The sequence below is a fragment of the Sapajus apella genome, unplaced genomic scaffold (assembly GCF_009761245.1).
Source record: "Sapajus apella isolate SASKATOON/1434 unplaced genomic scaffold, GSC_monkey_1.0 scaffold23, whole genome shotgun sequence".
In the NCBI taxonomy this organism is placed as follows: domain Eukaryota; kingdom Metazoa; phylum Chordata; class Mammalia; order Primates; family Cebidae; genus Sapajus; species Sapajus apella.
The window spans coordinates 24,301,194-24,373,282 of record NW_022436963.1 but is presented as its reverse complement, the minus strand read 5'-3'; the positions used below and the strand labels follow the sequence as shown (position 1 = coordinate 24,373,282).

Here is a 72,089-nt window from a genome sequence, read left to right as displayed (position 1 = left end):
AATAGCCAAAGCAAGTCCCATGACCAAGCCTTGTATCTTAGGGGGTGTAGTAGGAAAGGATATGTGGTTCTCTGCAGATGGGTAACAAATACTCTGAATGATGACCTAATCTCCAACTCTAAGGAGGGACTTAACAACACTAACATCTATTATCATTTCAAAAATGATATTTTAACACCACAAAAGCAGGAAGGAGAGAATGCATTATTCTTATTTTCTCATCTTACCAGAAACTGGTGAAATCTATCCCTTGGATGGACAGTCAGGATTTGGGATTGCTGATCTATGGAGTGACCAGACATCCTCTGCTTTGCCCTATTTCATAAACCATATGGTTTCCAGACATTGAGTTTTCCAAGTCTTTTAAAATCCATGTAATGTGATACACACCAAGTAATAACTTATTTCTAAAGGTAATTTATACAGATTTTCACTGTCTACTTTTTTACATTTCTGTACTATTTGGTTTTTCAGAAATATATAGTTTGGCCGTAAGAAAAAAATAGACGTAAACATTTAGCTCAATTCGCAGGGCACCAGTGATGGGGTTGATGGTAGCTTCTGTCTCCAAGTATGAGTAAGGCAAACAGCCTCCTGTCTACCATACGGGTGCCAGCCACTCATTTCTTCTCAAGTTTTGCTTTATAATGCAGTTTAAGACTTAGGAGATTGGACAGGTTTAAATTCCTCAAAGGAGCCATGTTAATCCATCCAAAAGAACCATCCAATCGTTTATATATCCAAAGCAAATGTTTCCCGCAAATAAACACCCAGCAAATATTACACCAGTAATGCAAAGATGGCCATTTCTCTTAGATAGATGAATTACAAAGACCCAAACTTCCAGTCACAGTTCAGTAAAGCCCTCATGAAATCATAAGGCATTTTCCTTTCTGGAAAAAAAAAAATGAGGTAAGTATGACCAAAAGTCATAGCACCTTGTATAGCCCCAGGAAACCAGCAGAACTTCATTAATCTTTAGATTAATATTTGGCCACCTTAATTAAAAAAAAAAGCAGCTACCCTGGGTCTGTCAAGAAAACTTATTAGATCTTTAAAGTATATACACTTTTAGAATAATAAATATCTAAACAAATAAATGCCACAGGCCCAAAGTCCCACAATTCACAGGAACAATTTCATTGCTCTTTTAACTGCTCCCAATATCACAAAAGTTTACAATTAATAGCCACAAACGTGAAAGAAGAAAAAGATAAAGAAAATGTTTATTGCTTTAGAAAAAGTGGTGCTCCCCTCTCAGCTTTGTAACCACCCTCCTTTCTCAGTGTCACTGAGTAATGGAGACAGAATAAAACACGTTCATAATGTGGACGCCATGCATTTCCACAGACAGAAGCTGAGACGTGGCTGGAAGCACAAGGTCCAGAGCAGCAGGCCGGAGGGAGGAGGGTATCGATGACACCTCCTAAAGCAATTACTGCCAATGACAGACAGTGTAAATTTCATATCGCCTCTGAGCCGGATAAAAAATGTGCCGAGGGGCGTCTGAGTTTGAATTAAGATCATCAAAATGCCAAAGGGGGGAAGAATATCTGAAGTTAAAAATAAAAAAGGGGACTCATCTTCAGATATGTGAGTTCTTTTCTTTTTGCCTTCTGCATTCTTGATTTCAAGTATGTATGTAGTTCATTCATTTATTCATTCAATAAACACACGCCAGGAATTGGAAACACTAATAATAGCAAAATACAACACTTTTAAAATCCAAATAATTTAGTGTTTTTAAAAATGGTACACATTCTAATCTTGCCATGTGTTAATAGTATTGTTAAAACAACAACAACAACAACTTTTAACAAGGATTCTTGTTAATTTGATGTTTTTGATAACTGAACTAGGTAGAATAAAAGCTGATTTTTACTGCATCTCCAGTAAAATACACACACACACACACACACACACACACACACACACACACACAAACGTTTCTCCTATATTGCAGGAAATAAGCAGTTTTTGCATGTGTCAAAAGGATATTTAACTATTTTTCCTTTGTAAATTTTAAAAAATTAAAATTTTTTTCCTTTTTATTTTCCCTTAAGCACTTTCACCACTAAGGCTAAGCCATGATGCTTACTGGGAAAGGAAAAGGCAGTTTCCCCCCACAAAAATGAAGTCCAAAGAGCAGGGAGACATCAAGAAGCCAGAAGCAGCAGCTACAAGAGAGAAAGCAAGACAGAGACTTAATAGCCCAGAGCCCTTGATTCACTCCTTCCTCCACCCTCAAGGTTGAACCTTGAAAGAAGGAAATGGCAGAAACTTTGGGGTTGGCACCCTAATTCCCCCGAGATCACCTGGGGGGACTCTTCATCCCTTCTAGAGAAGTATGGGGAGGAGACAGCCCCAGGTAAAGGTCTTGGCCTCAGATCTGGCCTCCGATTCCCTCTACCTACATGTGCTTAGATGAGAAGTTCCTAGGGAACCCAGAAGGCAGTGGTGGAAGTTCTCAGAGGACTGGAGAGACCTCATGAACAGAGGGGTGGCCAAGTCTGCAGTCAGCAGTAGAAGGGGACAGATGCAAACCTCAGAGACCAAGCATTCACGAGAACGACAGCCCAGCCCATCTCAGCCACACCACAGCAGGCAGCAGTCCAAACACAGAGGGTTTCCCACCACCCAGCTGTCCCATGAGGTGGTGGTTAGCCTGCTCCTCAACCAGATGCCACTCAGGGAAAATAGAACGGGGAAGAGAGGAGAGAATCAACACTTATTCAAAGAAGATACAGTTACGCTGAGGGTAGCTGTTCGAAACCAGAAGAGGCCCAGCTACACTTCCTTGGCAAGTCTGTTTCTTTGGCCTGGTGGAATAGGCAGGTGACAAACACTACTATTTGTTCAAGTTTCTCAGTAACAGAATCCTGGTTTTCAACTGGGTACACTGCCTCCAAACCAAAAGACTGGACTTCCCAACCTCCCCCGTTACTAGATATGACCAGGTAATTCAGTTTTGACCAATAAAATGTAAATAAATCCCACCAGCTTTGTTCTTTTTGCTTAGGATTGCACTGGCTACTCAGGTTCTTTTTTGGTTCCATATAAATTTTAAAATTATTTTTCTAGTTCTGTGAAGGCTGTCAATAGTAGTTTAATAGAAATAGCATTTAATCTGTAAATTGCTTTGGGAAGTATGGCCATTTAAACAATATTGATTCTTCATATCCATGAGCATGGAATGTGTTTCCATTTGCTTGTGTCATCTCTGATTTCTTTGAGCAGTGTTTTGTAGTTCTCCTTATAGAAATATTTTACCTCCCTGGTTAGCTGTATTCCTGGGTAATTTTTGTTGTTGTTGTTGTTGTCTTTCTGGCAATTGTGAATGGGATTGCATTCCTGATTTGGCTCTCTGCTTGACTGTTGTTGGTGTACAGAAATGTTAGTGATTTTTTGCACACTGGTTTTGTATCCCGAGACTTTGCTGAAGTTGTTTATCAGCTTAAGGAGCTTTTGGACTGAGATTATAGAGTTTTCTAGATATTTCCTACAGGGCTACAGTAATCAAATCAGCAAGGTACTGGTACAAAAACAGACACATAGACAAATGGAACAGATACAGAACCCACAAATAAGGTCACACACCTACAACCACCTGATCTTCGACAAAGCTAACAAAAACAAGCAATGAGGAAAGAATCCCCTATTCAATAAATGCTACTGGGACTGGCTGGCCATGTGCAGAAGATCGAAACTGGACCCCTTCCTTGCACCATATACAAAAAGAAACTCAAGATGAATTAAAGACTTAAATGTAAAACCCAAAACTATAAAAACCCTGGAAGACAATCTAGGCAATGCCATTCTAAACATAGGAATGGGTGAAGATTTCATGACGAAGATGCCAAAAGCAATTGCAACACGGGCAAAAATTGACAAATGGGATCTAATCCAACTAAAATGCTTCTTCACAGCAATATATACATTAACAGTAAACAACCTACAGAATAGGAGAAAGTTTTTGCAAACTGTGCATCCGACAAAGGTTTCATATCTAGCATCTATAAGGCACTTAAATTTCCAAGAAAAAAAACAATCCCATTAAAAGTGGGCAAAGGACATGAAGACACACTTTTCAAGAGAAGATGTACATGCAGTCAATTAGCATATGAAAAAAAGCTCAAAATCACTGATCATTACACAAATGCAAATCACAACCACAATGAGACATCATCTCACACCAGTCTGAATGGTTACTATTAAAGGGTCAAAAAAATAACAGTTGCTGGTGAGGGTGCAGATAAAAGGGAACACAGCGCACTTGGTGAGAGTGTAAGTTGGTTCAACCATTGTGGAAGATAGTGTGGAGATTCCTCAAAGATCTAAAACAGAACTACCATTTGACCCAGTAATCTCATTACGGGGCATATACCCAGAGGAATATAAATTATTCTGTTATAAAGACACATACACGTGTATGTTCATTGTAGCACTATTCACAATAGTAAAGACAAGGAATCAACCTAAATGCCCATCGATGATAGACTGAATAAAGAAAATGTGGTATATATATATCATGGAATACTATGCAGCCATAAAAAGAATGAGATCACATCCTTTACAAGAACATGAATGGAGCTGCAGGCCACCATCCTTAGCAAACTAACACAGGAACAGAAACCCAAGTACCACATGTTCTCATTTATCCATGGAAGCTAAATGATGAGAACACACGGACATAGTTGGGAACAAAATACACTGGCCTATCAAAGGGTGGAGGGTGGGAGGAGAGAGAAGATCATGAAATATAACTAATGGGTACTAGGCTTAATACCTGAGACAAAATACTTTGTACAACAAACCCCCATGACACAAGTTTACCTATATAACAAACCTGTACATGTATCCCTGAATATAAAATAAAAGTTAAGTGATTTTTTAAAAAGATGTTAGAAATATTGTGTGAGACTCCCACAGTCTCCTTAAAAGATTGTGGGCAGAGACTTCTCTTCTTCCTCCCTCCTGCTGCCTGGAAACTGGCTGTGATACATGGCACTCCACCAACCACTGTGGGCCAAGAGCCAATGATCGCTGTAAGGATGGAGAACAAATGGCTAGAAGCAGCCAGGGTCTCAGTGCCTTCGTGATACCATCATCTATATTAGCCCTGAACTTCCATCTCTAGACTTAGTTTTTTAAACATAAAAGAGAAGTTAATCTTATTTTTTCCTGTCATTTTTCTGTTACTACAATATACAGCTGAAACAGTCTTAACACAATGACATATGAGCTATATGAGATCAGTAACAGTACATAAGAAAATATAATTTTTGGATACCTAATATATAATGTAATATTTCTCCTGCAACAACAAATATATCTTTTTATGCTTTGTACCACATTGGAAGTAGATGTAACTACAGTAGGGGCCAAAATTTATTTTTAAAATAACTATTAAAAACTGTCAAAACAGGTTAATTCCAGTCTTTTGGAGAACAAACTGGGTTGATCTTAGTGTCTTAGGAGGATGACAAACTATTCAACTGATTGCTCTGGTATAATGGAAATGTAACTCAATTTTTAACAATTCTATAAATTTGTGAGCTATGGCAGTCTTAAATAGAACCTGAAAGCGCACCGACCGTTCTGAAAGCGTTTCCCTGGGCCCTCCTCCCCGAGCTTCTAAGATAAAGGTATGCAAAGGGTTCCAAGGAATTTCAATCATGTCATGATTGTTTCAAAACTGCATTTTGACACTCCTGGATACATTAGTCAGACTCACATCACACAGTTTAGAATTTGCCCTTGCCTTTCAAAACTCAAGAAAATGTGCACGGTAGAAAGTGGTTTAATGGTAAGCAAAATAGGACCTATTTCCCCCAAAGCTACCAAATCAAATAGTGGCCAAGATATTGCTGGTTATTTGGAATTATTTATGTGCCTGTGAGAAGAAAGAACCTAAGATGAGGGTATTTTTTTTATCCTAATGATAAATACAGATAGACCATAAAACTGCCTGTTAGCTGGCATAGACGATTGTATTAAAGGAAACCTTGTAAATTTCAAAAGCCTATGAACAAGATGTAGAAAATTGCCTACGTTTATGGTGCCATTTATCAAAATACCTCCATAAGTGTTAGAAACTTATGTGTGTGCTCTTATGGGAAGAATTCGCATGGACCTTAAAATGAAACAAAATCCTTTTTCTTTTTTGGAAAAACAAAAAAAAACAGCATCAACTCTACCCATTAGGAGGGAGTTTAAATGGGCTAGCTTTAAGCCTTTATTATTAAATGACTTGCAAGAGCATCAAAACTCCATCATTTATCCAGGTAAGGGGAGAAATGAGACAAAATTTAACTGATTGGGTTTGAAAAAACGCTGAGCAGCTATTTTGCAATACTGCGTTAAAAATACATAGGCTTTCTGCTTCTGAGCCTATTTCAATTCAACTAAAGCAGCGTAGAGGTTTTTTTAGTAGCTGAAATGCAATGCCCTGGAGTTCAAAGTTTGGCTGGAGTAAAGCTCTTAAGCTGATATCAGTACTGATACAACAACAACAACAATAATTATAATAGGAAGAAAATCAAAATGTCAACATAGCCTATCACCTGTGTGATAATGTGGTCTCACTGCCCTCTCACATATCCTGAGGACTCAGGGAATGTTATGTCACCTATTTGTACATTCCCAACCCCATAGGACAGGGATCTGTATTATTTGATTCACTTCAGCCTCCCATCCAACATGCAGAACAGTGCATGGCGTATCATAAGAGTTCCAAAAATATTTGCTGCACAAACAAAGGAACAAATCAGAAGCCTTCTCCTCAGTAGAAATTGCCCAGTTCAGGTATGCAACCTGGGTTTCTAGTCAGACCTTATGGCACTTCTCAGGGTGACAAGAGGCATTGCAATTTAAAACCTCAGCTCTGGGGATATGTTGCACCCTTGCCGTCTAGGGTAAGGACAATTGGTATAACATCTAACTTCCCTGTGGCTCAGGCCCCAACTCTACAGAGTAGGAAATAATTGCTGGTAGGCAGCTATTAAATGCTTTAATGTATATAAATCACTCAGGAAGCACAGTGACTTTCAACTGGGGCCATTCTGCCTCCCAGGGGATATTTGGTAATATCTTAAGGTATTTTTAGTTCTCAGAACTGGGAGTAGGGTGGATAGAGAACAGCCAGTGGATAGAGAACAAGGATGCTACTTAACAGAATTATCCATCCAATAAATATGTTGTTAATGCCCAGGTTGCAAAACCCTTCGTGGTGTGTCTTACTCAGAGAAGGGACTCAGCGGGTGCTTAATATATTTAAGTAAGGAGTGACTAAAATAAGCAAGGAAAAAAAAGTCAAGGTGCTGTTTGTAAATTGATTTTTCTCCTGAAGTCTAGATTAGTGTCTTCTCGGTCCATCCTGGCCTAATCTCAACAACCCCTATCGCTAAGGAAAGTAGCTAGTCACATCCCAGCAGTCTAAATGGACTAGCATCTGGCTCCATGTTGCAGTATCCCTGTAGCTTCTGTTTATAAATGCCTTCTTCCAAGTTTCCCTGCCGATTTTGGAGAAAGATGTGCCTGGGACAGTGCTCTTGCTTGCAGAACTACAAGGCAAGGTTTTAAACAGATTTATAAGAAGCGAGGTACATAGCAAGAAGTGCCAAGGAAACTAGAACCCTTCTGGCAAAAAAGTGCAGTTTTCTTGTAGGAACTTTGAAGTGTTCAAACATAGATACAAATAAATTATAAAGAATATCTTGTTCCAACTCCTAAGCTGGAATAGTGACATCCAAATTCCTGTAATTCCTATGGGCTGAACAGTGGTGTCCCCAAAATTCCTATGTTGAAGTCTTAACACTCAGTAACTTAGGAATGTGATTGTATTTGGAGACAGTGTCTTCAAACAGATAATTAAGGTAATGAAGCCTTATGGGTGTGTTCTAATCCAATCTCACTGGTGTCTTTATGAAAAGATTAGGACATACAGAGTGACATCAGAGATGTGCAAGCACAAAGGAAAGACCACAAGAGGACATAGCAAGATGGTGGCCATCTCCCGCCCAGGAGGGAAGGCTCAGAAGAAACCAGTCTTACCAACACCTTGATATTGGACTTTCAGCCTCCAGAACTCTAAAAAAATCAATGTCTGTTGTTTAACCCAGTCTGGGGTATGTTGTTATAGGAGCCTCAGCACACCCACCATAGATGGTCCAGAGACATCAATGAGGCAAATTTGACCACAGCTGCGCAGCCTTGCTCTCTAGAAGCACAGCTGGCTAAAGCAATTTCATGGCTGGTGCATATTGCTGACCCAAGGTAGAGCGGGCCACAATTTTATTTCTAAAAAATTGTCTAAAGGCCTGATTTTCCCGCATTATAACTGTTAACTCCTACTTGGAGTAGACAAATGATTCAAGAGCTCCTGGGTCCCCTGCCACCTTGAGCAAGTTATCTAATCTCTCCAGACTTCACTTATGCATTCATTTGTGGATACTGATTCATTTGTGGATTCAACAGTAATTTTTTGAATCCTCATTTGCTAGACACTGAGTTAGGTATGTTAGATACTAGCAACATACTGGTGAAACAGAAGAAATGATCCCTACCTTCATGAAGTTCAGATTCTAATGGAGGTAAGGGGATCAAAACAAAACTTAACAGACAAAACCATTACAACTAGTAGGGACTATAACACCACCTCTTTCACTGAGTTACTGTGAGGATTAAATGAGATCCACATGTCAAGGCCTTAGTGCAAAAACTGGTCCCCAGTTCATGCTCAATTAACTCCAAGTATTATAAGTTTTGCTATAACCTCACCACCGGAAGAATCATCTTTCCAGCATTAAAAAGCAGCATAGTGGCCAGGTGCTGTGGCTTGTGCCTGTAATCCCAGCACTTTGGGAGGTTGAGGTGGGTGAATCACCTGAGGTCGGGACTTCAAGACTAGCCTGACCAAGATGGAGAAACCCCATCTTTTCTAAAAATTCAAAAAAATAAATAAAAAAAAACAATTAGCCAGTCATGGTGGCACATGCCTGCAATCCCAGCTACTTGGGAGGCTGAGGCAGGAGAACCGCTTGAACCTGAGAGGTTCTGGTGAGCCGAGATCGTGCCACTGCACCCTAGCCTGAGCAACAAGAGCGAAATGCCATCTCAAAAAAAAAAAAAAAAAAAAAAGCATCATACTGCTGGCAAAATTATGTCCACCCAGCATTTATTTGCTGTCTCAAGGTAAGCATTATCTTCAAAACCAAAAGCCACATGTGACCTGTGGTTGCAGTTGGGGACGTGGAGAGGGATTTAGGACCATGAGTAAGAGCACAGGAGGGCTCTGGAGTCTGAGAAGACTGGGTTTAAATTACAGCTCACTGTGCTTTAGCTGTGTGATCCTTGGCAAGTTATGTAGCTTCTTTCTCCCAGGCTTGGTTTTCCCATCTGTAAAATGGGCTAATAATGATGCCACAGATGGGTTTTATGAGCAGTTAATGAAATGATGTATGTAAAGCATTTAGTATAGTTCCCATTGCATAGTAAACTCTGGATACACATGATATACTTTCTAAATTATAAAATTAAGGTAGTTCAATTCATCTCCAAATGCACCTTGGATGTGCATTTTCAAGGGTCTTTCTGGATTCCCTTAGCCTGTTTCCCCTCCTTCATATCCTATAACACTCATTTAAAAAAAAAAAACAAAAACTAGCTAGCACCTCCTGTTTCCTTCAAACCATCATATCTGTGCCTACTGGGATCCACTGTTCTCTGACCTCTCTATTGCTCCATTGATTCAGTCACTGTGGTGTACAAGTTGAGGACTAGTTGTCTGTAATTGCAAAAAGTCTGCCAGCCATTGCAATAATCTCAGGATGAATCACAAGGAGTGAGTATGGGGACACTTTAAAATAGATATATTTCTGTGTAAGGCTTTATAAGAAGCTGTGCAACTGGACCCAGGTTAAACTCCTTTGATGAAACAGGAACTGTGTCTGATATGTGTATATGGGTGAGTGCACACACGCACACACATAGCCTTCCTGTCCCCTTCCTACAGAATAGCCCCACGGGCTCCAGAAACCAAAAGACAAACAAGCCAAGAATTACAGATCTACCGACACCCAGGAGACAAAGATCTACTGGGGAACTGTCAACCCAGATGTCAGAACTGCCTGAGTTTTATAATCTGTCATGTGCAGGTGATTTGAAAGCAGTCTTTGGTGACATAAAGAATAATTCCAGCTTGAATAAAATGCCATAATAGCGTCAAAATAGCGTCAACGCCTCAATTTAATGCAGGAAGGCCTTTAAAGCAGGAACGCAAGGACATTTTCCTGGAGAGTAAAGAGCCACTTGACTTGTCTGTTTTGTTTGGTTTATGCTTCGCTTTAAGAGAGGAAAACCGCTGCCCACTCCGTTCAACAAAAAATTCACCCTCTCCCCGGAGCCTCCTGGGCCACAGCAGGCCCACCACCTGCTCCAGTTAGCACCTAGTTGGAGGCCACAGGAGATCAGACCATCTCACAAGCAAGATTTCAACCCAGATGTATGAAGAGCAGAAATCTACAGCTAAACTGTAAACCAGACAGAGAAACTCATCAACCCTTAGGGATGAGAGTAGCAGCCTCATCACTGGATCTGTGCCTGCCGCTTCAGAAGAACAGGGCTCTAGGCTATAAACTGATATATGAGAGCAAAAGAAATCATGCCTAATAACATGAGCAACCTGATGCAAACTCCTGCTGAGAGGCAGCACCTATTGGGGGCCCGGGAAACTGATTCTCTCGGCTACTTCATGTTACTCATAAACAGACTTTCCCTAATTGTCTGTGTATGTTTGGGGAGAGACTGTAGTTACCAGGCCACTACTAACCTATTCTCCTATCTTCCTATCTAAGACCAAGCATACCCTTTGACCTTGCAATTCTACTTCCAAAAATTCATAAAGATACGTGGATAAGAACAGTCATTAATTTATTGCTAATAACAAAAATTTGAAAATAACCTATAACATTTATGCACAGAAGGAGTAAATATAATATGAAATGCCCTGTAGCTATTTTTTAAATTGGATGTAGATCTATATATATTAACATGGAATTATATCAATAACATTTAAATTAAAAACAAAATATTCCATCTAACACTGCCCATTTAGGTTAACATGTTCACATGCATTTGCATGTACATACATTTGTTTTTAAATAACAAATAAGCCTGGAAGAAAGTATATCAAGGTGTGAACAGTGTCTGTTTCAGGCAGGTGGGATTAGGGGTGCTTTATATTTGCTTCATATTTTGCATTATCCAATTTTCCGCAAAAAAAAAATAATAACAATAACATTTATAACCTGAAACAAAGTTTGTTCCTTTCTTAGAGAAAATAAGGAAGGAGTACAAGGATTTGTGTAAGTGTAACATTTTTCCAAACATGAAGTCTGGGGAATGTGACCAGGTTCCGTTTGGTCAGGGTGAGCCTGAGTTTTGGTTACCAGATTGAAAGACACCATGTCTTGCCAGCTCTGCTAAGTCCTTGCCAAGGTGTCTGGTGATAATGACTGGCCACTTAGGGGCAGTGGCAGTTTAGAAGTGGGTGGGGGAAGTCAATGTGCAAAGCTAGCAAGGCAGACTTTTTGTGGTTCTCGTAAATCTCCCCAGTACACAGGGAGAGGTATTCTTTCTCCCTATCCCAATCTACCATGTTGATTTGATTGGAGGTAGATGCCTGCCACTTGACTCAAAATAGGCAAGTCCGCTTCTGTCTTCTGGAGGCTTGAAATTTAAACAGAGAGAGAACTGGTGTCAGGGGTTGAATTGTGTCTCTTGAAAATCCGTATGTTGGAATCCTAACCTCTAATACCTCAGAATGTGACCTTATTTGGAAATAGGGTTGTTGCAGATATAACTAGTCTGGATGAGGTCATTAGGATGGGCCCTAATCCAATGACTGATGTCCTTACACAAGGAGAAATTTGAACACAGACACGTATATGCAGGGAGAACATCATGTGAGTGTGAGGGCAAAGATGGAGGCAATACTTCTAAAGGCCAAGGAATGCAAAAGTTGCCAGAAAACCACTGGAGAGAGGGGCATGGAACAGATTCCCACAGCTCTCAGAAAACCAACCCTGTGGACACCATGTTCTTGAGCTTCACACCTCCAGAACTGAGACAACAAACATCTGTTGTACTTTAAGGCACCCAGTCTGTGATACTTTATTATGGCCACCCTAGCAAATGAATACAATTGGTCTCTGTAGGTGTGCAGAACTATAATATATAAGCTCCAGAGATGGAGCAATAGGGTACATGTGGCCACTGAGCCGGAGACCGAAGAAAACCCACAGGCAAAAGGAAGCATAAAGAAGTGCACGAGGAATCCTGAATCCTTCCTAAGCCTCTTTCTGGTTCCTTTCTGAGGTCTTGTTTCCAAGGCATCCTCTTCAAATCCCACATTCTGCTTGAGCTAGTGCTAGAGGATTTCTGTTTCTCCTAACTGATACCTCAGGGGACTGACATTTATAGATCTTGAATCTCCAATCCACAATAACAGTAAAAGAGCAGGCCCCTAGCACGTAGAATTCAATCACATTTTATTGGATGAGAGAATCCGTAAGTATGCAAATACATTTATCTGAGACAAACTGATCAGTAGCCACAAATCCAAGAAGGCAGTTGCTTTAAAATTCGCAGGAATTTCTAGGCAGAATGAGACTGCCTAGAAATAAGAAGGAAAGAAGGAGACATTATTTGGTGCCAAAATTAGAAAATATCAGACAAAGGACTTCGATTTAGCTGTAAGCCAAAGGACAGAATAAAATAGGACCAATCCGTAGTTTTGCTCTCTACACCTGTATCTTTCCTCCTCTTCTTTGGTAAAAGTCACCCTCTCTCCCCCTCCCTCTTCCAACCACATGATTTTGGTACAACTTCCAATGACAATTCCCATTGACCCTCACCTCAGGGCCATTCACACATCTCATGCCTCCCTTCCCTGCCCATAGAGATTATTTCAGTAAAAATCTATTATCCAAGTCTGGCCTGTCAGAATCTTTCTCTTGGATTTTCTACACTGTCAAATTGTCAGCTCACATAGCCTCTTTCAGATTTATGAAGTGGTAGAAAGAGAAGAAGAAGAAGAGAGAAGACAGACAGACATTTGTTGGCTTTGAAGTTCCTGAATCCTGGCATCCCCGGGCTAGTTAGACCTCTGCTCTTTATAACCTTCCCCTTGGCTGCAGTTAGTTCAAGTTGGGTTTCTGTTGCTTACAACCCAAAAGCCCTGATTTGTAGAGAGAGGATATAAGGTTTTATTTATGCCAAGAATGATGAACACTGCCCAGACCCCAAGACAGCTGTGCAAACTGCCTCCTTCTGGGGAGTCTCAGAGTGAAGGACCCCTCTTCTATGGGTGGCTGCATCACAGAGGTTGGCCTCGCTACCTTGACTGAGGCTGCCAGCAAGGTAGGAAGCAGATCTACAAACAGGTCATGGCATTGGAAGCAGTCTTGCCTGAGAGCTCTGCCCAACAGGAGTGCTCCCATAGATGGCTGCAGGCTGTTGAATCAGCCTCCCCTTTAAAGCATTTGAGCCCAAAAGCTGCAGACAGGAGGTTTTAGTAGACAATGCTGGAGCAGCAACAACAGAGACAGACAAGAGCTGAGCCACAATAACATGAGTTGGAGCAGAAAGCACAACTCCTGACTCAGCACCTTGTAGAATTGCCATTGACAGATGCAGTGTAGCACAATGGTCACTAGAGCAGACCCAGGTGGTGGCCCCACTTCTAGGGGCATGATTTATGTGGCCTCTTTGAGCCTCAGTTTCCTCATCTATATAAATGGGAACCTGATGCCAACCTCAAAGGATTTCATGAAAATTAAACGAAATAACGGTATATGATAAAGGTGACATCTCAAATCAGAGAGAAAATATAGGTTTTCAATAAATGGTATTAGGATAACCACCAGAAACATACAAAGAAATACACACACCTGGCCAGGCGCAGTGCCTCACGCCTGTAAGCACTTTGGGAGGCTGAGGCAGGTGGATCACAAGGTCAGCCTGGCCAACGTGATAAAACCCCATCTCTCCACTAAAAATACAAAAATTAGCCGGGCCATGGTGGGATCCACCTGTAATCCCAGCCACTCGGGAGGCTGAGGCAGGAGAATCGCTTGAACCCGGGAGGTGGAGGTTACAGTGAGTCAAGATCGCACCACTGCACTCCAGCCTGGCCTGGTGACAGAGCGAGACTCTGACTCAAAAGGAAAGGGAAAGGGAATGAGAAAAAGGGACATATACCTCTTGACTTGTCAATTCCACTTCCAGGAGTATCCTACAGATCTACTGGCAATAGACATGTGTTAGCACACAAGGCTTTTCACTGCAGCATTATTTTTATTTGTAAACAATTTCGACACTTATAAACAGAAGACTAACCAAATTATGTTAATCCAAACAATAGGATATAGTGCTGCCTTCCCCTAAATAAAAATGAATGGGTTCTTTAATGTTCTTCCCTGGGAAGAACAATAATATCACAACATATCATTCAGTGAAAATGCTGAGTCTAGAACAGGTATACAGAATGCCTCTGTGTTTTAGAAGCAAAAAATAAAGAATAAATACAGATATTTGCTTATATATGCATAAGACATCTCTGCAGGAATATACAAAAATAATAACACAGTTGTCCAGGGAACAGGAATATCCATTTATGCTTCTCTGAATTGTGACTGTGTTATCTGTTTTAAAAAAAAATAAAAGTTAAAAATGAAACAAAAAAGAGGTAAGGAAATACAGCTCTTAGTGCCATGCCTGCAATGAAATAAGTTCTCAGCAACTATTAGTGGCTTGTTATGATAATAATTACCATCATCATGGGAGCGTTTATCAGACATTCAGATTCCTGCTGTGTCCTCAGTAATAGCCCTGATATCATGGGATGTCCTGCATTGCTTATATGCTATCCTTTTGCTAACTTCCCTCTACCCTTCCCCAGCATCACCTAAGGAAGCTGGTTCATCATTTTATTCCTCTCTACCTGAAGGAGTCTGCCATTTATGCAAGGTAGACATAGGGATGCTAACAAGCACGAGACAATAAAATGCAAACCTCTGGGTTCTCTTCATACCCAAACCCACCCAAGCCACCTTCGCCAGCATACCAGTCATCCTGTGCACACAGAGGATTTCTTTAAGGGAAGTTCTGGCACAGTGCAGTGGGAGGGGAGAGCATGCTGCTTCCCATCTACGTTCCATCCCATGGTCCCTGTTCTATCAGGTATAAAACTCTGCTAGCAAGAAAGAGGCAATTTTACAGATGGAGAGTAGATACATGGGCCACTTGCTGCGGCTTTCCTCCTGTTGCTACTCTGTCCCCACACCCCTATACCCATTCTGGCAGGTGTCTGGCTGTTAGGTGCATAAGAAGAAAATGTGCGGCTCACGCCTGTAATCCCAGCACTTTGGGAGGCCGAGGCGGGTGGATCACGAGGTCAAGAGATCGAGACCATCCTGGTCAACATGGTGAAACCCTGTCTCTACTAAAAATACAAAAAATCAGCTGGGCATGGTGGCACATGCCTGTAATCCCAGCTACTCAGGAGGCTGAGGCAGGAGAATTGCCTGAACCCAGGAGGCGGAGGCTGCGGTGAGCCGAGATCGTGCCATTGCACTCCAGCCTGGGTAACGAGAGCAAAACTCCGTCTCAAAAAAAAAAAAAAAAAGAAAATGTATTCCCGAGCACTTTGTAATTTTAAAATACTGTCTTTGCAAGGTACTATTATAAACCCCTACAGAACGATGTTACATCATACATGTCTTCTGTATTCCTTCTAGAATTTAACTTAGTGCTAATAAGTACACAGCAGTTCCTCAATAAATGCTACGTAGCTGAAAGAAAGGGCAGCACAAATCAGTTATGCACGTTACAGTCCAGCTGGAAGATTCAAAGATCTTTACATGGCGCTCTGTAGCCCTAAGTAGAGTATTTTTATGCAACATAAGCAATTTCCAGGTCTGGTCAGGAAAATGTTTTTTTCCTGAATACATCTTACATAAAATACACCTTTTATGTTTACCCGCTCATTCAGAGACATGTGAGGTAGAAATTGGGAAGAACGCGTTCTCCACTCTGAGCGTCAGGAGACAGTTTGCAGTGGAAGCATTGGTGACAGTGGATTCTTGGTACCTCCTTCCAGGTGACTGGATAGTGCCTCAGAGGTGCTCAGGGGATCATTTCTGGAAGCCAGGACTTGAAGCATTCCTTCAATGCTTCCTGGGATTTTATAAGCCTCTTATTTCCAATATAAAATCTCTGCCTGCTTAAAATACCTGGAGTAGTTCTCTTCTCTTGCCCTGGTCCCTGATTGATCATTTCTCAATGGAATTGTCTTACTCATATTTGCACATTCAGTGGCCAGCACAGTATCTGGCAGCAGGTGCTCAATAAATATTTCCTGAAAGCTAATGAAATTAAAATATATGTGTAATTTCTTAGCAACCAGAGATTTATTAGTACTACAGACCATCCAAGCATGTCTGGTCTCCTATGTTTAGCTTTCAAACCCAGGTCTTGGTACCAGATATCCTGCTATTTGGGAAAACAATATAACTATGTTTGACAAAAGAAATCCAAAATCTCTGAGGGACAAAGGGCACCTTTCCTTATACAAACACTGACCCCTGCTTTATATAAGCACAGGCGCTGATAACACACACTGGCATTATTAACAAAAGAAAATTCTATGATCCTGACATGGTCTAGTGATTTAGCACCTGCAGGTAACTTTTATTCTGAATCTTAATTTACTACCCACTGGTGACCCTTGTGTAAAAATCAGGACAGGGGAGATTTGATCTTGCATGTAAATTTTATGTTTTGTCTGCTGGCAGATTTATGATTTGGGCTGCGCCCAGCGCATTCAATGAGGGAGAGCCACATAATGGCCATACGTGTCATCACCCAGCATATTAAGCTGCCTTGCAATATCCCAGATTACAGTAGTACATTGCAAAGCATGGCCATTTGAAGGTAATTCATTCCAAATTCAACTTGGATTGCTTTTGCTCTAAAACTGACAGAGGGCTATGCAACGAGATCGTCAGCGTGTGTCTCCATCCTAAAAACGAATTTCTTGTTTTTGGAGTGCTACAACAAGAAGCCAGGATATTCAATCCATAGAGAGAGCAGGATGGGGTGAGAGAGAGACTGAAATATCTTGAGAGAGAGAGATCTTTGTAAGATTACTTGCCCAAACAAAAGAAAACAGAAATGCCACAGAGACAGCTGAACGGAGTGATTAATAAGAAAATGGACGTTCAAGCCATTCAGATCTGTGGTCCTAACTCTAACTCAGCTGGCTGTGCCATGGGCAGCTAACCACTCCCTGAAGCCTCAGTTGCCCAAGTGTGTCATGTGCTTGCCCTCAGGCTCGTTGTGAACATTTATGGTACTGTATACCCAATGCTTAACCCAGGGTAAGTACGCAGTGTGAGGGATGATTACTTCTTTTCCCTGCCTAGGCAGTTCTTCCCGAACTTTTTTCACTAAACAACTTAATGGCAAAGAAGAGTGTGCTTGTTTTCCTGGAGAAATATACAGCAGCTTTTCTGGGGTCAGAACCTACAGTGACCCATGAAGAGCTCTGACTGCTTTGAAGTCTGATATTTGATTTTTAAACATGAGATATACTATTGTAATATATCTGTGCTTGCTTTAATGTAGAATATGTGATTAAAATTGATACTCCAGGAGTGGTTATGTGGCACGTGCATAGGTGGAAAACTTGGATTGTGCAATCGTCATGTGTGCTTTTCTGTATGTGTGTATGTTACACTTCAATAAAAAGTGATTTTTAAAATGACTCTTCAGGAAAATACTCTGGGTTTATTCTGGAGCTCTGAGGAGACCGTGGCATACTGCCCCTTGGGTAACCCTGAGGGTAACCTTCCCTTGTCCACAAAGCTTGTCACAAAGGAAGCAAAATCTGCATTGAAGTGACAGTATTACTGGGGAAAAGAGTAAGGCTCCTTCACGTGATGGGGGACGTGGTAGAGTCAGGAGTTTATCACAGCAGATGTGGACTGGTACTGACTGCCAATTCCCAAACACTCATTTGGAAGCTCACGGTTCAGGCAATTAGGGCTAATTCTGTGCTGTATTTGAAATACAGGATTTTTTTTTTTTTTTTAACCAAAACTCATCATCCACGACCATTGAGTCAACGCGCTGGTTCATTTTTTCCAGTGGCTGGCCTTTAAGTGTCAATTATAAAGTTTTATCATTTTTACCCCCTTTTTGACATTACCCCCTTGGGAAGGAAAGGATTCACGGCTAAGAAGAGTACAGAATTTGAGGCCAGAATTTGATAAGAAACTGCAATTATAAAACCTCTAAACCCAAACACCATAAACACATTTCTAAGAGCAACATTAATATCAATAGCACAGATTCTCAGTCCTAAATGTGATCTTATAAAATTCCTGAAAAGATAATTCATAACAATTATTATGAGGGCATGGGGTTGTATGACCTTTAAGATTCTGTCTAGCTCTAAATGTAGATGGAATATATTGATCTCAAAATAATGCCTAGGCCACTTCATCCCAAAATGCTTTATTTAAAAAAATTAAAAGGGTGGCAGTGGGTGAAGCTCACGTGAAATACATTTGAGAAACGCAACACTTTACCTTCTGTTCCCAGAGCTCTGTGAGTCATATTAAAGGCTCTGAGAAGTCCTGCAGCAAGTAAATATGTTTAATTTTCTTTAATCCAGCATTTCTCTAACTTATCTGACATGGAATGCCAGAGAATCATCCAGAAATTGGGGAAATGCTAAGTTCACGCTGGTGAGCTGCTCTGCTAGTTGCCGCATTTAGCGTGGAGCTTCTAACGCAGGATGCTAATGCACTGGCCCCTGGGCCCTATGTGGCACATCTTCATGCGTCCTGTGGCCCTCTGGAGTTTTGAATTTTTTCTTGTGAATTTTATATTACACTGAACTCTTTGGAGCAAGTTGTTATCATCGGTCTCCTTGGGCTGAAAGTGATTATACTGTAACTCCATAGTCCCACAGAAAGTGGAGCTGTCAAGGCCTGTGAATAGCAGTCATTCCATATTTGGTTGAAAGAGGGAAACAGGCTGAACTGAAAAAAGAGCTCACATTTGCACAAATAAAATTTAGGAAGCTCTTGCCTTCTGCCTTTCTACTTACTTTTTCTCCTCATTCTTCTTCTAAACCTCCTTCTTTTTCCCCATTTTCCTCCTTTCCCTCCATCCTATTTACCTAGTACATCCTTATTAATGCCAGGGGGTGGTAAAGTTTCTCTGTAAGGGGATCAGATGGCAAATATTTTAAGTTTTGCAAGGCCATTTGGATCCTGCTGTAACTACTGATTCTGCCACCGTATGGTGAAAGCGACCATAAATAACACACAAACAAATGAGTGTGGTTGCGCTCCATTCACCTTTATTTGCGAAAACAGGTCGTGTGCCAGATTTGGCCTATGTACTGTGGATTACCAATCCTGGATCTATGCTTTAACTGGCCATGCTAAGGAATCTAAACATGTTTCTTCATTTTTTTTAACTTCTTGAATGATGTTACCAATTTTCCTGTTGCTAATCCATTCCCAATGCTCTTCTGTAAAACCGATTCTCATTTCAAAGCTGATTCCAAATCCCACCTCCATCAGAGAGCCTCCCAGAACTGCCCCCAGCCACCTATTCTCAATTAGTCTTTCCCCTCACAATCCTAAGTCAATGTAAATCAACATAAATCGTAGTACTTCATGCTCTGCCTTTTCTTTGAATTTAAAATATTCTATTTCGAATGCACATATCTCTCATGCCTGTTGACCAAGACTTACACACAGTTTTCTCTCAGTAGATTCAAATGTCAGAAATTCTGATTTAATTTTTTAAGGAGAAAAATATTTCTAAGAATAAAAATTAATCAGAAAAGAAACCTAAATAAGGATGTTTTCTGCATGAGATGCTTAATGAGCATTTTCTTGGAATTGATGGGTGCTGCAATGGAAAGCAGCATGAAATGGAAAAAAAAAAAATTCTGGAAGAATGTAAGAAGTACCTTTCTCCTCTCATGCCTCCAAAACACACGCCCTACTTATGCCACCATCGCGTGAGCACCAGGGCTTTCGAGAAATACCAGCTAAATTTATTCTAACAGGGACTCAGTCATAACGCCTAAAAAGCAATGCCTTCAAAGGAAAAGCAAGGGACGCTCACCTTGTGAAACTATCAAAACTATTCCCACGGATGCCACGTGAGCCGCCATTTATCTGACTTAAAAGAAGCATGGTCTGCTGGGATTCGAATCCTCTGGTTCCAGAGAGAGAAGGTATTATCAAGACCTGCATTAGCACACGGCTTAAGAGGCACGCCACTGGAATGCGTCTTGGCCCACTCAGTTTTGAAGTAAATCTTCTCCTCCCTCCCAGATGCAAATGAGGTCATTACTGAGACTTGGTTCCCCAGAATGAATGAATGGGCTGCCAGGAGGTAGGAGGCACTGAGGAAAGAAGGTGGGGAGGCAGCTCTCCAAAGATCAAAGACAGTTGCGGCCAGCCTGGATTTGGCTGTCAGACTCACCCATGGAAGGTGACAGCCTCACCTGTTGGTGACAGTGCTTTTCTAAAAATGCTGTAGCGTGGTGTGTTCTCAAAAGTGCTTGCTGGCTCGGCGTGGTGGCTCACACCTATAATCCCAGCACTCTGGGAGGCCAAGACACGCAGATCACCTGAGGTCAGGAGTTCGATACTAGCCTGGGCAACACGGTGAATCCCTGTCTCTACTAAAAATACAAAAATTAGCTGAGCATGGTGGCACATGCCTGTAGTCCCAGCTACTAGGGAGGCTGAGGCAGGACAACTGCTTGAACCCGGGAGGCGGGAGGCGGAGATTGCAGTAAGCTGAGATCACATCACTGCACTCCAGTCTGAGTGACAGAGCAAGACTCCATTCCCCCACTACCAAAAAACTGCCTGTTTAGGGTAGGGCATGGTATTGAGAGGTCGGGGGCTGGAGTCTACTTCCTGCTTACTGTGGAACCCTTGGAAAGTCATCCGACCCTTCCATCCACATTTTCCTCATCTATCAAATGCAAGGTGGGCACCTATTCTCTAGGGTTGTATTCACAGGTGTAAAAGTGCCTAGAATTGTGTCTCTTAATGTCTCAGTTTCCTCACATGTAAAGAGGGGATTAATGATGACGTGATTCAAAGCCACTGTTGAATTAATATAAGTGCCCAGAACAGTGTCTGGTATATGGCAAATGTGATATAAATGTTCACTACTATTAGTGATGATTAACAGGTCGGCAATTTTGTGATGATCAAGCAGGGGTGGGCAGAATTTTTCTATAAATAGCCAAATACTTAGTAAACATCTTAGGCTTTTCAGATCGTGCAGTTTCTGTTGTAATTAATTTTACTCTGCTTCGTTGTTATAAAGTGAAAGTAGTTCTAGACAGAACATAAAAAAATAACGAAGGCTTTGTTACAATAGAACTTTGTTTACGGACACTGACATTTGAATTTTATATCGCTGTCACCTGTCACAAAATATCATTCTTTTAATTTTTTAAAGACTTTTTAAAAATGTAAATCTATTCTTAGCTAGTGGGCCACACTATATAACAGGCAGGGGCTGGATTTGGCCTGTGGGGCATAGTTTGCTCCTGATTAAGACTGAAGGTTCTAGAGTGATATGTATAATGTGACCTTGAGTGAGTTAACTCCAAGTCTCAGTTTTCTTAGTTCTCAAACGGGATAGTAATATCCCCCACCCACTAAAGTTACTATAAAAATTGACTGAATTAATGTGAAAAAGTCACCGTGATGCCTGGCACATAATAAGTGCTCAATAAATGTCAACTCTCATTATGAACAAACCTTTAACCAAGTTTAACCTGAGCTACACGGCCACTTTCTCTGTGGCAACACCAAAACACCAGTCTCTTCACAAGACCAGGACCAAGTTTTCAGCATTTCCAATGTTGTTGGCATTGACTAGGCAGTGATGGCAACTGATGATTTGATGTTTCCAAATGAAAAGGGATTCTCAGGCTACATGAAGGCTGTCCTTTAGACAGACTGGAATTGATCAGTTACAAACTACAGAGTGCACGTCCCCAGCACTAAATCCCTGGGAATGTGAATGGTCTGCAGGTGACAGAAATCACTTGAGAATGGACGCATACCCTTCCTCACTTTGGAGCAACTTGGAATTTCTAAAACACCAAACTCTGCATGCTCCAGACAAAATATCAAAATACTAACTAGCCAAGCAGCAAGACACCATTTTCCTGTCTTCTCGAGATCTAGTTCAGGTTGTTCCTTCAGGTGGGAACATTTCAGGCTGTTTTTGGTGGCAGTGGCTGTTATTGCTTTGGTTTTTGTTTTCTCTTTTTCTCTCCCTTTGAAAATATCAAAGCAAAGCCAGGCCTACCATAGTACTTACGGGATAATGGGAACCTGATTGCCTGCCAAGTCTCCCTGAGTCTTTAGATGCTCAAGCAGACCCATTCTTTAATGTTCTGGCCAAACTTGAGTGTTGGGCAGAAAATTCATGTTTTTTTAAAAAGTACACATTTCAAGATTAAATCCTAATTCAAATCGAGCCATATTAGCACACCTGGGGAGGTGAAAGCAGGGTCTGGTTTGTGGGAAGCTGGTCCATGAATTCTCCTCATCAAAAAAGGGTAGCAGAGAGATTTCTCGCAAACAAATAAGCAAGGGTGAAGGGAAGAGCAGCGCTACGGAGGGATTATTTTAAGCAAGTCTTGAGGCTTATCCAATAATCTGTCTCCCTAAAGCACTCCAGGTAGCAATAGTCAAGGTAGTCACCACAGCAAGAGTAGTAATACTTGATATGGACATCTGACTTCATAAATCATGCATAAAATGTAAATGAAAGCTTCTTTACAAACACTTGCTGTTTTGTATTTTAATTCATCTGTAACAGGCACTCCCCTTTGGAACAGTCCATGCCATGTATAAGGCAGCCCACAGTCAGCCTCTAACAGCACCACACAGCCACAGTCTACTCAGAAGCCCTGCCAGTAGAGAAGTGCTGAAGAACCGATGCCCGATCCATGGGGAGCTCTGGGCCTCCAGCGCCTGGGATTCAGAGAGTGGCATATCTCCCCAGGAGCCCAACTCTCTCATGCCCTCTCAGCCAATAAAGGGTTGCTGGCCTCTACGTGTGGCTGCCAGCGCTGCCCCAGATGCGCAGGGACCCTTGTGAATCCCAACAGTTGTGATGGGATGGACAGGTGTCTGATTACAAATCACACTGCCATTATTTACCAGGCCACATCTGAGCACCCCTCAAATTATGAAGGCAGGCAAACAAATGGGAGACAAAGCAGATTGCAGTTCTGTCAGGCGGGGCTTTATTTAAAAGGTATCTTGCCTCTATTAGCCAAAGCTCTGTTTGGGCCAGCTTGGAAACCGAGATGGTTATTACCGAGCAACAGCAGATCAAGTGCTCTGCCTTCTGCCTTAAAAGCGACAAGAAAATGTTGAAAAGTTGTGTTCTGACTCAACATGGTTCTGAATTGCATTTTGTTATTTAGCAGTAAAAGGAGAAAATATTTTAAAGACTCAGTTTCCCTGCAACGGCAAAAAAAAAAAAATGGAAGTAATTTACTGTCTACTAATATGGAAATAATTCAAAGAGGTATTTACAATACCACGAAATGCCAGACTGCAGTTAAGAGGAATGAGGAAAAGGTACATCAATGCTGAAGAAAAACCTTAAAGACATGCTGTTAACTTAAAATATATACATTATGAGTGAAGAAGACAATTTTAAGAATGAGAACAATTTTAAGGTACAATGTGAATGTACCTAATGCTATTGAACTATGTGTATATTCAAAAATGGTTGACGGTAAATTTTATGTTATGAGTATTTTATCTCAGTGTTTTATAATTTTAAAAGGTATTTTTATAATATCATCTATAAAAAACTAAGCTATATTTTCTCATATGTATGGCTTAAACATATGAATGTTTAGATAAATGTCAACAAGGCCAGATATTGACCTCCAGAGAGGACTTGAATTGAGGATAGAAATAGTGCAGAATTTAGCTTTGGCAGCATTATATGAATGTCTTATAACAAGAACATAGCCATAGATACTATACTTAATAAATAATTTAAATGAAGCCAGCAAGTACAGATCAGTTTCTTTTCTAAGGTGAGGGTATTGAACTAGGTCTGCATTTCAACCATTTCTTCCTTTAATAGTGATATCTATGGCATTGAAAGATTTATGTCTATGGAATTAATGTAATTCCTAGGCATAAAATTTATCCCATACAATTCTCCTTAGTCTAATTTCTTGAAAAATATTTAACCAATATTTATACGGTGCTTGCTATGTGCCTGACACTGTTCCAAGAGCTTCACAACTGTCAGCTCATTTAATTATCACACAAACACAATGATGTAGGGCTATCCCTGCCCCCACTTTACAGATGAGGAAAACAAAGCACAGAGAGGCCAACAAACTTATCCAAGGCCACAGAGCTAGTAAGTGAGGCAACTAGAATTCCAGTGCAGACAGGCCAGCTCCTGAGTCCATGCTCTTAGAAACAACTGCATGCTGCCTCTCTTTCCATTATCAATAATTCCTCTCTACTAATCTCCTTACTGTTCTTCACACACACCAAGTTGATTCCTACCATGGGGCCTTTACACTTGCTGTTTCCTCTCGTTATAATGTTCTTCCCCAGACCTTCGCATGGCCCAGTCTCTCTAATGGCTTAAGCCTTAGCTCCAGTGTTGACCCCCCAGGAAAATCTTCTGATCATCTTATCTACGGCGGCTCTCCCTCATCTCATTCCCTCTTCCACACTGTTCTACTTCTCTTATGCCAGTGACCACTATCTGAAATTATTTTGTTGCCTTTTAAAAATTATGATGAATATTATGTTCACCTTTTATCTTACTCCCAGTAAACTGTGAGGTTTGTGAAGTTAGGAAGCCTGTCTGCCTTGTTCACCACTGTGGCCCTGGCTCCTAGCACACAGCAGGTGTTCACGAAGAATACTATTGTAGAAATGACTTTGAAATTATTAATTTACTTTTGAAAATAATATATAATGGATAGCTTTCATACTTTGACTATTAGGATCAAATCACTTGCAACACAGCTCACAATGAGCAGAGACATCTGTTGATGGGACTAAAGCGTCTTCGTGACAAATATTTTAGTTTATTAAGAAAAACTGGACAGGGCACAATGGCTCACTCCTGTAATCCCAGCACTTTGGGAGGCTTAGGTGGGTGGATCATGAGGTCAGGAGATCAAGACCATCCTGGCTAACACGGTGAAACCCCAACTCTATTAAAAATATATAAAATTAGCTGGGCATAGTGGCACACGCCTGTAGTCCCAGCTACTTGGGAGGCTGAGGCAGGAGAATCACTTGAACCAGGGAGCGGGAGGTTGCAGTGTGCCGATATCACACCACTGCAGTCCAACCTGGGTGACAGAGAGAGACTGTCTCCAAAAAAAAAAGAAAAGAAAAGAAAAACTACCCACCTTGAAAGGAAGTGATACCATAATGCATTGCACCAGCATCCTTTTGAGGGGTAAGGACTCCTAGATCCCATGACAAAATCCTCAGTCACACAACGGCATAGATGAGTGAGCCAGCGGCACCCAGGATTCAGCTGTTTATCTGGTGTGGCTAAAGGCTGTATTTGCACACAATTTAAACACTGGCCTTCTCTGGTCTTCTAGTCTCCTTTCATTAAGCACTTTTGAATTATTTGTTTTATAAGAAAATATCCCGTAGCATGTTCCAGATATTAGGAATCTAAACAAGTAATCTCCAAGAGTAAAATATGAGATATTGAACTGGGTTCCCTGGAGCAGCAGTCTACCGCATACAAGTAATTTTAGGAAGATGGAATTGATTTCTGACCTTATGCCTTGGTGTATTTGTAAGCATTTGTATTTGATGAAAAACAGTCAAAATAAAGGGCATTTTGATTTTTCAAGGGTTGCCAAGTATAGACAAGGATAACGGGGGTAACTTGCGTATTAGCTGGCCAGTGGACAAAGGAAGGTATTGACGACAGCAGGCAAAAAACCAGCAATAACCAAAACCAAACAAAATCTCCCATTTCATTCTTTTCTCTTTTCATTTTAACCTTGGTTGGATGAACTCCAGATGGACAGCTTTGTTTAATAATGACAGTTCTCCTGTCTTTCTCCTTCCCTCACAAGCCTTCAGGCAGACCTGAACATTATGTAGCTCAGGAAAATTTCCTTGGTTTCTTTGCGAAATGGGTCTCATGGACCCATGGGAATGGGAGTGAGATTTGAAGGTCCCAGACCCTATTGAAAGAGAAATCCCGATACAGACTCCCACACCAAACTCTCAGGTAGCACTTAAATGATTTCAGGCCATGGAAGTAGGTGATTGTTCTGTAGAACAAGTAGGGTTTGTAAGACTCATTTTTCCAGGGCTTACCCCGGAAAGAAACCCAAATTTAGACCTAAGTAATGAGAACACGAAACTAAAAAGATTAAATGAACAGGTAGTGTGTGTAACAGGAATCTATTCTCCTTACACACACTTTTTTTTATAATTTCAATAAGTTTACACTAGATCCAAGCTCTTCTAGCTCAATGACCTTACAGAATTTTAGACGCCACACTTGCTTTGCACAAGTAGAGAGGGAGAAAGCATCACGAACAATTTACAACTTGAAGACCTGTGACTAAGCCTTTAACAAGACTTGGCTTCCATTTCAAAGGTCCATCTCAGTGTTTCATAATTAAGGAGTGATGAGTCTGATAAACACGGTTCAAGTCAGACATAAACAGAATTGGGCATTTCATGCTATATCTGCCCCATAGCATAAACTCAAGAATAGAACAAGGCAGGAGGCTGTACCAATGCAGCTGCCAGCCCTAGAGAAGAGAGTTTGTTAAACACTAGGGAAGTTGTCTGAGAACTGCTTGATGATCCCATGAAAAAGCAGCCTTCTGGGTTACCAAGCCTTTGGAGACAGGGTTTATCAAACGACTACCAATCACATGATTTAGCTGAAACAGCCTCGAGGTAATTTCATTGTTCACACCAGAAATTTGGGGGAAATTCTGAAACCTGTTTGACTTTGCCAGAACAGAAAACTCTCATTCCCGACAGTTGTATGTTTTGTCTGAAAACACAGTTTCTCATGGCATTTTCCAATCCCTTTTCTTGCAAATACCCTTCTGCCTCTTCTTCAACCATCCCACCCCACACAGTAGGCATCAGAGTAGTGTCAAGCATCTTCTCAATGCAGACGGTGAAAACTGCAGTAACAGAATTTTACTGAGATACCTACTCTGGATAATCATTGTGATCAGAGGTAACTACCGTTTGTAGACAGGTGTTTGCAACTCTGCCTGGGAGAAAGATTCTCTTCCAAAGAATTCACCAAGGATCCCTATGTTTCATACCTCTTAATTCTTCTACAGTGAACAAGGACAAAGATGACGGCTCATGTAATATTTATTAAAGGGCCCCAGTGTCCCAGGGCCAACCTGGGTACCACGGTAGAAGCAGCCCTCATGCTTAGGAACCAGTGTAAAGGGTACAAACCTTGCTGAGGCATTTTCTTGGCTGCCATTACAAAATAATATGTAATTAGAAAAATATGCTACATGCATGAGTGGGTAGCAGTAAATCACAAAAATAAATGCAGAGGGTGACTGATGAACAGAAGCTGACTCCAAGGTAAAAGCTAGTAAATTATCAAATTCAACTGACACTCTCCTGACATGGCTCAAATTTGCTATTGTCCTAGCCCCAGAGCTCACTAGCACTTACATGGACCCACGGAACCATCCATCTTTCTCTGTGCTCCCAGAACAATCTTTCTAAGACCCAGATCTGTCAATACACCTTTAAGAGCCCCCAATGGTCATTCAATGGCCTCCTCTCCTCCAGCCTCGCAAGTCTCCAGACCCTGTGCTCTCTGCCAGCCCCACTTCATTTCATGCTCCCAGCAATGCTTTGAGGTGGGCATTATTACTGCCATCTTTACCAATGAGGAAACAGTCTCGGGAGGTTCAGTAACCGGCCCAGTTATACAGTCAGTAAGCAAAAGAACAAGAGTGTGAAATCAAGCCCGCCTGATCCAACACATTTGTTCGTTCCCTTCCACTGCTCTAGCCAGATGGAGAGCAGTATTTCAGTTCTTGAAAAGTGCTCGTGGTATAAAGTGAAAACTCAGGAATTTTGTACACAGCTGTGCTATAGAAGGCACAAGAAGGAGTCCAAAGAAGGGAGGCAAATAGGCAGAAGGGAGGCAAATAAGAAGGGAGGCACAAGAAGGGAGGCAAATAGGAAGACAGAAACACAGTGGCACCAGGAGGCGGCAGAAAAAGCCACGTGGATCCTAACATTGCTCCTTTCTGTGCACTCCCACAAATTTTCAGTAGTTCATATGCTTGTAATTGCTAGGGTGTGAGTCAGTGTTCTGGGGAAACCAGGGAAGGACCTGGGCTTTGTTGTTTAGATATTAACTAATAAAGAGCAAAGCAGCATGCCTAGATGGAGGTGGAGGGAGTAGAGGCAGAAAGACACAGGCAAAAATTCTCGGGGTATGCTGGACTCACAGGGTCCAGTACAAATGGAGCTGCATCTCCAAGGGGCAAGGAAGTTTCTGTCTTTTATCTAATGAAGCACGGAGGTCCAGTGTGCCCCCAGAACCACCTATGTATTTGGTGTTATCGTCACCTCTCTTTACTTCTCTCCCACTGACCCTTTTACCGTCCCCCAACCAAGAAGCATTCTCTTGTTCTCAGAGGTCCAAGATTTTCTCTTGCCGCTCACCAAAGCCCCACACAGGGAAAAGGCTTAGAGACAAAAATTTATTTACCTTAAGGAATAAAAGTGATTTGGTGCTGCATTATCACCCCTCCAGGGCTAAGATTTTCATTTTTCAAGCAAAAAGGAAAGGAGCTGCTGAGGTGGAATTCTAGGCAATAACGAACAAGTTAGGGCTTTCCTGAATGTTTGGAAAGCTCTACTTTCCTTTTTGCTGATGATGGCCAATCCTACACATAATATAATATCTCTTGTTTTCTGGATTTAAGAAAAAAAAATCTATTTAATGAAATTAGGAGTTTTTAGGGATAGCCAAAAGCATAAAAGAAAACAAGATATAAATGTGTAAGGCTCTGGGGTGGATGCTAATGATTGTATTTCTTTAAATGGATTTTCCTTTTGCTAAATAGCCTATGTAAGAAGCCTATATAGTATTTAAAAAGAAAGCTATAAGAATCTGTGTGTACACGAAGTGAAAAATGAAGCTACAGAATAGCAAAGATTCTATAGAGCATACCTCCTGTTTTCTAAAGTGTATGTGTGTGCACGTGTGTCTAACTAGCGTTCTTTCCTTTTTCTAGTGCCAGCAACTCCCTGCCTTGAGTTCATGTGGTGCTGTCATTTGCAGCATCCAATGATAAGCGCCACCCCACTTCGGCACAGAGAGGGGGGGACCCAAGTCCAGCCTGTTGGAAACCCCACTAGCTACAGTGGGTTTGGTCTAAGCAGTAGGAACATGGCCCTAACAGAACAAGAAGTGACTGTCCTTTCCAGGGATTGATCTACAGGCTTGTGGCTAGAGACACTCCTCCTTGTACCGGAATCACTGAATAGGTGCATTGTGAGTCTGGGTGTGCAGGTGAGCATCTTTCCCACAAAGGGAAGGAAGTCCATCTGCAGTTAATTGAAATGGAAAACGAAGAACAACTAGATGATGGAAAAGACAAAAGGCAGAAAGAGGAGGGAAGACTTCAAATTAACCCCAGGATGGAATCATGCCAGAAGCCAGATCCATGCCTAGACTTCCCAATAATATAAGCAACTGATTTCACTTTGGCTTAAGCTAGCCTGAGTTGGGTTTGTCTTGTGCAAGTAGAAGAATCTCCTAGATATCCTGAATATATACACAGATACCTATGCATAACCCCTCTCCAAATTCAAAACATATCTAGGCAGGTTAATAGTCCTTACATCTGATTGAGATTTGAGTTAGGGGAAAAAAATATCAACCTTATTCACTAATTTTAACTTTTCACAATAAGCTATTATTTTATGATTTTTTAAGTAAAAATTGTTTTTTGTTTTTTGTTTTTTTGTTTTTTTCAAAAACAGAATCTCTATTCACTCTTTAGGTAGGAACCATAGCACACCCAATAGGCAGCAATATCTGAAACAAGCAAAACTACACATGCTGTGCAAAATCACATCCCTAATCTGTTTGCTTGATTCAGTTCATTGCATAGGGAACGGCTGCAAACTAGAGTCTTCTAGAAACGCCATTTAGCCCGCCTTCATCTTTGCCATTTCTGCTAAAATGTTCTTATTCTATGTAAACGTCACTCTGGGCACTAGAAAAGCAAAATTTCTTACAGATTCCAGCTTGCCACTTTATCATTCGAATAACCCCAAAATTATGCTCCATTTTCTCTCTTTATGCCAACTAAGAACAAGCAAGTTACCTCCGAGGAATACATAACAACATGGCCAGATTCTGTCAGATTAAAATATGAGACAAATTAACCCTCATTAAGAGAATGCACCTGCAACACTGCCTACCAACTGTGAAAAAACAACTGGCCGCATCTCTGAGTCCATATTGTCTTCACCCCTCATTAAGCAACCCCCCTGGATTTTGCTGAGCAGCCACTACCATGAGAGGCTCTGCAGTAGACGGCTCTGGCTGAACTGCAGGGAGGGGGTTTTGCAGACACATTGAGGCTTTTCAGTCTGTTCTAAAATACATTTTTCATGGGAAATGAAGGGAAGTTTGATTTTAGAAATGTATCTTTATTTTCTCGATGAGAAAAAAGCTAACATGTTTAAAGGATGCCAGTCTGGTTTATTCCATGATTTTTAAAGCAAAAGATTTTTGATAGATCAGTCTCCTTTCTGATGCCTTATGTTGCTCAGAACCTCAAGTGGCCACAGAAACGTGTTTTGCCAAGGTTAAAAGAAGGCCTAATCTTCTGCTTTAAAATGGGATATTTTTTTTCTCTCCTACTAAAGAGATTCCATTTCTAAGTAGAAGGTAAAATGTTCTTGACGTAACTTCTCTGGGTTGATAACAGTAATGTGCAGGCCTGTGCATTTTCCTCATTGGAGCTCCTTGATTCCTCCAAACTTTACTAAGTTCAGGGGAATCAGTGTCCTCCCCAAGGTCACACCACCAGAAAGCCATGGAGCTGGCATCTGAAACCAGGTGTGTTTCATTCCAGAATTCACGTTTGTAATTACAATGCTATTATTGTACAAGGGCATGCAAACTACAGCTTGCAGGGGCCACATCCAGACCACGTTATGTTACTATAAAGTTTTATTGGAGGCCAGGCACAGTGGCTCATGCTTCTAATCACAGCACGTTGGGAGGCTGAAGCAGGCAGATCACTTGAGGCCCGGAATTCGAGATCAGCCTAGCCAACATGGTGAAACCCTATCTATCTCTACAAAAAATACAAAAATTTGCTGGGTATGATGGCCTATGCCTGTAATCCCAGCTACATGGGACAAGGCATGAGAATCGCTCGAACGCAGAAGGAAAAGGTGGCAGTGAGCTGAGATCACACCACTGCACTCCAGCCTTGGAAACATGGCAAGACTCCGTCTCATAAATAAATAAATAAATAAAGTTTTATTGGAACACAGCCTCGCCATTTGTGAATGTACTGGAGAAGGCTGCTTTCAAGCTACAGCAGCAGGGCTGAATACAGTAAGTGCTTACTTAACACCATCGATAGGTGTTTGGAAACTGTGGCACTAAGTGAAACCATATATAACCAATTTTTTTCCTCATCAGCACAATGAAAAGACATTGAAGGAAATGACGTTGTTGTCTCACTTTGTTGCAGTTTCCAAGAACCTACCAATAATGTTAAGTAAAGACTTACTGTATTTGTAACAAAGACTCCTTGGCCTGCAACACCAAAAATATCTACTCTCTAGCCCTTTACCAATAACTTTGCTGACTGCTAGTACTGTAAAATTCCCTAGTTCACGTGACGAGCAGAGCTCCACTCAACATCACTGGAGACCAAAAGATGTCACTGATAATGTTCATTGCCAGAAAGAACCCCACTTCGTGGCAGATACCAAGCCCAGGGGACTGCCTTTTACACGGTGATGACTGACGGAGCCTTATCTGACCAACTCAGCTCTTTCGCAGACTGTATACAAGATAAGGTTCCTACAAGATAAGGTTCCCACATACTGGAATCAACAGGTCAAAGGTAAGAAGACCCAGAGGTCTTTCTGGATTGTGCACAAGCTCCTTCCCTCTTCTGTCACCCTCACCCCCAACCCTCTCACACATAAGGCACACTCCAGATATGGCAAGGACTCACAGGTGTTCCAAATACTGTCTGCCAGCTTTTCAGTGATGCCCTTCTATTTGGAATGGGGAGACTTAAAGGATAAAGATGCTGAGCTTAAAAAAAAAGAAAAAGAAAAAAAGAAAAAAGGGAGACCAGGCGTCAGTGGCTAATGCTTGTAATTCCAAAACTTTGGGAAGCTGAGGCAGATGAATCTCCTGAGGTCAGGAGTTTGAGATCAGCCTGACCAACATGGCAAAACTCTGTCTCTACTAAAAATAAAAAATTAGCCAGGCTTGGTGGTGGCTTCCTGTAGTCCCAGGTACTTGGGAGGCTGAGGCAGGAGAATTGCTTGAACCCTGGAGGCGGAGGTTGCAGTAAGCTGAGATCACGCCACTACACTCCAGCCTGGGTGACAAAGTGAGACTTCATCTCAAAAAGAAAAAAAGGCAGAGAGGACAGAAATCAAGAAAAAACTACTGTGCCTACATGACCTGCTTCCCAGAATTTTATTTGACAGAAAACCACCAAAAATGAACACAGCTTCAGTCTAACGGAAGCAAAAAGTCATATGTTTCACATTTGTTATCATTTTTAACTATTTAAAAAAGTTAAATACCTTTCCTTTCCAGGCCAACAAATTAGATCCTAGCAACGCAGATCTCTTTGACATAATATTGCTCTGGTATATGTTTTTCATTTGTCAGATATTTGTTATGCACTTACCATGTGCTCAGTGCATGAGATACAATGGTTCCTGTGCTCATGGAGCCTCCATTCTAGTTGAGAATGGAAATAATAAATAAGAATATTTTAGATAGAGGTAGATGTTTATGAAGAAAATGAACAGGATGTATAGTATGTAAAAGCGGCTCAAGCAACGAAAGTAGAGCGGTCCTGTAAAGCCAGGTCTATGAGCCATCTCTGGTGGCAGAACAACAAAACATTTTGTAGGGAGGCCTTTTGTCCTCTATGATGTCACCACAATGTATTACTTCCCTACTTACGTCTCTCTCATTCCAGAAATGATTTTCGGTAACTACATCAAATACCTAAGAATGACAGTGTACGTATCCAACAATGGTGAGATGGTTCATTAAAATGTGTAATTTAAAAGGTGCTGCAGAAGATTATATAGGGAAATGGGAAAATGTTGCCAATATGTGATGTGGAGAAAGTAATTCTAAAACACTACTGTATTGCATAATGTCATTTTTGGTCATATAGTTGTATAAGTATTAAAAACTACCCATTAAATATTAACTGAGTGGTTATAACTGCATAATGGGATTATAGATGATTTCTATTTTCTTTTTGGTGCTTCTCTGGATTTTCTCTATGGTATTCTAATAAAAACTTTTTATTTGTTAAAGGCAATTTGGAAAAATTTTAGGCAATAGACTTTGAGTCTTTCACTTTGAGTCTTTCAGTCTCATGGATAAAGCTATCCCTGGACATCTACGAGATGGCAAAAGCATGTAACCTCTGCCTGTGTCCTGCGGACTTACTTCATTCAACACCCTGGTGTGAGTTCCCTGCTTCCCAAGCAGCCTTCTGGGTAGGGCTTGGTTTTCCACATGGTTCTGCTAGGAGGGAGAGAAGCAGGTGGTCATCTGGGTATGAGCATTTCTATCTCTTTGGCAACTGTAGTATTCACGGAAAATGAATAAGTTAATAGTTTGGTTTTCAGGCATCGGTCACAGGAGCCTGGTCAGCACAAGTTCTTCCCTGAAAGACAGGCACAGTGGTGACAGTGCTGAGTCAGGAGTCTGAGGCCCCATGGCTGAGGGCCAGACCCAGAACCAAAGAGAGCTTCTGTCCATTCCCAATTAAGACACTAAATTAGCACTTCCCATCATTAAGCTTTACCCAGTAACTGTTGCTAAGAATTACCTGCCAGATGGTGACGTTTCCTGCTTTCATTTCTAAGACTAACCCATTCAAGGGTGAAAGGGTGCTCTCCAGTTTTGGTCTCTCAGGATGTGGTCTTCAAGCCCTCCAATTACACTAGGAACTCACCTTCATTCAATCTTCCATGACTCAAAGTTTATAGATACTAAATACAGAAGAAAATAATATTAAACACTACATTTCCCAATACAACTTCAAGTAATAAGAGAATGTGACCTAAGTCTTAGAACAAGCTTTGGCAGCAGGCAGGCAGGGCAGGCAGGCATCAGCAGCCCCATTGTACAAGTGAGGACACTGAAGCTCAGGAAGCCTCAGCTAGACCGGGTCGCACAGCTTGTTAATGGCACAGCCAGGCTTAGCCTTCCTACTAACAAATGGCTCCAACCTAACAGAACCATCTGCTGGAGCCTGCCAGCCCTTGTTCTCTCTTCTCTACCCTCAAGTGTCCATCTTCCTCCCCCTCCCACCCAGCAGAGCTATTTGAAGACATGACATACGAAGAATCTGAAGGACGATGTTATGCTTTGGACTCATTCCTACAGCCTAGAAGGTGCAAACTTAATAACCTAGAAAAATCCAGTAGGTTATGTAAATAAAGGCAGGAGCCAGTTTAGAAGAGGGAATGGTCTGTGGGAACCTGGAGGATGCCCATCTGCACAGCAAAGTCTCTGAATCCAATATATCAGAGGTCAGCAAACTGCAACCCATGGGCCAAATGCAGCATGCTGCCTATTTTTGTATAGCCCATGAGCTGAGACTGGTTTTTACATTTTTAAATGATTATATAAATAACCACATAATAGCCTTGATTTTGTCATTTGAGCTACAAAATTATCTACTATCTTGCCCTTTACAGAAAAAAAAAAAAAAAAGTTTGGCAACTCCTATACATACAACCATGTTGCCATGATGAGTGCAGGCCTGGTGTGGCCACATCTTCTAATTGTTCAAGAACTGTTATCTTAACTTTCCTATTAGTAAACGTTCATAATTAGCATTTGAACTCACTGTAACACAGGTCAAATATTTGCAGGCTTTTCCTGTGAACTCAACAACTGAAAGGTAAAAAATAGACCCTTATTTCAACTCATAACCATAAGTTCTTCATATATCATTTTCCATATTTATATTTATTATCTGTAAGATGGGAATTATGTACAGGGTTGCTGAAACGCTTTTTGAAATTACTAATAAAAGTTCATAGGGGTGATATCATGGTCTAATGCAATAATATATGCAGAACACCTTACACCCTTCATAAAGAAAGCACACAGTAAATATTAGTGACGTTTTTAATACTTATTTTCACTAACCATATTACCACTATTTCCCTAAGCATACTGTGTTGTTTTTACTGGACATATCTACCATATACCACGAATTACACTAGGTGTTGCAGACACTGACATGAGAAAGAAAAGCCACTCAAGCAACTTGAACCTAACCAAAGAGACAAGTGTGCAATCAGCTCATTTCAGTTAAGTGTTGAATGTGCCAATAGGGGCATATGTGAAGTGACTTGGGACCCCAGAGAAGGACCCTTAACTCAACCTCTAAGGAAACAGAATGAGAATGGGTGTAGACAAGTCCAGAAGTGGGAAGTTACGGAAAGTTAAGGCCGCTTATGACACATAAACTCCATTTTATTTAAGTTTTTAAATGAGACAGTCTTGTATTTTGTATCATTTTATTATAGAGGACAAAAAAATTAGTCTCTATGAGGTATCTAAATCTGGTTTACATTATGTAAGTATTGAACAAATTTCAGAAGCAACTATATAATTACAAACCAAAGGAGAAGTAGACACTTGGCCATAATCTCTGTTGCCCAAAAACCAAAGCTGTGATATCCTCCTCTTTTGTGTAAGATCTGCCTGCAAACAAGCGAGAGACCATAGGTCACAGCTATAGAAGCTCCTCTACTTATGAGTTTTCAACCTGTGAACACAGCTGTTCATCAAAACCACCTCATGCCAGAGTCGCAGTCTATTAACTGTTCCCTCTACCAGAGGGCACTGCAGTTACTTTACAACAGAGGTTGGCAAACCTATGACTCAAGGGCCAAATATGGTCCACTGCCTATTTTTGTAGATGAAGTTTCATTGAAAATCAGCCATGCCTTTTGTTTCTATATGGTCTATGGCTGCTTTTGCATGACAATGGCAGAGCTGAATAGCTGTGACAGACACTGAACAGCCTGCAAAGCTTAAAATATTTCCTCTCTGGCACTTTATAGGAAAAGTTTGCCAACTCTTGCTTTATAGTCACTTTAGCCTTCGGAACAACTGGACACATATCTACCCCAGAACCTAAGCAAATAGACATATTTGTCTATTAAAACTCTCAGAGTCAATCATTAAGAATGAGGCTATGGTCCAACTTATGTAATGGATTTGCATTGCTTAGTACTTTCCTGGGATAGCACCTTAGCTCAACAGTAAGTTGGTGACAGCCACTGCTTGATACACACAAAACCATGACCCTCTCAATTCCATGGCAGACATTACTAATCAACTGTGGCACTCTTTCTTGCCAAGGCCAGAGATGACCTCTGAGTCCTTCTCAACACAGCCCTTCAGTCATCTACTACCAATAAATCAGAGTTATCCAAAGAAAGAAACCCACCTGTCATTATGGGTTGTGATCTCAGAGCAGGACTTTGAGAGATGTTTTGAGTGTTGTTAGCTACTTTCTTCCCTTGAATCCCACAACGTAGGCCCATGTCCACACTTAAGGCCAAGAGCTGGCTTGATTTTCACAACGTTTAGTTCAGAGAAGGAGGAAAAAGGCTTTATTTGTCCCATAGTGCTTCCCCAAAGTCTGTACTTCACATCTGAGAACTGAAGCTCCATTCAAAAGCCTCTAATTACTGAATCTTTCTGTGGCTAAGATTTCAGCACTGCAACTATTTTAAATGATTTTCTTTTCTTTCTGTATTTTCCATACCACTGAAGCTGCCTCAAAGAAAGCTATGTGAACACTGAGCACAGTGGATATTTATGATTCATAATTACTTTTGACTTCTCAAAGTCAGAATAAATAAACAAATAAATGCATCCAAATGCACTTGAATCATTTGCTAGGTTCCAGTTTTCCAGTTCTTCTTCCACCCTCGGCTGCTCCCCAACGACAATACCCTTGCCTCCAAATCCTGCAGAAGCCCAATATGCCTTTACACCCCCTCAACTACACACTTTATTATTTTAAGGTCAATACCTTTATAAATGTGCTTTTGACTGGCTTTTCCTAGATAACTTGAGGGCACTTCTTCTTTGCAAGCAATAAAAATAACCTGACCTGGGATGTTATCAAGATGAAAGCAATTATAAAGTCCTGAGATGAACTGCCTGGGAAAGCCAGCACCCCTTATTGTTAATTCTTTGAACAAGGAGGACCTACCTTTATGTAATTATCAATCTCATGCCTGCCTTATTTCAAAGGGCCTCACCCTTAAAACATAGGGCATAAGGAATTACATATTTGGTTTTGCAAGCAATTCTTCATCACATGTTAATATTTTTCCATAGTCAGGGCATTGAAACTTTCCTACAGGCAAGTGGATATTGGACCACCCTTACCTTTTTGAATTGTCAAGGTTACTTAATTTTCCACATAGTGTCCTTTTTCCCTTTACCCCCCACCCCCACCCCGCCCCGCCCAGCGAGATGTCAAGTTAACTGAATGCTAACAGCTATCCTAGAAGCACCAAGTTCAGTGTCAACAGTGTCAAACTTAATGAAAGAAGCAGAGCATTCAAGGGAAATGAGCTTAACCAGTCCTTTTGGCATTTCCTCTATTCGGATTTTCTGAATCATGCAACCACAAAGAAAAGCCCACTGGGACCATTTCAGTAGACAGCAATAAGGATGTGTATGAGGTTTATGTCGTTGTTGGGAGCTTGGATTCTACTCTTCCAGAATACAACCTCAAAAGGAGCCACACAGGTAGAAATCATGTTCACTTGGGTTGCTTTAGGACTAGTCCCAGACATCTGTTAAGAATGCAGACCTTTGGGTATGAGCCACACCTATGCCATTTCTAGCTATGTGACTTTAGCCAACATAGTCAAACTCTTTGAGCCACAGGTATTTCTTCTAAAATTGGGGTTAAGGAAGAATAGCTGGAGGATGAAAAAGCTAAGACCAGTAAAGCATTCCACAATGATAGAGCAGCCAGGAGTTACTACCAAGGCCTTATCTCCTCCACCTATCAAACAAGAGGGTTTATTCTGAGTGCATTCACGATCTATCAGCACCAGCATTCTACTTGTCCAGTTATTGGAATAAGAGACTGAAGGAGCCCAGTTGAAAATAACTTCAGCGGCCAGGCACAGTGGCTCATGCCTCTAACCTCAGTACTTTGGAAGGCTGAGGTGGATGGATCACAACGTCAGGAGATCGAGACCATGCTGGTCAACATGGTGAAACCCTGTCTTCACTAAAAATACAAAAATTAGCTGGGCTTAGTGGCAGGCACCTATAGTCTCAACTACTCAGGAGGCTGAGGCAGGAGAATTGCTTGAACCTGGGAGATGGAGGTTACAGTGAGTGAAGATTGTGCCATTGCACTCCAGCTCAGGTGACAGTGAGAGACTCCATCTCAAAAAAATAAATAAATAAATTTTGCTTAATGGACTTTGGAGACTCAGAAGGAGAAGGCTGAGAAGGGAGTAAGGAACAAAAACTACATATTGGGTACAATGTATACTATTTGGGTGACAGGTGCACTGAAACCTCAGATTCATCACTATACAATTCATCCATATAACCAAAAACCACTTATACTCCAAAAGCTATGGAAATAAAAACAATTTTTTTAACTGTAGCTTAGTGTTCAGGAGTTGTGGGGTCCAAACCAAAGCCAATTCACTACTCTGGCAAGTGACTCCTGACAAGTTACCCCAGGGAACTTCTAAAACACTGTATCATCTCTTAAACAAATACCTATGTGAGCCAGGTTTAAGCCCTTTAATTCATTTACTCTTCACAACAACTTGGTAACACTGTGCAATTATCATCCCCATTTTACAGATGAGGAAACTGAAGCAAAGAGAGAATAAATGACTTTGCAAATTATCACACAATGGAATACTACAAAGCCTTTTAAAAGAAGGGAACTTTGTTATCTGTAACAACATGGATGAACCTGGAGAACATTATGCTGTGTGAAATAAGCCAGGCACAGAAAGACAAATACCACATGACCTCTCATGTGGTATTTGTATACATGTGATATGATTTGGCTCTGTGTCCCCACACAAATCTCAACTCAAACTGTAATTCCCACATGCCAGGGGAGCTTGGTGGAAGGTGATTGGATCATGGTGGTTGCCCCCATGCTGTCTCGTCATAGTGAAATCTTATGAGATCTTATGGCTTAAAAGTGTGGCATTCCCCCACCACCTTGGCACCATGTAAGATGTGCCTTGCTTCCCTTTCACCTTCTGCCATGATCGCAAATTTCCTGAGGCCTCCCCAGCCATGCAGAACTGTGAGTCAATTAAGCCACTTTTCTTTATAAATGACCTAGTCTCGGGTAATTCATTATAGCAGTGTGAAAATGGACTAATCCAATATGGAATCTTACAAAGTCAAAACTATAGAAGTAGAGAGTAGGATGGTGATTACCAGAATCTGGGGTTAGGTGAAAGGGAGATGTTGATCAAAGGGCAAAAAGTTTAAACAGGAGGAATAAGTTTTAGTGGTCTATGGTACGATACGGTGACTATAGCTAATAATATTGTAAGTTTCCAAATGCTAGAAAAGTAGATTTCACACATTCTAACCACACCACAAACAAGTTGATCAGGTGCTGGATATGTCAGTTAGCTTGATTTAATCATTCTGCAACGCATACGCATATCAAAATACCCCATTGCACCCCATAAATATATACAATTATTTGTCAATTTGAAAAAATTCGGAGAAATAGGGTATGTGACATAAAAAATAAGAGTGAGTTGATAGGATAGACTGGACAAAGAGGCATCTTTAGACTGGTGTTGAAAGAAGGTCTTCCTGAAGGAGGGTCACTTGAGCTGAGGCCCGAAGGACAAAAGAAGCCAGGCACATGGCCGGGCGCGGTGGCTCAAGCCTGTAATCCCAGCACTTTGGGAGGCCAAGGCGGGTGGATCACGAGGTCAAGAGATCGAGACCATCCTGGTCAACATGGTGAAACCCCGTCTCTACTAAAAATACAAAAAATTAGCTGGGCATGGTGGCGCGTGCCTATAATCCCAGCTACTCAGGAGGCTGAGGCAGGAGAATTGCCTGAACCCAGGAGGCGGAGGTTGCGGTGAGCCGAGATTGCACCATTGCACTCCAGCCTGGGTAACAAGAGTGAAACTCCGTCTCAAAAAAAAAAAAAAAAAAAGAAGCCAGGCACACAATGATCTGAGGAAAGCCGGTCCAGAGAGAAGTGACTATGTGAAGACCCCAAAGCACAAAGGAGCTGGATATGAGGTAGTGTTTCTCAGACTGCACATGCATCAGATGCACCTGGAAGATGCGTTAAACCCAGATCACCAGGTCTTATCCCCAGAGAGTCTGATTCAATGGGTCTGGGGTGGGGCCAGGGATTTTCACATCTAACAATTTCCCAGGGGATGCTGATGCTACTCAGCTAGAAACAATTTGAGAACCACTAGTCTAGAAAAAGAGTTCACTAACATTTTATGGAAAGGGCTAGTTAGTAAGTGTTTTTCATTTTAAAAGACTAGAAGATCTCTCGGTTTCAACTACTCAACCCTACTGTTGTATCACAAAACCAACTACAGTGTGTAAACAAATGAGCACAGGTGTAATCCAATAAAACTTTATTCATAAAAACAAACAGCAGGCTGAAGTTACTCCATGGGCCATAGTTTGCTGGCCCCTGGTCTGGGGAAGCAAGGGCCAACTATAAGCCCACCTTAAACTCCTTCCAAGCTAGAAAGCAAAGCAAACCCCTATGGCCCCACATCATGACCCCCACTAGAGAAACTGCATGTTTCTCTTCACTTTGATTAGACTTTCATGTCTCAGCCTAAAAGCCACATCCCTGGTAAGACTTCCCAACTCCCCTAGGTCTGAGTTGGGCACCTGTCCTCGGCATACCTATGGTGCCACTCACTTGCTCCATCACAGTACTGAGTCCAGTGTGACATGAGTGACTAGATGGTCTTTTTTAAAAAGGGGCATCAGTTCTGTCCCCTCTAGGCCCCATCCTTGGTACCTGGCACAGGGTCTGGTATACAACAGGCCACTGAAAGCGCTGCTTCCGTTTTCCCCATTTCCGCCACCATTTCCATGACTTGAGCTGCTCTCTCCACACTCCAGTTGGCCTGGGAGTCTTGTCAAAATACAGAGCCTGATTCCTTCCGCCTGAGGTAGGACCTGATACTCTGCATTTCTAACCAATTGGGAGGAGATGTCAAGGCTGCTGGCCTGTGGATCACACTTTGGATGGCAAGAATTTAGAAAACAGAATGAAAGCATCCCTCTGACGGTACCATAGAAGAAGTGGAGGCCCTTGAATCACTTTCTCAAACACGATTGACGTAGAAACCCAGGACCCCAGGCCTGGCTTCCTGACTGATGTTGAAAGAAACCATACTTAACAACCAACAAAGGAATTATACTTCACAAACCTCATTATATTTCCTGTTATTTTAACTATCATTGTAATTAAACTCAAAGATTTATCACACACAGCTCACTTTGGCACATAGTGCATGCTTTGATTTTCAGCATATACAACCTACTCTGGTGCCCTTGAAATTCATTTGTCAAACAAAAGGATGTCACTGGCTGTAAATCACAAGAACACTTTATTAGGCAAAGTTCCCAACTCTCTTGTGCCAGGCTTTGTCAAGAAACAGAGCATTTTGATATGTTCTAAATTGTATGTTGTTCTCATGCTCCTGGCCACTGGCATCTGCCACACAGAAGACTCTTGAAATCAACATGGAATGATAGTGTCTTGGAGCTAGCAGGGATCTTTTATTTCTCGGCTCCAGATCCATTCATTGATAGACAAAGAAGTTGAACTCTGAGAATTTAAGCGACTTTCTGAGAGCCACACAGCAAGGTACATGCAGGAACTAGAATTGGTGATTACTGGATTCTGAGCCTGAAAGCTTTCATTTTTCAATCATGATTCTCAATAATAATTGAGATGCCCATCCTGGCACCAGTTCATGAACTATTTGTTACCTGTCTAAAATTAGATCAGTCAAGAAATTGAGAAAAAGTTTACTAACTTTTACAACAAGTTGACATTACTGAGATATCTGGGTAAAGGGTCTGTGGCTTGTCTCACCAAACCAGGTACAGATCATTCAGGGTGCTAGCTCCCTGCTGAATTGGGTGTGGCCCAGGTGGCGTCGGTAGTAAGACCATGAACAAATCTGTGATGAACTGGAAATAAAACCTACTACTGACCAGGTGGGATGGCTCATGCCTGTAATCCCAGCGCTCTGTGAGGCCAGTGCAGGCGGATCACCTGAGGTCAGGAGTTTGAGACCACCCTGGCCAACATGGCAAAACCTGTCTCTACTAAAAATACAAAAATTAGCTGGGCATTGTGACACATGCCTGTAGTCCCAGCTACTCGAGAGGCTGAGGCATGAGAATCATGGAAGATGCAGTGAGCCAAGATCAAATCAGTGCACTCCAGCCTGGGTGACAGAGGGGGACTGTCTCAAAACAAAACTAAACTAAAACCTAGTACTTCACCATGACTACTAGTTTGAGAAGCATTGATTTATACCATAAATCTCTTCTACTCCAACACCACAGACCTGTAGCACTGCCCTAATTCATAGTTTAATTTAAAAACATATTATTGTGTTATTCATCAGTTGAGAATCTCTAAGAAACAACACTCTGGCTACCTCCCAGGACAAATCCTCAAACTGGAAGGGGAAGGAATGCAGCCTTGTAGCTAAGAACTTGGGCTTTAGGACGACGTAACCTGTGAGCCCATCCTGGCCCACCACTTTCCTCCCATTCAACCTTGGTCAATCTTCTTCTAGTCTGTAAGCCTCAGTTTGCTCCTCTATAAACTGGGGGTAAGAGTGATATCCTCGGCCTATAAGATTGTTGTGATAATTAAAAAAAACAAAATAAGAAAACTCTGATAATTCACATGAAGTGCATAGCAGTTTCTGGCACACAGAAAGTGGCCCTCAAATGTTCACTGTTGTAATTACTAGTACCGGAGGTAGAAATATAGACCCTTCAAGTCAATTTACTTGTACTGCAATTCTGGTTTCATCATTTACTATCTTGGTGACATTAGGCAAGCCACTATCCTTAAAACCTCCTCACCTGCAAATGAGAATTAAAATGTCACCGCCTCTAGGAGAATATTTTAAGGATTAAAGGGAATAATCCATGCAAAGCATGGAGTATCATACCAGACACTCAGCAAACACACAGCCAACATCTAAGAGGGCTGTCTCTTATCCCAGTTATTTTGAAAAGAATTTGCCTTAGATGGAATTCAGATATAATAGTTTACTGGGTAGATTCCTGATCTCTTCTCCAATTTGTGGAACTATAAGTTATGACTTAGAAATAAAAGGCAATGGTAGTCAGACCACAGGGGACCACATAGGTTTACTCTTAGAACAGTAGATAAGTTACAACATCGTCTTCAATCTAAGAGCAGATTCAAACCTTTTTACCATTTCTTGCGGCCTGTTCCTTTTAGAGGTTTGAAATGATTTGATCTATTTACAAATGAGATTATCCATAGCTTGGGCTTGCCAAGAATTAAGTAACTAGACAATACAGTATGACATTAATTTCTCTTCTGATGTGGTCAGGAGTAGGCCACAGGGCATCTCCACGTCTGCCAAGAGCCATTTGGCAGCTGTTTCCTCGGGCAGTTTGGTCTTGTTCTTGTTCAATTCTGGCCCCACTGGTCAGGGCTGAGCAGATGGAGCAACACTTTGCAAAGGGACCCGGCTGACTCTATCAGAGGTATTGAGCTGAGGCCTGCAGTGAGCCATACTGTGTCACTAGTTACATGGACAGAACAAACAATACTGAATATGCTACAAGCAAAGCATTTGAAGTGTGAGAAACAAAAACCCTAGATTCTAAGCAAGGACTGTCATCTATTGTTGAAGAGGCAGAAGGAAGCAGGCTCATCAATTTCCAAACACACAAGCCAGGTGGCAAAGCAACAGAGACGGTTTATCTGGGGTTTCTATAGCACCCTGGAAATAGGTCTAAATATATCAGGGTATGAGAGGCAGCAACTCTGGAAAACAGAGAAGAGAATATAGCCAATTACTGGGTACACAATTTAAATCCCTCTAATGAGAAGTGTCCCCAGCATTCTGGGCTGGTAGCCTTCTGGGAACACTGCTGAGAGACATAAGAAGAAAAAAGAGGATCACATCCCTGGTGGTTGTCCTGCTGTGTCACCCAGTTCCCATCACAGATAGAAGAGAGCACTAGATGAGGTCTAGAACAATCATGCACTCTGTGTTCATCGTAAAGAGAGTTCAGAGATGAAATGTCCAATACAGCAGCCAGTAGCTGTATGTTGCTATTTAAATTAAGTTAGAAATTCACTTCCTTGGTTTCACTAGCTGCATTTCAAGGACTGTATAGCCCCATGTAACTAGTAGCTACCACATTGACCAGTGCTAATACTGGACATTTCCATCACTGCAAAAATCCTATTGGACCTCACTGGGCTACAGGTAAGAGTAGGGTATTTACAAAAGCCAGCGGGTAAATTAAAAGAACACTCAATGTTGGTGAAGCCGTGGTGAAATGGGCACCGTTAAATCCAGCTGCTAAGAACATAGGTTTGGTGCAGTATTTCTAGAGCACAATTTGGCAATATATTTGTAAAAAGACTTAAAAGCAATCATGCTACAGGACCTAGTGTTTACGAAGGTAGGACTCTAGCCAAAGGAAGTAACCAAAGAATGTCCAGAAATGTCTTCTTAAAGCCATTTATTACAAAGGTAACTGTCATAAAACAACTTAGACCCCATGTAAGTACACGATAGAGGAAGAAAAAATAAATTTCATCATATGACAGAATACAGTGCTGCTAATAAAGGTTTCTAAAAACCAGTGACATGGAGGAAATGGCTGTGATGTAAGAAAAAGAATAACCAGGTGTCTAATAGAGTACTGTACTTTGAAAAGTTACATATAAAAATACTAATAAAACACACTAAAATGTTAACAGTGGATGCCTCTAGATAATGGAATCATAAACACTAATTTCTTCATATTTCCCTGAAAAATAAGACTATCTATATTTAACATTGATTGAATGTTCACTATGTGTTAGGCACAGTTCAAGGAGGCTTAATCCTCACAAACACTTTAGGTAGTTCTATTCCCACTTTACAGATGAGGAAAATAAATTAGTACAGGAATTCCTCCAAGGTCACACAGCTCTGAGGTAGATGAACCAGGATGCAAAAACAGACTCCTGGTTTTGTTACCGAAACACCAGGGTTCAGGCTAGGTCCTGCTGTTTGCTGCGCAGGAAGCCAGTGACAGACAATTCTTGCCAGGGAAGAAGGCTTTCATCGGGCGTTGCAGCTGAGGAGATGGGAGCTCTGTCTCAAATCCATCTTCCTGACCAACTAAAACTAGGGATTTACACAGCCGGGAAGAAATGTAACAATGTGTAAGAAAATAGGAACTAGGGAGGGGCCAGGAAGCAATCATGATGAATGAAAGGTCTGGCATCTCACTGTCTGGATGCGGTGATCTGGCGAGTTTCAATTCTTTGATACTTTTTTTGAATGGCCTTAAGGTCATTTCCTAAGGAATGAACTCAGAGAAATATAAGTTTCAAGTTTTAAGATGAGAGGTTCAATTTCTAGGTTTTATCCGAAAAACTGTCTATGGGACTATTGGGTCTGTTTCAGCTTCAGAGCCCATAGTGTCAGACTTTATGCTATAATAACCAGTTCAACTTACAGAAGAGGACACTGAAAGAGGAAAGCAGAATAACTGGCATGAGGTAGCCCAGCTAGTAACTGGCAGGGCCAAGATCTGAGCAGACTGTGAAGTACTGCCAGCCTCAAGAAATGAGGGGTTAGGATGGGGGTTCTGAGCTGCAAATTAGATGAAGTTGTAGAAAACAAGCCAGTTTTTATTTCTTGCATACCAGAATTCACAAGTTTCACATACACTGCATAATAGACTCAATTTTCATTGCCTGCTTCACAGGTAGGTCCCTCGTACTAAACCCTTCACATATATATACCTAATGCATTTAATCTTCAGAACAACCCCCAAAAGTAGTAGCCATTGTACTTCCCATTTTAGAAATGAGGAAGCTAAAGCTCAGAAAGCTGATTGTCAGGGACCAGGAACAGACATGGGGAAAGGAAAGTCTCTTTAATAAATGGTGCTAGAGGCCAGGCGTGGTGGCTCATGCCTGTAATCCCAGCACTTTGGGAAGCCAAGGCAGGTGGATCACCTGAGGTCAGGAGTTTGAGATCAGCCTGGCCAAAACGGTGAAACTCCATCTCTACTAAAAATACAAAATCAGCCCGGTGTTACGGCGCACACCTGTAGTCCCAGCTACTCGGGAGGCTGATGCAGGAGAATCACTTGAACCTGGGAGGCAGAGGTTGCAGTGCTCTGAGATCACACCACTGCACTCCAGATATCCATATGCAGAAGAATGAAGCTAAGTCCCCATCCTTCACCATTTACATAAATCAACTCAAAATGGATTAAAGATTCAAATTTAAGACCGCAGACTATGAAACTACTAGAAGAAAATGCTACAGGACATTGGTCTGGGCAAAGATTTTTTAAGATAAGACTTCAAAATCATAGGTAACCAAAGAAAAACTATGCAAATAGGATCACATCAAGCTAAAAAAAAAGCTTCTGCACAGCAAAGGAAACAAAGGAGAAAACTCAAGCAATGGGAGAAAATATGCACAAACTATCCATCAGAGAAGAGATTAACAACCAGAATATATGCAGAACAAATGAAGACATACAAATGGCCAATGGGTATATAGAAAAATGCCCAAAACCATTAATCATCAGGGAAATGCAAACCAACACCACAATGAGATATCTCCTCATCCCAGTTAGAATGGCTATTACCAAAAAGACAAAAAAAAAAAAAAAAAAAGCAAATGCTAGCAAGGATGCAGACAAAGGGGAACCTGCATATGCTGTTGATAGAAATGTAAATTAGGACAGCCATTACGGAGAACTGTATTAAGATTTCTCAAAAATCTGAAAAACGGAACTACCACATGATCCAGAAATCTCATTGCTGGGTATATATCCCTAAAACAGGAAATCAGTACACTGAAGAGGTATGTGCACTCCCATATTTATGACAGCACTATCCGCAAAGTCGAGATATGAAATCAACCTAAATGCCCATTGATGAATGAATGGATAAAGAAATGTGGTACATATACACAATAGAGAAGTGTTCACCCTTAAAAAAGGAATGAAATCAGCCAGGTATGGTGGTACATGCCTGTAATCTCAGCACTTTGGGAGGCCAAGTCTGGTGGATCACTTGAACTAAGGAGTTCGAGACCAGTCTGGACAACATGACAAAACTCTGTCTCCACAAAAACAAACAAACAAACAAACAAAAATTAACCAGCTACTTGAGAGGCTGAGATGGGAGGATTGATTACTTGACCCTGGGAGGTTGAGGCTGCAGTGAGCCCAGATCACACCACTGCACTCCAGCCTGGGCGACAAAGTTAAACCCTGTCTCAAAAAAAGAATGAATCCTGTCATTTGCAGCAACATGAATGGAACTGGAAGGCATTATGTTAAGTGAAATAAGCCAGACACAAAAGACCAATGCCACATGTTCTCACTCACATGTGAACGTTTAAAAAGTGACTCTCAGGGAGGATGATAGATACCAGAGGCTGGAAAGGGAAGTGGGGAGAGGGAATGAGAGAAAGTGGTTAAGGGGTACAAAATACAGTTAGAATAAGTTCCAGTATTCAATAGCACAGTAGGGAAATTATAGTTAACAACAGTTTATTATATATTTCAAAATAACTAGATTTGTTTTGGGGGGATATTTTTAACTTTTAGGTTCAAGGGTATATGTGGTTTGTATAGTTAAACTTGTATCACAGGGGCTTGTCATAGAGATTATTTTGCAACCCAGGTACTAAGTATAGAACGCAATAGTTATTTTTCTGTTTCTCCCCCTCCTCCCACCCTCCACCATCAAGTAGGACCCCAGGGTCTATTGTTCCCCTTTGTGTCCATGAGTTCTCATCATTTAGTTATAGGCAAGAACATGTGGTATTTGGTTTTCTGTTCCTGCATTAGTTTACTAAGGATAATGGCCTCCAGCTCCATCCATACTCCCACAAAAGACATGGGCTCATTCTTTTTTATGGCTGCATAGTATTCCATGATATATATGTACCACATTTTCTCTATTCAGTCCATCATTGATGGACATTTAGGTTGATCCCATGTCTTTGCTATTGTGAATAGTGCTGCAATGAACATATGCGCGCATGTGTCTTTAAAATAGAATAATGTATATTCCTTTGGGTATATACCCAGTAATAAGATTGCTGGGTCAAATGGTAGTTCTGTTTTTAGCTCTTTGAGGAATCACCACACTGATTTCCACAATGGTTGAACTAATTTACACTCCAAGAGTATATAAACATTCCCTTTTCTCTGCAACCTTGCCAGCATGTTATTTTTTTCCTTTTCAATAATCACCATTCTGACTGGTGTGAAATGGTATCTCATTGTGGTTGTGATTTGCATTTCTCTAATAAGTGATACTGAGCTTTCTTTCATATGCTTGTTGGCTGCATGTATGTCTTCTTTTGAAAACTGTCTGTTCATGTCCTTTGCCCACTTTTTAATGGAGTTTTTTTCTTATAGAGTTAAGATCCTTACAGATGCCGGATAGTACACCTCTGTCAGATGCTACTTTGTAAAACTTTTCTCCCGTTCTGTAGGTTGTCTATTTACTGTGTTGATAGTTTCTTTTGCTGTGTAGAAGCTCTTTAGTTTAATTAGATCCTATTTGTCCATTCCTGCTTTTGTTGTAATTGCTTTTGCCATCTTTGCCATCAAATCTTCGTCCATTCCTATGTCCAGAGTGGCATTACCTAGGTTGTCTTCCAGGGTTTTTATAGTTTTGGGTTTTACATTTAAGTCGTTAATCCATCTTGAGTTTATTTTTGTATATGGTGCAAAGAAGGGGTCCAGTTTCCATCTTCCGCATATGGCTAGCCAATTATCCCAGCAGCATTTACTGAATAGGGAGTGCTTTCCCCATTGCTTGATTTTGTCAGCTTCATCAAAGATCAATGGTTGCAGGCGTTTGACCTTATTTTTGGGTTCTCTATTCTGTTACATTGGTCTATGTGTCTATTTTTGTACTAGCACCATGCTGTTTGGGTTACTAGCCCTGTAATATAAAGCAGGATAGTGTGATACATCCAGCTGTGTTCTTTTACTTTGGACTGCCTTGGCTATTAAGGCTTTTTGGTTCTATATGAATTTTTAAATAGTTTTTTCTAGTTCTGTAAAGAATGTCACTGGTAGTTTGATATGAATAGCCTTAAATCTATAAATTGCTTTGGGTAATATGATCATTCAGATGATATTGATTCTTCCTATCCATAAACATGGGATGTTATTCCATTTTTTTGTGTGTGTCATCTGATTTCTTTGAGCAGTGTTTTGTAATTCTCATTGCATAGATCTTTCACCTACCTGGTTAGCTGTATCCCTAGGTATTTTATTTCTTTTGTGGCAACTGTGAATGGGACTGCATTCCTGGTTTGGTTCTTGGCTTGGCTGTTGTTGGTGTCTAGGAATGCTAATGATTTTTGTATGCTGATATTGTATACTAAAACTTTGCTGAAGTTGTTTATCAGCTCAAAGACCTTTCAGGCTGAGACTATGGGGTTTTTTCAATATAGAATCATGTCATCTGCCAAGAGGGAAGTTTGACTTCCTCTCTTCCTATTTGGATGCCGTTTATCTTTTCTCTTCCCTGGCTGCTCTGGTCAGAACTTCCAAGACTATGTTGAATAGGGGCAGTGACAGAGGGCAACCTTGTCTTGTGCTGGTTTTCAGGGAGAATGCTTCCAGCTTTTCCCCATTCAGGGTGAACTTGGCTGTGGGTGTGTTATATATGGCTCTTATTATTTTGAGGTATGTTCCTTCAATACCTAGTTTATTGATAATTTTTCACATGGAGGGCTGAATTTTATTGAAAGGCCGTTCTGCATATATTGAGATGATCATGTGGTATTTGTCTTTAGTTCTGTTTATGTGATAAATGACATTTATTGGCTTGCATATGCTGAACTAACCTTACATCCCAGGGATGAAGCCCACTTGATCATGGTGGATTAGCACTTGGATATGCTGCTGGATTCAGTTTGCAAGTATTTTGTTGAGTCTTTTTGCATCAATGTTCATCAAGGATATTGTCCTGAAGTTTTCTTTTTTTATTGTTGTGTCTCTGCCAGAATGAATTGGGGAGCAGTCTCTCCACAAATTTTTGGAATAGTTTCAATAGGAATGGTACAAGCTCTTCTTTCTACATCTGGTAGAATTCGGCTGTGAATCCATCTGGTCCTGAGCATTTTTTGGTTGATAGGCTATTTATTACTGATTCAGTTTTGGAGTTCATTATTGGTCTGTTCAGGGATTTAATTTCTTCCTGGTTCAGTCTTGGGAGAGTGTATGTGTCCAGGGAACTTACCCATCTCTTCTAGGTTTTCTAGTTTGTGTGCATAGAGGTGTTTGTAGTAGTTTCTGATGGTCATTTGTATTTCTGTAGGGTCAGTGGTGACATCCCCTTTGTCATTTCTAATTGTTTATTTGGAGCTGAAGTGATCTGTAATGTTCCCAACACACACACAAAAAAAAGGTTGAAGTGATGAACGTCCCAATTACCTTGATTTGATCATTACACATTGTATGCAGGTATCCAAATATCACATACACCCCTAAAATATGTACAACTATTATATATCAATTTTTAAAAGAAAGCTAATTGTACCAGTTTACACAGCTGGTAATAGGAAAATCCAAGATTCACACTTCAGCTATGGACTCCAGCACCTGCATACTTTACCATGTCATAAAATGATGATGTATTTTCTTTTCCAACAGGATACTTCTGAGAGTGAAAGAAGCTATTAATAAGCATTCCAGGGGACGGATCCAAGATGGCCAATTAGGAACAGCTCAGGATTGCAGCTCCCAGCCAAAGTGCGGAGGGTGAGTGGATGCTGCATTTCCAGACAGATTTTTATTGCCCACAGACCAGGAGATTGCCAGGCAGAGGAGCCCCACAGGTCATGAGCACAGCTGTTTTGGCCGGTGCCACTGTTTCAGCCAGCCCAGATGTTTCGGCCAGCGCCCCAGCGCAGTGGTTCTCCATACAAAATACACTAGTCCGGGTGCCATTTTAGCTGGCGATTGGAACTCCTGGCAGACAGAGTTTCCCATTCAACTGATTAAAAAAAGGGACTGAAACAGGGAGCCAGACCAGGAGATTCCCGGGCAAAAAAGTGCCATCAATCTCAGCGCGGCTGTTTCAGCCAGCACAGACGCAGGGGGTCACTGCACGGGAAATCACACATATCCCTGTGCCTTTTCAACAGACGACTGGAACACCTGGGAGACAGAGTTGACTGTTCAACTAAAAAAAAAAAAAAAAAAGGGCTCTGAGGTAGGTAGCCAGATGATCAGGCTCGGCTGGTCCCACCCCCACAAAAAAACAGCAATCTGAAACGCTCTGGATAGAGAGTTTCACAGCAAGCACAGCTGAACCTGGGACAGTCCAGCTCTGTGGGGGAGGGGCGTGTGCCCTTACTGAGGAAGTCCACCACTACGGAGGTAGTCTGCCATTGCTGAGGCAGCCCGCCATTGCTGAGGCAGCCCACCATTACAGAGAGAGTCTGCCATTACAGAGGTGGGCCACCATTGCCAAGTCAGTTCTAACTATACCCGTATGAACAGGACTGCAGGGAAGTTCACATGGCAGTTGGGCGGAGCACACAGCAGCTCAGCAAAGCCTCTACAGGCAGACAGTGACTAGGTTGCCTCCTCACTGGGCACAGTGCAGCCCTGAAAAAAGGCAGCAGCACAACAGAAACTCATAATTAAAGCCCTAACTCCCTGGGACAGAGCACCTGGGAGAAAAAAAGGTGGTTTATGAGTTCTGCTGCAGCAAACTTAAACATACCAGCTCAGCAGCTCTGAATGAACAACAGAGCTCACAGCTCAGCACTTGAGCTCCTATAAAGGACACACTGTCTCCTCAAGCAGCTCCCTGACCCCCATATATCCAAAGAGTCACCTCATAAAGTAGAGCTCAGACTGACATCTGGCGGGTATCCTACTGGGACAAACATAGCCAAAGAAGAAACTGGCAGCAACCCTTACTGTTCTGCAGCTGCTGCAGGTGATCCCTAGGCAAGCAGAGCCTGGAGTGGACCTCAGCAGTCCTACAGCAGAGGGGCCTCACTGTTAGAAGGAAAACTAAGAAACAGAAAGAAATAACTTCATCATCAACAAACTGGACATCCACTCAGAGACCCAATCTAAAAGTCAACAACTACAAAGACGACAGGTGGATAAATCTACAAAGATGAGAAGAAACCAGTGCCAAACGGTTGAAAACACCCAAAACCAGAACGCCTCTCCTCCTACAAGGGATCACAACTTCTCACCAGGAAGCAAACAAGGCTGGATGGAGAATGAGTGTGATGAATTGACAGAATCAGGCTTCAGAAGGTGGGTAATATTTCTATGAGCTAAAAGAACATGTTCTAACCCAATGCAAAGAAACTAAGAACCTTGAAAAAAGATTTAACGAAATGCTAACTAGAATCAACAACTTAGAGAGGAATCTAAGTGAATTGATGGAGCTGAAAAACACAACAAGAGAGCTTCGCAAAGCATACACAAGTTTCAACAACCAAATTGACCAAGCGGAAGAAAGGATTTCAGAGGTCGAAGATCAACTTAATGAAATAAAATGAGAAGGCAAGGTTAGAGAAAAAAGGGTAAAAAGGAATGAACAAAGTCTTCAAGAAATATGGCACTATGTGAAAAGACCTAATCTATGTTTGATAGGTGTACCTGAATGTGACGGAGAGAATGAATCCAAGCTGGAAAATACTCTTCAGGATATTATCCAGGAAAACTTTCCCAACCTAGCAAGGCAGGCCAATATTCAAGTCCAGGAAATACAGAGACCACCACAAAGATACTCCTCAAGAAGAGCAACCCCAAGACACATAATCGTCAGATTCACCAGGGTTGAAATGAAGGGGAAAATGCTAAGGGCAGCCAGAGAGAAAGGTCAGTTACCCACAAAGGGAAGCCCATCAGACTCACAGAAGATATCTCAGCAGAAACCCTACAAGTCAGAAAAGAGTGGGGGCCGATATTCAACATCTTAAAAAAAAAGAACTTTGAACCCAGAATTTCATATCCAACCAAACTATGCTTCATAAGTGAAGAAAAAATAAAATCCTCTAAGAACAAGCATGTACTCAGAGATTTCATCACCACCAGGCCTGCTTTACAAGAGCTCCTGAAAGAGGCACTAAACATAGAAAGGAAAACAAGTACCAGTCACTCCAAAATCATATCAAATGGTAAAGAGCATCAACACAATGAAGAAACTGCATCAACTAACAGGCAAAACAGCCAGCTAGCATCAAAATGGCAGGATCAGATTCACACATAACAATATTAACCTTAAATGTAAATGGGCTAAATGCCCCAATCAAAAGACACAGACTGGCAAATTGGATAAAAAGACAAAACCCATCTGTGTGCTGTATCCAGGAAACCCATCTCACATGCAAGGATATACAAAGGCTCAACATAAAGGGATGGAGGAAGATTTACAAAGCAAATGGAGAGCGAAAAATAGCAAGAGTTGCAATTCTTGTCTCTGTTAAAATAGACTTTAAACCAACATGATCAAAAGGGACAAAGAAGGACATTATGTAATGGTAAAAGGATCAATGCAACAAGAAGAGCTAACAGTCCTAAATATATACACACCCAATACAGGAGCACCCAGATACATAAAGCAAGTTCTCAATGACTTACAAAGAGACTTAGACTCCCACACAATAACACTGGGAGACTTTAAAACCCAATTGTCAATATTAGACAGATCAACCAGACAGAAAATTAACAAGGATATCCAGGACTTGAACTCAGACCTGGACCAAGCAAACCTAATAGATATTTACATAACTCTCCACCCCAAATCCACAGAATATACATTCTTCTCAGCACCACATCACACCTACTCTAAAATTGACCACATAATTGGAAGTAAATCACTCCTCAGCAAACGCAAAAGAACAGAAATCATAACAAACAGTCTCTCAGACAACGTTGCAATCAAGTTAGAACTCAGAAATGAGAAACTAACTCAGAACCACACAGCTTCATGGAAACTGAACAACTGGCTCTTGAATGTTGACTGGATAAACAATGAAATGAAGGCAGAAATAAAGATGTTCTTTGAAACCAACGAGAATGAGGACACAACATATCAGAATCTCTGGGACACATTTAAAGCAGTGTCTAGAGGAAAATATATAGCAATAAATGCCCACATGAGAAACAAGGAAAGATCTAAAATCGACACCCTGTCATCAAAATTGAAAGAGCTAGAGGAGCAAGATGAAAAAAACTCAAAACCTAGCAGAAGACAAGAAATAACTAAGATCAGAGCAGAACTAAAGGAGATAGAGACACAAAAAACCCTTCAAAAAAATCTGTAAATCCAGGAGCTGGTTTTTCAAAAAGATCAACAAAGCAGACCACTAGCCAGATTAATAAAAAAGAAAAGAGAATAATCAAATAGATGCAATAAAAAACAATAAAGGGGATATCACCAAAGATTCCACAGAAATACAAACTATCATCAGAGATTATTACAAACAACTCTATGCACATAAACTAATAAACCTGGAAGAAATGGATAAATACCCGGACACTTGCACCCTCCCAAGCCTAAAACAGGAAGAAGTTGAAACCCTGAATAGACCAATAAAAGGTTTGAAGTTGAGGCAGCAATTAAGAGCCTACCACCCAAAAAAAGCCCAGGTCCAGATGAGTTCACAGCCAAATTCTACCAGACATACAAAGAGGAGCTGGTACCATTCCTTCTGAAACTATTCCAAACAATCCAAAAAGAGGGAATCCTTCCCAAATCATTTTATGAGACCGACATCATCCTGATACCAAAACCCGTGGAGACTCAGCAAGAAAAGAAAACTTCAGGCCAATATCCATGATGAACATAGACGCAAAAATCTTCAATAAAATGCTGGCAAACCATTGCAACAGCACATCAAAAAGCTTATCCACCATGATCAAGTAGACTTCATCCCGGGGATGCAAGGGTGGTTCAACATACGCAAGTCTATAAATGTAATTCACCACATAAACAGAACTAAAGACAAAAACCACATATTATCTCAATTGATGCAGAGAAGGCCTTTGACAAAATTCATCAGCCCTTTATGCTAAAAACCCTCAATAAACTAGGCATTGATGGAACATATCTCAAAATAATAAAAGCTATTTATGACAAACCCACAGCCAATATCATACTGAATGGGCAAAAATGGAAGCATTCCCTTTGAAATCTGGCACTAGACAAGGATGCCCTCTCTCACCACTCCTATTCAATATAATATTAGAAGTTCTAGCCAGAGCAATTAGGCAAGAAAAAGAAATAAAGGGTATTCAATTAGGAAAGGCGGAAGTCAAATTGTCTCTATTTGCAGATGACATGATTGTATACCTAAAAGACCCCATCATCTCAGCTCAAAATCTCCTGAAACTGATAAGCAACTTCAGCAATGTCTCAGGATACAAAATTAATGTGCAAAAATCACATGCATTCATGTACACCAATAACAGACTTAAAGACAGCCAAATCAATAACGAACTGCCATTCCCAATTGCTACAAAGAGAATAAAATACCTAGGAATACAACTAACAAGGAACGTAAAGGACCTCTTCAAGGAAAACTACAAACCACTGCTCAACAAAATAAGAGAGGGGACACAAACAGAGAAACATTCCATGTTCATGGTTAGGAAGAATCAATATAATGAAAATGGCCATACTGCCCAAAGTAATTTACAGATTCAACACTATCCCCATCAAGCTACTAATGACCTTCTTCACAGAACTGGAAAAAAACACCTTAAACTTCATATGGAACCAAAAGAGAGCCCACATAGCCAAGTCAATTCTAAGCAAAAAGAACAAAGTGGGAGGCATCACACTACCAGACTTCAAACTATACTACAAGGCTACAGTAATCAAAACAGCATGGTACTGGTACCAAAACAGAGATATAGACCAATGGAACAGAACAGAGGCCTCGGAGGCAACATCACACATCTACAACCATTCAATCTTCGACAAACCTGACAAAAACAAGCAATGGGGAAAGGAGTCCCTGTTTAATGAATGGTGTTGGGAAAACTGGCTAGCCATGTGCAGAAAGCAAAAACGGACCCCTTCCTGACATCTTACACTAAAATTAACTCCAGATGGATTAAAGACTTAAACATAAGACCTAACACCATAAAAACCCTTGAAGAAAACCTAGGCAAAACCATTCAGGACATAGGCGTAGGCAAGGACTTCATGACCAAAACACCAAAAGCATTGACAACAAAAGCCAAAATAGACAAATGGGACCTAATCAAACTCCACAGCTTCTGTACAGCAAAAGAAACAGTCATTAGAGTGAATCGGTAACCAACAGAATGGGAAAAAATTTTTGCAACCTACCCATCTGACAAAGGGCTGATATCCAGAATTTACAAAGAACTAAAACAGATTTACAAGAAAAAAACAGATTTACAAGAAAAAAACAAGCCCATTCAAAAGTGGGCAAAGGATATGAACAGACACTTTACAAAAGAAGACATACATGAGGCCAACAAACATATGAAAAAATCCTCATCATCACTGGTCATTAGAGAAATGCAAATCAAAACTACATTGAGATACCATTTCACGCCAGTTAGAACGGCGATCATTAAAAAATCTGGAGACAACAGATGTTGGAGAGGATGTGGAGAAATAGGAACGCTATTACTCTGTTGGTGGGAGTGTAAATTAGTTCAACCATTGTGGAAGACAGTGTGGCAATTCCTCAAGGACCTAGAAATAGAAATTCCATTTGACCCAGCAATCCCATTACTGGGTATATATCCAAAGGATTACAAATTGTTCTACTATAAGGACACATGCACATGAATGTTCATTGCAGCACTGTTTACAATAGCAAAGACCAGGAACCAACCCAAATGCCCATCGATGATAGACTGGACAGGGAAAATGTGGCACATATACACCATGGAATATTATGCAGCCATCCAAAACGATGAGTTTGTGTCCTTTGTAGGGACATAGATGAACCTGGAAACCATCATTCTCAGAAAACTGACACAAGAGCAGAAGATCAAACACCACATGTTCTCACTCATAGGCGGGTGTTGCACAATGAGAACACATGGACACAGGGAGGGAAGCACTACACACTGGAGTCTGTCAGGGGGAAATAGGGGAGGGACAGCAGGGAGTGGGGAGTTGGGGAGAGATAGCATGGGGAGAAATGCCAGATATAGGTGATGGGGAGGAAGGCAGCAAATCACGCTGCCATGTGTGTACCTATGCAACAATCTTGCATGTTCTTCACATGTACCCCAAAACCTAAAGTACAATAAAAAATAAAATAAAATTTTTAAAAATCATTCCAGGATAATAAGTACAAACTGCAACTGTCCCAGGCAAATCAAGATGTCCCAGGCAAAGCTTTACCACTAGGCTATGCTGCCCCTCTGCAATGTTGCCAGCAGGAGAGTCTGCTGCACCCTTGGAACCATCAGGGGATCCCAGTATAGCTGGAAGGACAACACTATTGCAGGTTCCCATCTGTTACATGACAAATTACATATGCTTGCATTTTGGTGCTCCCAAAATACATACCAGCATTTCACTGCCAAAACTAGCTTTGTAGGCTGACATGGGCACCCCAGAGCAGGGAATGAATAAGACAAACCCAAGCTCATTATTTCCATGAGATGGGGGTGGAAGCTTCCATCTTCTGCCACTGGGATTTGTTGTTATTCTTATCAATGAGAACAAAGACAAGCCTGGGTCAATTTCACCCACTTCCCAGCCCTGGTGCCCACCATAATTCATCGTCACATGACTCCCTGCACAGTCCCTCACACATTATTTAGAGGCGGTAGCCCATACTGCACGGAGAGTAACCTGCTAGTCAACAGATCCGAATCACTGCTCTGCCCTGGGAGCTGTGCCCTGTGGAGTTCACCCATTGAAGAATGAGCTCTGCACCCATCTATGAATGTATTGCTAAGGGTCAGTAGGGATGGGGTGGCCCAGAAGTGAACTGGCTCTACAATCCATTAAACAGTCACCCTGAAATCCACAGTGCCAGTCAACTAATGGGGCTTGGAGCCATCATCAGGTAATTGGAAAATGATATCTTCCTGGAGGTTGTTAATACTGGCTTCGCCATCCTGAGAGCAGAAGGTCTGAGGGAGGAACAGCCTCCCGGGCCTGGAGGTACCTGCCATCACACATCAAATCACTGAGCAGTGCTTAAAAGGTGGGTAGGGTGAGTGGGGTGAAGATGACAAGTGAGGACAATGGGGGCAGAAGGCCTGGCTCTATCATCATCTTGCTATGTGTCCCAGTGCCCATTTCTTAAATCCTGTATACTAATCTCAGTTTGCCCACCTATAATGAACAAAGTGATAATACTTACCTACCGGTTATATGAAGATTAAATGAGATGATACATGAAAAGTCCTTAGCACAGCAACAAGCTTATATTAGGGGCTCAATAAATGTTACTAGTGATAGAAATTCTTATATCAGCAGTGATAAGGTATACAGTATCAACTAGTATAATATGATTAATATATATTAATGATATAATGATGGTTATTACTATTGTATATTGTTATTGTATCATATGTTGATTCAGAGTTACTTGCTAAACGTGATACTTAAAATCAAAGAGATATGGCCAGGTGCGGTGGTTCACACCTGTAATTCCAGCACTTTGGGAGGCCGAGGCAGGCAGATCACCTGAGGTCAGGAGTTTGAGACCAGCCTGGCCAACATGGCAAAACCCCATCTCCACAAAAAAAAAAAAAAAAAAAAAGTACAAAAAATTAGCTGGGTGTGGTGGTGAACACCTGTAGTTTCAGCTACTTAGCTGGGTGTGGTGGCTCATGCCTGTAATCCCAGCTGCTTGGGAGGCTGAAGCAGGAGAATCGCTTGAGCCCAGGAGGCAGAAGTTGCAGTGCACCAAGATCATGCCACTGCACTACAGTCTGGGCAACAGAGACTCCCTCTCAAAAAATAAAATAAACAAGATAAAAGAGATAGAATGGAGTAAAAGAAAACAATTACAGTGAAAATATTCCAAGAATGAGGCCCCAAATTCCTAGGCCAAAGATCAAGGTCAAGATTTACTCATATAAAACACCTCCAGATTTCAAGATCCTCCCAAAAGTCATTCTTTGACATCAGCCAAGAGTATGGGGAGGGTGTGGAGGAGAGTCGAATCAGTATTCCAGGGCCATGTCTAAATGAACATTGATAATCAGCAGAAGTCAGCTTCAGATCCCAAATCCCAGCTAAGCAGAGAGGCAGAAATGTTCCCACAGCACCTAAGTACATAGTGTTGGGCAACATTAGATCCGCCTCACTAAGTCCCACCTGGTCCATTGTCTCCAGAAACAAATCTTCATTTCTGGAACAAATTTTTCAGCCAAAGAAAAAAAAAAGAGAGAGAGATACTGCCTTGAATAATGTCATTTCATTTTATTTATTGAGACAGAGTTTCACTCCTGTTGCCCAGGCTGGAATACAGTGGTGCGATCTTGGCTTACTGCAACCTCTGCCTCACAGGTTCAAGCCAGTCTCTTGTCTCAGCCTCCCAAGTAGCTGGGATTACAGGCAGGATTACACACCTGGCTAATTTTGTATTTTTAGTAGAGATAGGGTTTTGCCATGTTGATCAGGCTCAGGCTGGTCTCAAACTCCTGACCTCAGGTGATCCACCTGCCTCAGCCTCCCAGTGTTGGGATTACAGGCATGAGAAACAACTTTGTAACATGGAAATAGCAACATTCCAAACATTTACCTTCCCCTCTCTTTGTCCACAGGGATGCGTCTGAGTTCAAGGGTGAGAGCTACAGTCAGAACTGTTTTCTTCAATCCCTGGTTGACAGATGTCACCTTACCCCTTGCCTTGTTTATGTCACCTCATATCTGGTGATCTTCTCACTAGTCCTCTCCTCTCCCCCAAATCTCAAGCAATCATCTATAAGCACAATAAGATTTCGTGGTGGGTGATCGCTAAACAAGTGCAACTCACAAAAGACTTTTGAAAATCTGGAGCTAGACAAAGAAGGGGGAGGGCGTCCATGAGTTACTGTCCACCCACACAAAATACCATGCAAGCGGCAATATCGTATGGAGGGCTGTTTCCCCTTCTGAGCAGGATGCAGCAGTTATCGCTTCAGCTAATGTAACATGTGAGCGACAACTTGGCAAAATTGAAAAACTCCATGACTTCCAGCCATCATTCAAGGGCTGGGACTATAATTCATCCTATTACTGCCCAGAGTTCAATCATCATCAGTCCTTCTGTATCCACACCCTTCCACTAGCTCTCCCCTGCCCTACATTTTAATTCTCTTACTCTGTTTCTAAATTCCCTTTTTTAAAATGGCTCATAAAGGGATGGCCCATGGTAGGCAGCCTTTACCTCCAATTCTGACCACAACAGACAACTCCTCCAGTCCAGAGCTCCTCAAAGGCTCTCCCTTCCTTCTCTCTGGGCCTTCAAATTGGCCCATTAATAAGCAATGCTTAAGTCTCCCCCAAAGCAAGGTCATAAACTCAAATCCCAATCAGGGCCAGGTGGATGACTTATGTGGAAGAAGCAAGCCGGGTAAGGATTCCTACTTAGATGAGAAACCTTGCTCCAAGCACTTCACATTCTCTCCTACACAACAAACCCTAAACTCTTAGGAGCAGTTCTCAGCGCAGGAGCCTCCAGCCTGTTTTTTTTAGCAGGCTTTCTCTACTTGTTTCTCATTCCATGATCATAGAAAACAACTCAATTAAGACTCTTTTCAGGTCTACCAAAGAGCTAGTGATTGGTATGTTCTGCTTAACCTCTAAATCTTAAAAACTAGTGACTTTGCCAGCCCCTACAATTAGGGGCACTAAGATGTGAATAGCAGCCAGTAAATTTTCCTGCATTATTGATTTTCACTAAGCATGTGGCACATTGTATTTTCTCCAGTCGAGTGGAGATACTTGTTTTCTTAGCACTCAATCGATGTTTCTCCTGCATCACTCCAACTGCAAGCGGTGAGTCTGTGCTACAATGGATGAGACCCATTTAACAGCAACATCCAGAGTTTTCAACAGCCACTTCTGGCTTTTCCAGTTCAATCTCCTGACTCCACTTGGAGAAACTCCAAAATAAATTTCCTTCCACCTTTAAGTCACCTCTTTTCTTATTCTTTTAAATATACTGTCTGCCAGAGAGAGTTATCATTGCCTGTGGATTATTTCGCTGCCTTGAGGGAAAGGACGTGATTTTTTCTTTTTGATTCACTGCATATTAACCCTTTCCAGAAATAGCAAGAATTCCTTTGAATTAGTAAACCCAAGATAGACACAGGATTCGTGTGGAGAAGCCAATCAACCCCAGATGGAGTAGCATGTTGACAAGAGGCGTATCCTGGGGGGATGCATGTTGACTAAGAAATGGGGAGGAATGGGAAAATGGAAAAAAACCTTACTGACTGCTGATCGTCTTCCTCACCCCAACACACCCACCCACATACCCCAAATCCCTCAGGATTGGATGATCCTCCTGGAAAATAGGCTAATTTGGTCCAAAGTTTCAGAAAGAATTCTTTGATTCAGAACTGCCTCACTAACTGCTGAATCAATGAATTGGCCAATGAACTTTTTCAGGAACAAATATTCCATATTTGTGCTATCCAATACGGTAGGACTAGCTACATGATGCTATTAAGCATTTGAATGTGGCTAGTGCAAATAAGAATGTTGGTTTTTTTGCTTTTTTTGTTTGTTTGTTTTTGAGACAGAGTTTCCATCTTGTTGCTCAGGCTGCAGTACAATAGCACGTTCTCGGCTCACTGCAACCTCCACCTCCCAGGTTCAAGCAATTCTCCTGCCTCAGCCTCCTGAGTAGCTGGGATTACAGGCACATGCCACCATACCAGCTAATTTTGTATTTTCTCCAAGAGACAGAGTTTCTCCATGTTGGTCAGGTTGGCCTCGAACTTCTGATCTCAGATGATCCCCCCCCCCATCCCCTTCACCTTGGCCTTCCAAAGTTCTGAGATTAAAGGCGTGAGCCACCGCTCCTGGCCCACAAATAAGAATTTTAAACTAAGCTTTAAATTGTAAATGTAGGAAAAGATTGCTGTTTGCTGAGCCTTGCCAGGGCCAAAGGATACTAGAAAGGATTTCCAGGTTGTGTCCAGAGGCAGTGCAGATTTTTGGAGGAAGCTAGCATCATTTGACGACAGCATCTGTCTTCCATCGATCGGAAAGCCAGAGCTGATTAGGCTAATCCAGCTGATTAAGTAGATTCCCCTTGCTTTTCAGCCCTCCTCCCTGAACCTCCCTTAAGAAACATCCAATCCATTCAAAGAATAAACAGGTGATCAAAGGTGCCAGTTAATCCCACTCTTCTCAAATTTGTATGCCGAAGATGTGTATAGCAAACCAATTTTCCTCACAATTCCATTCATAAAACAAAGAAAAAAATAATCGTTTGCTTAGGTCTGAATGCACTAATCCTAGTTCCCAGTAATTCTGAAGCCCCTATATAATTGTTGCTCTCTCTCTTTGTTGTTAGTGTTCTTTAAAATCAACTCACACTTTTCTATCTAAATTTATTTGTGCAAGTGACTTTGTACCACTATACAGAGGCAAACACACAAGTCTGAGGTCCTAGTGACATATTTCCTAATTTACTATTAATTAGTTTTTTCAGGCAGGATCTCACTCTATCACCCAGGCTAGAGTGCCGTGGTATGATCTCAGCTCACTCCAAACCCCAGCTCCCGGGCTCAAGTAATCCTCCCACCTCACCCTCCCAAGTAGGTTGGGACTATACACATGCACTACCACGCCCAGCTTGTTTTTTTTTTTTTTTTTGAGAGATGAGGTCCCACTATGTTGCCCAGGCTGGTCTTCGACTCCTGGGATCAAGTGATCTGTCCACGTTGGCCTCCCAAAGTGCTGGGATTACAGGCACGAGCCACCACACCCCACCAAAATTTTTTGAATAATAATATGCCTAACACACTCTCTGACCTAATGAGTATAAGTGGGTGGCTACATTCTGGACAATGTTACCTATTATCCTGAAATTCAAGGATAATTATATGATTGTTCATTTCTTTCCATCTCACTTCAGTTTTGCATAGAAATTTGCATCATACATTATATGAATCCTGCGAGAAAATATTGCACCTGCAAAAAGTATAGGGATCTATATAACTGTGAAAAACTTCTTTGTGCTTAAGGAAAAAAGTCTGCAGGAAAAAGACCTGCTTGCTTCTGATCACCAGATTTTCAGATCTGACCCTTTGTGACTCTACATTCCTTCTCTGCAGCACAGAATTCTGTCCTCCAAGCCTTTTCTTACACTAGAAGCGCAACCTTGCAATTGCCATTTAGGCTCCTTCAAAGACTATGCTTCAGCGAGGAAGCCTTGTTCTGGGCATGTGATGCCCTTCACATCCAGACCACTCTGACCTCCCTGTTGCTAATCGCCTGTCTGTGCAGCCGCCCCTCATGAGTCATCATCACGGATGGCCTCCTTGCCTAATTTTACTACTCTTTCAGAAACAATTAATTGAGATTAGCCTATAAATCCTCCATATAAAATGGGCAATTATCAGTTACTGACACCTCTCCAGCTCCACCCCTCTGTAAGAGAAGCACTCCAGACCCCTTCATCACCTGTCATGTCTCCCTGCCAAGCACAGTGTGGGTGCTGGTCTGCCAGCCCCTCCCATCACTGTCTGACCTAGGCTGTAACAGGCAGACAGTGAGAAGTCCACTCAGAGCAAGAGGAAGCCCAGCTTGGCCTCCAGTGTCCCCAGATATAGCCCAAAAGCCGTCAAAATCTATCTTCAGGTGTGTCTGGAGTTGCTGGTCCTTTGCAGCAGTTGTCACAGAACAGAGTAAGTACCTGCAGCCCCCGATTTAAAAGATTCACTTCAAATTTATTTGTGGACCTACTACCTGGCAGGCACCTGGAACAGCAGTGACCAGGGCAGACTCAGTCCTTACCCTCTGGAAGCCAATTTCTAGTTTGGGAGACATATTATACACTAGTAGTCAGGTAAATAAACAAGACCTTAAATTTGATCTGCACTAAAAAGACAGTAGGCAAAGAAATATGAGAGTATAGCCGTGATATGACAGGGCACCTATGGAACTGTACAGCCCTTAAGCTGCACAAATCTACGTGGTGGACATGTAAACGTGGATGGCCAAGGAAGGCCTCTCTGAAGAGGGGACACTTGAGCTGATGCTCAAAGGACAGAAGAAAGGAACAGCCCAGCCAGAAAGGACAAGGGCCAAGGCCTGGCATGAGGCAGGGCTGACCTGTTGGAGGAACAGAAAGGAGGCCCACGTGCTGGTGCATATGCGAGATGCAGAGACAGAGTGCAGCTGCCCTGTCGGGAGGGTGTCAGTTTAGCTGAGTCTGGAGGTCAGTACAGATCCTGAGCACATGGGGAAGCAAATGAAGTTGCTTCAAGCAGAGAAATGCCACGATATTGGCTAATTCATATTTTAAAAATAACCTCTGCTGCTGAGCACAGAATCGGTGACAGGGCACAAGACTGGAAGCAGGGAAACGTGATTTAGGCCAAGCCAGTGGTTCTCACCTCTGACTGCACATTGAAACAACCCTTGGAGCAAAGCATTTAAAAAACAGTGATGCCTTGGCCCCACCTACAGACAACAATTCCATCAGTGTGGGGTGAGTCCCAGGGGTCAGTATTTTTAAAAGCTCTCCAGGTAATTCTAAGGTGAAGCTAAGGATAAAAACACCGGCCTGGAGGTCATGCTGTGACAAGCTATAGAGAAAGTCTACACAGTGGTTCTCCATGTGGGCTCCCTGAACCAGCAGGATCAGCATCACCTGGGAGCTTGTTAGAAATTCAAATTCTTGGGCCCCACTCAAATCTGCTCTATCAGAAACTTCGGGGTTGGAGCCCGGCCATACTTTTTAACACAACTTCCAGGTGCTTATGTTACTGCAAATATTTGAGAGCCTCTGGTCTAGAAGATACCTTTTTAGAAAACTGAGGATTATTCCAGGGCCAAATTCCTGGTACTAGGAAGATGAACAATTATGCCTATAGAAAATATTACTATTATAAAAGATCTCAGAGTTAAAAAATAGTGATAAAGCTGTTCCCCATTTGCAAAGATAAGGCATTAAGGTTTCATCACCAGGAAATGTGCTCAGATTAGCTTTTTTTTTTTTTTTTGAGATGGAGTCTCACTCTCACCCAGGTTGGAGTACAGTGGCACAGATGTTGATAATTGTTCATCATTGCAACCTCTGCCTCCTGGGTTCAAGCAATTCTCCTGCCTCAGCCTCCCAAGTAACTGAGATTATAGGGGTACGCCACCACATCAGGCTATTTTTTTTTTGTATTTTTAGTAGAGATGGGGTTTCACCACATTGGTCAGGCTGGTCTCAAACTCCTAACTTCAAATGATCCTCACTCCTCAGCATCCCAATGTGCTGGGATTGCAGGCATGAGCCACTGCACCCGACCCAGAATAGCTTTTCCAATAGCAGTAACGAATTTATGATGAATCAGTGATACTCACTATAATAAGTTCAAGTCCCAGATCTGCAAGACCAGCTGGATAATAAATAGCAAGGTGTTGCTTTTTCATACCATCTTTTTGGACAAATTTTGTATACATCACCCAGTTTCTGCACCACAAGGTAGATACTACTACAGCATTCCCAATTTACAGGTAAGAAAGCTGAGGTTCAGGTAGTTTAATTGATTGAAGGTCATATATCCAGAAATGGATTCTGTGGCTATGTTAAGCCTTCCACTCCACATTTTTTCTCAGTAGTAAGACACTGAGCCCACAGCTTCATATCATATTTATCAGCAGAGAACAAAAGTAGTATTTAAAATTGCTACTTACAATGTTGACGAGTAAACTGGAGTCCAAAGTCTGGCCTCTAGCCGAACTGGTAAGCTATCGCCAGTACCATGCAAGGCAGACATCTAACTGTGTGGGAGGAAAGAGACCTACAGGCGTCTAGGGCTGGAGATGGGGAAAGAAGGAAGTAGCAACCCTCTGCTCTGCCCAGCCCAGCCAGAGGTCAGGTTCTGACCTGCGTCTTGCAGAGCCGTGGTGCTCAGCCCCCAAGGACCATTAGAGTCACCTGGGGAGCTTATAAATTACAATACCAAGGCCTACTCCATGGGATCCTAATTCCTGCGTCTTGCAGAGCCGTGGTGCTCAACCCCCCATGACCATTGGAGTCACCTGGTGAGCTTATAAATTACAATACCAAGGCCTACTCCATGGGATCCTAATTTCAGTGGTCCAGGGTGCAATCTAGACCTCAGTATCTACAGAAAGCTGGCTGTGGGGCTCCGCTGTGACAACCACAACTGCAGAGAACAAGGTAGCCTGGGAGACATGCAGGGGCTGTTTTCAGGAAGAACCTCATGGAGCTCTGAGCACACACAATGTTGCTTTATAGAGCAAATTGGAGAGGGAGTCTTGGGACCTTGCAGACTCAGGCAGACCACAGTGGGGAACAGGAAAGTGACTTTAGTGCTCAGAAGAGCAACTTAGAGTTGCAGTAGTGCCTGTTTGGCTGGACCAGGCTGCACCTGAGGATGCACAATGAGGGGGCTGGTGCAGAGAAGCAGAGGAGGTGTGCTTAGAGTGCTCACTAGATATGGTCCCTGGGCCCCCAGAATTAGCTGCTTGTGTGGGAAGGAGTCCACAGGTGAGGGTCATTGACATTTGGTTAGCAATGTTGTTCTGTTGTGCAAAATACTATGAATGCACGAGTCTGTTTCTACAAGTCCGCATCCAGTTACTTGAACTGCTTCATTCTTCATCATCTCATTTCCACTTCTAACTCCCCCGACTACAAGGTAATCAGTCCCCTAGGGCATAGCTGTGGGGGTGGGTGGCAGAGAACCAGACATTCTGATGAGGGCCGCTGCAACACGGAAGTGGCAACAGAAATCCTTCTGCAAGTTACAGCTCACAACAAAGCTTTCTCCCCCATGGAAACCTGTTTTTCTTAATTGCAGGGGGAGTCCATCAGGAGAGGTGTTCCTGGTGCTAAATGTCTTGACTGAGGTTTGAAAAACAACAACTACTTGTTGAAGAATTAGCTGAAAGCCTGTGACTCCAGAGGCAATCAAAGTTGCTAATGGGAAACTCTGGCTAGTGCCCTAGAATCAAGTAATAGATGCTGCCTTTCCCCTGGTGGCTTTCAGAAAAGGAGGCCCCGGACAGCATTTCTAGGGTAATTATGCTCTAATCCCAACCTCGCTACTAAGCGAACATGAACTTTACCGCAGCGTTCACCACCGCTTTTCATTTTACTGCACAAGCGAACTTGTATTCCACCAGGAAGATGAAAGATTTCAGGTTCCAAGGCTGTCAGACATTTCCACTTATGAATTTAGTGAGACTCCTAAATCATGGCTGAGGCACAGTTTCCGAAATCTCTCCCCTCATTTTCAGGTTTTCTAATAGCTCCCCATGCTCTTGTGGTATCTTGGTGCAATCACGCTAATAGGAACAATTTAATGGAGTCCTAGGGAGGCTAAGGTTTGTAGGATTACATTTCAACCCTCAGCTCCTTATCCGAGAGAAACACCCTTCCTTAATAGACTCCCTAGATTCTAGACCTGCTCACTTCTCTCTCAGCAGATCCAGCTGCACCTGAACAGGAGAGAAGAATTAGAAACTTGGTTATCGCTCCTTCTTGAATCTCAGCCCCAGACAAAAATGGGCTTAGGGCAGGTTAAATGCTAATCACAAATTAGGATTCATCAACATGCAGAGACCAAAGAATCATTTTTCTCAATGCTCAGAGCATCCTGTCTAAAGCACAGCCCTTTTTACCTGTCCTATGTATATTACCATCCACCGATTAACTCCAACTAGAATCCTTGAGGCTTGCTCCTCCAGCTTCCTCGCACCCCCCTCATCTAGCCAAAAAGCAAAGAAGCTTTCTCTGAAGGTTCCCTGAAACACACCCTGTTCTTTCTGTACTCAGTGCCTTTGTCCTGACTTAGGCCTCCTCAGCTCCTGTCCGTATTCATCTCAACAAATATTTAGGGGGCTGCTGCTATGTACCAGGCTAGGTGCTGAGATCACAGGAGGACATGGTCTCATGAGAAAGATGCGTTAAACAAATAAGTATGCAAATAGTTATTTAATAACAAAGGCCGTTAAGTGGTACCAAAAAAGTGCTATTGAAGTTGGTGGGTGTAACTTGCCTCAGAGGTTCAACTGTTGGAAGATAAATTATATTACCTCCTAAGAACACAGAGGAGTCCAGCTTCTGGTCTGGCTAAAGAGACGCCTATAGAAATCAGGAGTCACAAACATAACAGCTGTGAACTCTGGATAAAACACAAAAGAAAAAAAGAGCAATGACCTGAGGGTATAAAGAGTGAACACAAACAGACATTCAGGAGCGCAGTCAAAACTTGGAAGAAGGGCCGGGCGCGGTGGCTCACGCCTGTAATCCCAGCACTTTGGGAGGCCGAGGCAGGTGGATCACGAGGTCAAGAGATCGAGACCATCCTGGTCAACATGGTGAAACCCCGTCTCTACTAAAAATACAAAAAAATCAGCTGGGCATGGTGGCACGTGCCTGTAATCCCAGCTACTCAGGAGGCTGAGGCAGGAGAATTGCCTGAACCCAGGAGGCGGAGGCTGAGGTGAGCTGAGATCGCGCCATTGCACTCCAGCTTGGGTAACGAGAGTGAAACTCCGTCTCAAAAAAAAAAAAAAAAACTTGGAAGAAAAGAAAGGCATAAAATGAGCCTGGGTAACATAGCAAGACCTCATCTCTATTAAAAATCAAAACAATTAGCCAGGCATGGTAGTGGGTGCCTTTAGTCCCAGCTACTCAGGAGGCTGAGGCAGGAGGATTGCTTGAACCTGGGAGATTGAGGCTGCAGTGAGCTATAATTGTGCCACAGTCTCTATGGCTTTAATTTTGGAGACAAGCCAAAGTCAGCTCCACGTGGAGTAGATAAAACTTTGCCAGAAGAATTATGACTTTTCTGACCTAAAGAACAAAAGAACAAAGGCTGGGGCCATCATAGCCACTAGAAAGTAAGGAGATAATTTTTGAGAAAACCAGGAGAACTCTGATTTCTGCATATATGTTTTAACCAAGTGTGTGACTGACCTGAACTAAGTATGCACAGAGCAGATTTCAAAACAGCCTAGACAAGGATATAGAATTGAACTGAGACTTGAGCTGCTGCTCAAAAGACAGTTTATAATTTCAGTTCAACCAAGTTAACGGCTTGATAAAACAAAAACACCAATGCTCTTCAGAGGAATATAATAGTATCCAGTGTGTATCCAGAATTCAACCTAAAGTTACTCAACATGTAAAGAATCAGAAACTGTGATCCAGTCTCAAGAGTAGAGACAATAAATAGAGACCAATTTGAGATGACCCAGATGTTGGAACTGAAAAGAATTTGAAGCAGCTATTCTAACTACTGTCAATGAAATAAAGAAAATTTTGCTTATAATTAATGTGAAGAAAAATGGAAATTATGTTTAACAAAAAGAACCAACACCAGGCATGGTGGCTCATGCCAGTAATCCAGCACTTTGGGAGGCGGAGACGGCAGGACCTCTTGAAGCCAGGGGTCTGAGACCAGCCTTGGCAACATAGTGAGATCTCATCTCTATTTAAAAAAAGCCGGGTGTGGCGGCACTCACCTGCAGTCCCAGCTACTCAAGAAACTGAGGCACGATTGCTTGAGTCTGGGAGATTAAGGTTGCAGTGAACTATGATGGCACCACTGCACTCCAGCCTGGGAGACAGAGTGAGACCCTGTCTCAAAAAATAAATACAAAATAAATTTAAAAATTTAAAAAGAACCAAATGGAAAATCTCTAACTTAAAATTGCAATATCTGAAATTTAAAAGTAAGCATAGGCTGAGTGCAGTGGCTCATGCCTGTAATCTCTATATTTTGGGAGGTCAAGGCAGGCAGATCACTTGCAGTCAGGAGTTCGAAACCAGGCTGTCCAACATGGCAAAACCCCATCTCTACTAAAAATACAAAAATTAGCTGAGCATGATGGCGTCCTCCTATAATCCCAGCTACTTGGGATGCTGAGGCACAAGAATCACTTGAACTCAGGAAGTGGAGGTTGCAGTGAGCTGAGAACATACTACTTTACTCTAGCCTGTCTCAAAAATAAATAAATAAAAGTAAAAGTCAGTACAAGGGTTTAACAGAAAATGGAGATGGCAGAAAAAAGACTGTAAATTTTAAGACAGATTAAAAGAGATTATCAAATCTAAAGAAAAATATGCAGAGCCTCAAAGAACTTTGGGACAATAATATATTGCCTAGCTTTTGTATAATTATAGTCCTAGAAGAAAATGAGAGGGAGGGAGGAAAAGAAAGAGAGAGAAAGAAAGAAAGAGATGGGTGAAAAAATCTTTGAATATATTAAAGTCAAAATTTCTCTCGTTTTGGTTAAAATTATACATTTACATCTTTCCAAACCTAAGCAAATCTAAAGCAGCATAAATACAAAGAAAATTATGCCTATCACATCATAACCAAACTGCTGAGAGCCAAAAATAAAGAGAAAATCTTGAAAGCAGCCAGAGGAAAATGACACATTACATAGAAGGGAGTAACATTATCACAGACTCCTAATCAAAAACTATGGAGGCCAGAAGACAGTGGAACAACATCTGTAAAGTCCTGAATTTAAAACATACACACCCATAACTGTGCAAAGAAAGCTCTCTATCCAACTAAAATATCCTTCAAGAATGAAAACAAGTATTCACTTCGGCACATATACTAAAAAAAAAATTTTTTTGGAAGACAAAATAAGAACATTTTCAGATGTAAGAAAATTAAAAGACTTTGTCACCATCAGATCTGAACTTCAAGAAAAGCTAAAGGAAAATTTTCAGGCTGGGAAATAATTTATGAAAATCAAAACAATTTTTTATTCCTAAAATTATCAATGATTCAAATACTATCTAAAAATTACATTAAAGCATGTATAAGTATTAATAGTTATCAAAAGAGAATATTAACTTTAAATTATTAATGGCACTGTAAATAGAAGTGATCAAACTGGAGCAAAATAGTTAAGTAAGGTACAGTAGCTAACTGTATAGCTCTATATTATTAAAAGTAAAATAGTACTTGTGAATAGAAATAATGACTATGTTGCAAGCTAACAAAAAGTTATATCACTGTAGCTCTAAAATATTTATAGTCTTTGACATAATTATTTCTCTTCCAGGAATCTACCTCAATAGAAAACCACACCAAGAATAATGTATGAAGAGATTCATCACTGTTTTTGCCAGCAAAAACCTAAACCTGGTAGTAACCTGTTTCAATAATTGGCTTGTTAAATATACTATAATTCACCTTTATAATGTTCACTGTTCTGGCTG

The 72,089-nt window shown here is 41.6% G+C and overlaps 1 long non-coding RNA gene across 1 annotated transcript; it reads right to left on the bottom strand.

Moving 5' to 3' along the window:
- Window positions 1-34,302: 34,302 nt before the first annotated feature.
- LOC116559527 lies at window positions 34,303-49,810 on the bottom strand. Its single transcript, XR_004272494.1, has 3 exons — window positions 49,716-49,810; window positions 37,270-37,275; window positions 34,303-34,316 (listed from the first exon to the last, which is right to left on the bottom strand). It is a non-coding gene; the product is annotated as an uncharacterized LOC116559527 (long non-coding RNA).
- Window positions 49,811-72,089: the final 22,279 nt, after the last annotated feature.